The sequence below is a fragment of the Salvelinus sp. IW2-2015 genome, linkage group LG4q.1:29 (assembly GCF_002910315.2).
Source record: "Salvelinus sp. IW2-2015 linkage group LG4q.1:29, ASM291031v2, whole genome shotgun sequence".
NCBI lineage: Eukaryota > Metazoa > Chordata > Actinopteri > Salmoniformes > Salmonidae > Salvelinus > Salvelinus sp. IW2-2015.
In genome coordinates this window covers 35,318,864-35,389,561 of record NC_036842.1, presented here as the reverse complement: position 1 = coordinate 35,389,561, position 70,698 = coordinate 35,318,864, and the positions used below count along the sequence as shown (strand labels likewise).

At 41.9% G+C, this 70,698-nt stretch overlaps 3 protein-coding genes across 15 annotated transcripts in view; 1 reads left to right on the top strand and 2 right to left on the bottom strand.

Moving 5' to 3' along the window:
- Nucleotides 1-7,757, top strand: part of slc12a2 (solute carrier family 12 member 2) — a 74,757-nt gene extending 67,000 nt beyond the window's left edge. Inside the window, exons 24-27 of the mRNA XM_023984575.2 lie at nt 852-938; nt 2,795-2,930; nt 3,222-3,289; nt 4,650-7,757. Of these exons, the coding sequence (XP_023840343.1) occupies nt 852-938; nt 2,795-2,930; nt 3,222-3,289; nt 4,650-4,785 (427 nt within the window). The 3' untranslated portion in view covers nt 4,786-7,757. The remainder of the gene's footprint in view (nt 1-851; nt 939-2,794; nt 2,931-3,221; nt 3,290-4,649) is intronic.
- A 5,974-nt stretch (nt 7,758-13,731) lies between these two features.
- LOC111961906 (F-box/WD repeat-containing protein 2) lies at nt 13,732-66,548 on the bottom strand. Of its 13 annotated transcripts, none has more exons than XM_023984569.3 (8): nt 25,354-28,990; nt 24,300-24,586; nt 21,348-21,570; nt 20,878-21,072; nt 20,204-20,337; nt 18,656-18,742; nt 18,292-18,461; nt 13,732-16,443 (listed from the first exon to the last, which is right to left on the bottom strand). In XM_023984569.3, exons 2-8 carry the CDS (start codon nt 24,564-24,566, stop codon nt 16,131-16,133), a joined length of 1,389 nt encoding a protein of 462 aa, XP_023840337.1. In that variant the 5' UTR covers nt 24,567-24,586; nt 25,354-28,990; the 3' UTR covers nt 13,732-16,130. The 13 variants fall into 13 exon arrangements, 12 of the variants coding, with proteins under 12 accessions (XP_023840337.1, XP_023840334.1, XP_070298972.1 ...); XM_023984566.3 differs by having other exon boundaries at nt 25,018-28,989; XM_070442871.1 differs by lacking the exons at nt 24,300-24,586; nt 25,354-28,990 and adding an exon at nt 38,173-38,266.
- LOC111961908 (zinc finger protein 227-like) lies at nt 51,987-55,904 on the bottom strand. Its single transcript, XM_023984572.2, has one exon. It carries the CDS (start codon nt 55,902-55,904, stop codon nt 54,618-54,620), a length of 1,287 nt encoding a protein of 428 aa, XP_023840340.2. The 3' UTR covers nt 51,987-54,617.
- Nucleotides 66,549-70,698: the final 4,150 nt, after the last annotated feature.

Here is a 70,698-nt window from a genome sequence, read left to right as displayed (position 1 = left end):
AGGACAGACTTTTTGATAAAAAAACCAGGATCCAGGACATATTAAGCATAATACCAGTGGGACCAGACATTTGCAATTAATTTATAGAGCTACAAGGGACCAGTGATAAAACCAGGACCAGACATTTGATAAAACCAGGACCAGACATTTGATAAAACCAGGACCAGACATTTGATAAAACCAGGACCAGACATTTGACAAAAATTACCACCTTCCTGGCAACCAAAGCCTTTTATCTTATCGTGTGCCACAACTCATTTATTTTGTGTGTTTATTACTTGAAAACCAGGACCAGACATTTGATAAAACCAGGACCAGATATTTGATAAAACCAGGACCAGACATTCGATAAAACCAGGACCAGACATTTCCTTGCTGATTTGAACAGAGTTTCACTACTGGCTAGCCATCTTTCTTGAACTTCATTTGTTCAATACTTGGACCTCTTTATTGCAATAATATCCCATCCAAACTCTCCACATGTCATTGAGGATTCTGGTATCCTTTGATATGAAAGTCCTTTGACAAAAAAAATGAAAAAAAGTTGCAGTTCTCACGCAGACATTCCATGTTTGTAGTCGCCGTGTGCCGATGCTGAAGATGTTTTGAGGAGACGTTATCCCAATCTTTTGAAGAAAAAAGCCTAGGGAAATGACTGTCATAAAGAGAGAGCCTCTCAACAGCCACAACGGCTTTTCCCCTACAAAATATAAACTACAGCTTGCACCTGTTTGCTGTGATACTTCAAAATGGCTTCTTCGTGCCCTCAGTGGCTTATGTTTGCAGTCTCTCTAAAGCTTCTGGATGTAAGTGGCTTTTCAGTGTTTGATCAGGCATTTGTTCCTCCTCAGGATGGCCACACTTCTCAGCAAGTTCAGGATAGACTTCTCTGACATCAATGTACTGGGAGACATCAACACCAAGCCCAAAAAAGAGAAGTATGTTGTTTTTCTCTCATGATTGATTCTCCCTTTTGACAGATCTCAGATTGTCGGGTGGGTGTGGGTTGGCGACCGTTTCTTTTTTAAATTTGTCCTTAATTGAATTGTCATTGCAAAATGTATGTAAAAAGAAAGTGAAGTAACTAAGCAGACTGCGTTCTTTGAGCTGGGAGTCAACAAGTCTACAAGCACTTAAATACTTACAGGAAACCTTTTATTGACATTCACAAATATGAATAATAGGATAATTCCCTTTTGGACACTCAAGTGGCGTATTGCAAATGTAGACTGCAAGCCGCAATGTTTTCCACGAGTTGAAAACAGATTATTGTGCATAGTAACATACAGTAGTGTTAATTTGAATTGAAACATATATATTTTGAATAAAACTTATTACTGCGGTGTGTGTCAAATGTTTTAGAACACCTACTCATTCAAGGGTTTTTCTTTATTTTTGCTATTTTCTACATTGTAGAATAATAGTGAAAACATCAAAACTATGAAATAACACATGGAATCATGCAGTAACCAAAAAAGTGTTAAACATATCAAAAATATATTTAATATTCTTCAAAGTGGCCAGCCTTTGCCTTGATGACAGCTTTGGAAAGCATTTAAATTAACAGGTGTCTTGTTAAGTTCATTTGTGGAATTTCTTTCCTTCTTAATGCGTTTGAGCCAAAGGGTGATATACAGAGGAAAGCCCTATTTGGTAAAAGTCCATATTATGGCAAAAACAGCTCAAATAAGCAAAGAGAAACGACAGTCCATTATTACTTTAAGATATGAAGGTCAGTCAATCCAGAAAATGTGCAGTCACAAAAACCATCAAGCGCTATGATGAAACTGGCTCTCATGAGGACCGCCACAGGAAAGGAAAACCCAGAGTTACCTCTGCTGCAGAGGATAAGTTCATTAGAGTTACCAGCCTCAGAAATGACAGGCCAAATAAATGCTTCACGGAGTTGAAGTAACAGACACATCTCAACATCTGTTCAGAGGAGACTGTGTGAATCAGGCCTTCATTATTGAGTTGCTGGCAAAAAAAAACACTACTAAAGGACACCAATAAGAAGACTTGCTTGGACCGGTGGTAATCTGTCCTTTTGGTCTGAGTCCAAATTTGAGATTTTGGGTTCCAACCGCTGTGTCTTTGTGAGACGCAGAGTAAGTGAACGTATGATATTCGCATTTGTAGTTCCAACTATGAAGCATGGAGGAGGTGTGGGGGTGCTTTGCTGGTGACACTGTGATTTATTCGGAATTCAAGGCACACATAACCAGCATGGCTACCACAGCATTCTGCAGCAATACGCCATCACATCTGGTTTGCGCTTAGTGGGACTATCGTGTATTTTTCAACAGGACAATGACCCAACACACCTCCATGCTGTGTAAGGGCTATTTGACCAAGAAGGAAAGTGATGGAGCTGCATCAGATGACCTGGCCTCCACAATCACCTGACCTCAACCCAATTGAGATGGTTTGGGATGATTTGGACTGCAGAGTGAAGGAAAAGCAGCCAACAAGTGCCCAGCATATGTGGGAACTCCTCCAAGACTGTTGGAAAAGCATTCCAGGTGAAGCTGGTTGAGAGAATGACAAGTGTGCGCAAAGCTTTCATCAAGGCAAAGGGCGGCTACTTTGAAGAATCTCAAATATAAAATATATTTTGATTTAACACTTTTTTGATTCCATGTGTTATTTCATAGTTTTGATGTCTTCAATATTATTCTACAATGGAGAAAATAGTAAAAATAAAGAAAAATCCTTGAATTAATAGGTGTGTCTAAACTTTTGACTGTGTGTTGTGCAATGGTTTAACAAACTTTGATCCCCTGTGTTGTTTAAGTGTGACTGCCTTTGAGGAGATGATCGAGCCGTACCGGCTGAAGGAGGACGACATGGAGCAGGATACAGCAGAGGCACTGAAGGCCAGCGAGCCCTGGAGGATCACAGACAACGAGCTGGAACTCTACAGGGCCAAGGTGAGTCTAACCACTAGCCATCACCATATCACTTATTCCTATCCAGTCCTTTCAGATCTGTGAACATGGAGTGGTAGGGGCTAACTGTAGGATGCTAGGAGATGAAATGGAACCAAGCCGATGATGAGTTTTGTATTGTGCCCAATGTATTTTACTAGCTATATGGGGAGGAATGTGCTCCGATATCAGCCTATCTTACAGCCAAGTGTGGCTTCAGTCTTAGATGGTAATCTCGTAACCCAATGCCTGTGTATGCAACTTAACCTGTATTTTTGTTTTGATTCTTCTCAGACTAATCGTCAGATCAGACTGAACGAACTGCTGAAGGAGCACTCGAGCACAGCCAACCTCATTGTCATGTAAGCGCATTTATTAATGTGTGTTGCAACCTGCCTGTGTGTGGGCATTATGGCTTTGACCTCTGGCAACCACCGGCAGTGTGAAGATGTGGAGGAGGCCTCGTGTCTGTCAATAATGGGCGCTAAGTGAATCAGCTGGCTGTCCTGTAAACTGAGACGCCAGCAGCCCTCCCATAAACATTTTCCTCTGTCACCCACCCCCAGGTCTCACCTTCTCTCATCTGGCCTCTCCTTACCTCAATTTTTCCCACTTCTCTGCCACTTCATTTCCACCTTTGCTCTCTGTTGCTCACACTCCTTTCTTTCTCAATCCACTCTTCATCCTCTTCTCTCTCTGCTATATTTACCCTCTCCATTTTCCTCTCATCCTCATTTCATTCTCCCACTGCTTCCTCACTAATCCTTCCCTCTCCTATGGACACACAGACGATAGTCCACACATACATACACACAGATACACAGACGATAGATAGTATGCACACACAGATGATAGTCCATACAGACGATAGTACACACACACACACAGATTACCAGACGATAGATAGTACACACACACGCACACACAGATGATAGTCCATACACAGACGATAGTCCGCGCACACAGACGATAGTCCACGCACACAGACGATAGTCCACGCACACAGACGATTGTCCACGTGCACACACACACACAGACGATAGTCTACGCGCACACACACAGACAATAGTCGATGCACAGACAGACGATAGTCCACACACTCTTTCAGTAGGGCTGTGGGTTAATTGCCTTTGCATTCTCTCTCCACAACTGGCTAGGCTTTGCTTCAGTCCCTGCTATCCTATTCACAACACCACTGCTCTTCTCCCCTCCACCACTGATACTGTACTGATACCACTATAATGAAGGAGCCCATTGTCCTCAGTGTCACTGGACCTCCATTTTGTGTCTCATTAATGGATGTTTGGAATAGGATGTGTCATTGCTGTCTGTTAGTCATAATGCACTTTATTGAAGTGGGATTGAGTTTGTGCTGATACACGGATGGGGCAAGAGGTTGAGGTCTGAAATGATAGTGCGATCTGAAGGGAAACCCAGACTAATGCAATAAAATCAAGTGGGACTGGATGGTGCAGCTGGTCACATGATTGACAGTCAGCCTATGTGAAGATGTCTCTATGTAACTGCCCAGGAAGTGGGACCGTATCGGTGAGGTAACAGTAGTGTGATGGTCCATCAGACCTAGGGTGAATCTGAACTACTCCTTCGTGGACATACACCCAATCCCAAATCCCCCCGCCGGGTATTTTTCTCAATAGGTTATACTTTCTCTTGTGCATTTTGCCAAGGACACTGTATGACTTCTTAATATCTCTCTTCCAGGAGCATGCCCCTGGCCAGAAAGGGAGCAGTATCCAGTGCTCTCTACATGTCCTGGTTGGAGACTCTGTCCAAGGACCTGCCTCCCCTCCTCCTGGTACGAGGCAACCACCAGAGCGTCCTCACCTTCTACTCTTAAAATCACACACACACACGCTGCCTCTGGGACCGCCCACACCTCCTATCCCAGTGCTAGCCCTAAGAGACACACACACACTCCAATGAAGGTAGAAACCGTAGCCATTTGATGATGATGATGATGATGATGAAGGATATGGTGTTGCTCTGGAGGTCCAGCCTCTTATGTGAAAGTGGGGGGTGGGTCGGGGGGAAGTCCACACTACTCTTTTCAAATTGTACACAGCACACGAAAGAAGTGAACAATTTGAATTTACTCAAAGTTGATTTCCTCTGGCTTGAAAGCATCTGTTCATGCGATTCACACAGCGTTACTATCATTATTGTTTTGATTCAGATTCTTCTCCATGTCACGTTTTTAAGTTAGATCATTTTTGCTTTTCTCAAAGCAGCAATAATCACCCTCTAATTTTTCCTTTTCTTGTGTTGGGAGAGAACCATGCCGAATGCTTTGCTACTCCTTTTATAGCCTTATGGATGTGCCTTCCAGTTGAAATTAGAGGATATAATTATGAATCACTCTACCCAGATTGAATGGTATGAAGAATATAGATGGATAAGTTATTTTGTTATTGGGTTTTAAATGGTTTTTTTTAGGAATGTTTTTATGCGAGTGGATTGTAGGAGGTGAGCAAAGAGTCTCCACTTGATGGAACAAAAAGCTTTCTGGTGTTTATTTCTCCTCCCTAAACGGTTTCCTATTGTTTTCTGACCTCTGATTTAATTTTACTCCACATTTGTCTTCCTTTAAGGTGTGGAAATTAAACAGTGTTCTTAGTGCAGCACCCTCTACTTTCTAGTAGACGCAATCAACTTCAACTCTGAAAGGTGATTTGGTTGGTGCCCAAGAATGGTCTCTTAACAAAGATATCTGCAGGTCTACACTTGGAAGGTCCAGGGGTCTTACTACCATGCTGTCAGAAATTACTAGACGTGGGTTTAGCTTCGGATTAGCCTCAGCATCTTTTGAGAGACAACTTAGTCCAGTTCTTAGTCCACGTCGGATTTGAGTAGGTTCCCCTCATTGACGTCTGTCTTCATAGTGGAATCTATGGGCTGAATCCTAATTTGAGACGCTCCAATTTTACTCAAACTTTTTGTGGAATTTGTGTATTGATGTCTAAAGGAGACTTGAAAGTCTGAGTTGGTAATTCATATCTCAAGTTAGGACTCTGCCCCTCAGGTCCCCCACATTGGAGTGACTACAAAGGAACCGGTCTAGCCCTTACAACCGAATTAAGACTTTGCCTTAACTTTGCTGAGTGTCTTTGTTCAGAGTTTGAGTTAGTTCCGTGTTCAAAAGAGGGGAAATTGTAGGTAGAAGCTATGGATTAGCATGTTTCAAGAGGGAACTGATACATGTCTCTATGCAGATGAGCTGTAATCATTACTTGTTATAAAAGCCCATACATGGTTTATTTGAAAGGTTCCACTGTCCCTCAGTTCATTTTTGGACCATTTAGGCTGGTCCTTAAACCTATTGTCAGCCCACTTTGCCATTGTTCCGGGAGAGTAAAAATTGTAGTCATAAGGCCGACCATGTCATTGCCCCGCTCTTACCTAGTTCTCATCATTTTATGCAATTAAAAAAGTTTTTTTTGGGCAGGAGGCTTGGGTCAGTTGAATGTAAATCTGATTAACACTAAAGTGGGAGTTGATGAAGGGATGGTCTCTTTCTGTTGCTTTTATTTTCAACAAGCTACAGGTTTTTTAGATTTCAGTCCCACATGGAAATCCACATGCAGTGTGCTTTGCATTTCAGGTTCATTGTACTATTACCACCCACACGACTGCATCTCCCCATTCTGTGTTCTTTATCTAGACCATGACTACGCCATGTGATTATGAATGAATATATATATATATATAATCTCGTATGTATGTGTGTATATATATATATACACACTAGTGTATCAAAAATATCTCTCAAATGTGCAAAGCATGTCATTATCTTTTCTTCTTTCTTTTTTTTTTATGGTTGGGGGATTGTAAATCTTTTTAGAAACCAGATGGTACAATCTTACTAACCAAGATCTGTTCTGTGTACTGGTGTGTAAAGCACTCAACCCTCAGTTACTGTTACAAAGCGACAATGTTACAAACAAAAACACGGGTTACTCTACATTTTATATTTAAATATATGAATAAGAAAAGATGTATCAATCCAACCGGGCGGGGCTCTTTGTCATTGATGTCACGTAAAAATACAAAAAAACTTGCTATCGATATGTCACAACCAAATAAGGTGCGTTCTTTTTTTTTATTGATGTGAGGAGTGTAATACTGTAACATCCTAATCAATGTCATTATTTAGCAGGAACTTGACACTACTGTGCTCTATCCAAGAGACCAAAACATGTCGCCTGCAACTGGTATCCACGCCATGTTGAGACGTCTTCATCCTCTTTGTAACCAAAGCCCCCCCCCCTCCCATCTGTCTTGAGTTGTGAGCCATGACAATGGATGAAGAAAAGCATTAGTCAAAAATTCTCATGACTCAGAACCCTTAGTTCACACTGTAACTCGAAGAAAAACTAACATGTAAATAAAAGTAGTAGTCTAACTAGGTAAATTAAGGGAGTAGAATATTAATGGCAAGTTAATATGGAGAAAGATATATATTTATTTTAGTTTAGAATTCTCCAAGTTTTTTTTCTTTTTGTTTTAAATTAATTTGCATGTTAATTTTTGCGTTTTGATCAACAACAAAAAATCAGTTTCTCTTTTTCAGTCTGGACATTTCTATCTTTTATATGCCTTTGAACGAAAAGTTGTGTTGACAAAGCAGTTTAAAGATGTTTTCTCCTGCTCTTCCATCTGGGTAGATGTGATCTACCTAGCTGGTTGAAACAGTAATGTTTGATATACTGTACTGTTAACTGTCACATGTTTTTTTTCTAACATTTTAACATTTAAGGTTACCAATACTTTGTACATCTATTGCAATAAATAAATTAAATGAATCAATCATTATTAATGTACCTGGGTGTTTTTTTTCTCTCACATCTCTTGGAATTGTAAGTTTGTTCAGGTTCTTTCTCCAAATATAACTAGCATCAAATTGATTTGCTAGTTGGTCTGACTGGGATTCAATCCATTATTGATTGGTTTTAAACAAGGTAGCACTTGCAGAAGGGCTTCATATGTAAAGCAGCATATCTCCTCCTGAAATAGAGGGAGTTGACCTGGGATTTAGAAACTAGACGTCCCAGGGTGAGACCTGTTCAGTTTGAAAACCTGTCTGATAAATAATCCAGTGCAGCCGGACTGAACATTTCTCTACCAAGTGTCTAACTCCCTCCTTTCAGGAGATGCTGCTGTGCAAGTCACATGCAACCGCTATTTGGAAATCCACTATCTAGAACTGATTGAATGCCGTCCTCAGTTCATTTGTCATTGCACAGAAGTACAGCTGATGAAAATCCACATCTCTACCACCATCTAGTGCTCAGTTAACAAGACACACGTTGAAGCCATCTTGTTGAATACTGTACATTTACAATCCCAAAACATTGTGGATTATTTAAGCAATAAGGCCCGAGGGGGTGTGGTATATGGCAAATATACCACGGCTGCAACGCAGAGTGCCTGGATACAGCCTATAGTCGTGGTATATTGGCCACATACCACAAACCATAGAGGTGCCTTATTGCTATTATAAACTGGTTACCAATGTGATTAGTGCAGTAGAAAATGTTTTGTCATACCTGTGGTATATATCTGCAGCTAATCAGCATTCACCCAGTTTATGCTAAATGTATGCTTAATAGATCAATTTACTTTGAAGACATACCAGCAGCACATTCCAAACTATTACTAAGTACAATAGACACACCATTCAAGCAATCAATTACACACATGTTCTTAATCTTATTTGCTTTCATATAGGCTACTTGTGAACAACCATTTACAGGTGGGAATATTTACCAGTTTATCAAGCACGATAGCTCCACTTGTGCAGCCTGCCTAAACTGTGCTGTAGTGTAAACACATTGCCAAACAGTCTGACAACAGTTGTAAACCTCCCCACACAGTCAAAAAATTGCTTTGTCCTACTCTAATACAGATAATTACTGGTAGCTTTTGCTAGCCTGTCAAGATGGTGCATAAGCTGGCCATTGAGCTCCCTGTCCCTTGGTAAGCCTCTCTCTGTCACTAGCTGCCTGTGTGTGTTATCCCTCTCATTAAACAGCTATTGTTTCTCTGACCAAGCCACAGAGCGATTAGCACACAACAGCTAACAGTTCTGCTGCCAGATCAAGACAACGTTGACAGCCTATAACTGGCGATACCTTTAAACCACCCTGAGTGATTGTGTAGTAGGCTAATGATTTAAGAATTAGAAAGCAAAACCATAGGTTAATGCAAGGTGTACCAAGGCTATACTTTTTGAGAAACGGCATCAAGATTTTGACCTGGTCCCTAATCCAGTGCCTACTCCACTATGTCAGCAAGTGGTAGGGCACCATTCATGTTTTTTCACCTATATTAAGTTTGTGATTTAGAATGTTCATTGATTAGAAATTTGATTAAAGGTCCAATGCAGCTGTTTTTATAAAATGTTTCTAGGTGACAAAGGCCCAGTGCAGTTAACATGACTTATATTGAGTGTACAACATATGTTCTAGAAACACTCAAACCCGGTGTGCGCCTGGCACCTACTACCATACCCTGTTCAAAGGCACTTAAATCATTTGTCTTGCCCATTCAGCCTCTGAATGGCACATACAGAATACTTTGCATTCTGAAAGTATTCAGACCCCTTAACTTTTTCCACATTTTGTTACATTACAGCCTTGTTCTAAAATTGATTCAAGTTTTTTCCCCCTCTTCAATCCACACACAATACCCCATAATAACGCAAAAACAAATTTTTGTAAATGTATCAACAAAAAAACTGATTACATTTACTTAAGTATTCAGACCCTTTACTCAGTACTTTGTTGAAGCACCTTTGTCAGCGATTACACCCTTGAGTCTTCTTGGGTATGACGCTACAAGCTTGGCACCCATTCTGCTCTGCAGATCCTCTCTAGCTCTGTCAGGTTGGCTGGGGAGCATTGCTGCACAGCTATTTTCATGTTTCTCCAGAGATGCTTGATTGGGTTCAAGTCCGGGCTCTGGCTGGGACACTCAAGGACATTCAGAGACATACTTAAGGTTGTTGTGCTGTTGGAAGGTGAATCTTTGCTCCAGTCTGAGGTTCAGAGCACTCTGGAGCAGGTTTTCATCAAGGATCTCTGTACTTTGCTCCGTTCATCTTTCCCTCAATCCTGACTAGTCTCCCAGTCCCTGCTGCTGAAAAACATCCACACAGCATGATGCTGCCACCACCATGCTTCACCTTAGGGATGGTGCCAGGTTTCCTCCAGACGTAACGCTTAGCATTCAGGCCAAAGAGTTCAATCTTGGTTTCATCAGAACTGAGAATCGGGTCTAATGTTCTGAGAGTCCTTTAGGTGCGTTTTGGCTTCTGTCTGATCACTACCATAAAGGCCTGATTGGTGGAGTGCTGCAGAGATTGGTGGAGTCCTTCCTTCTGGAAGGTTCTCCCATCTCCACAGAGGATCTCTGGAGCTCTGTCAGAGTGACCATCGGGATCTTGGTCTCCACCCTAACAAAGGCCCTTATCCCCTGATTGCTCAGTTTGGCCGGGCGGCCAGTTCTAGGAAGAGTCTTGGTGGTTCCAACCTTGTTCCATTTAAGAATGATGGAGGCCTCTGTGTTCTTGGGGACCTTCAATGCTGCATACATTTTTTGGTACCCTTCCCCAGATCTGTGCCTCGACACAATCTTGTCTCTGAGCTCTACGGACAATTCCTTCGACCTCATGGCTTGGTTTTTGCTCTGACATGCACTGTCAACTGTGGGACCTTATATAGACAGATGTGTGCCTTTACAAATCATGTCCAATCAATTGAATTTACCACTGGTGGACTTAAATTATTATTATTTATTTTTTTCACCTTTATTTAATCAGGTAGGCTAGTTGAGAACAAGTTCTCATTTACAACTGTGACCTGGCCAAGATAAAGCAAAGCAAAGATAAAGCAAAGCAAAGCAATCAAGTTGCAGAAACATCTCAAGGATGATCAATGGAAACAGGATGCACCTGAGCTGAATTTCAAGTCTCATAGCAAAGGGTCTGAATACTTACATTATTTACTTATTTGTTTTTTAATTTTTAATAAATTTGCACACAAAAAATAAACTTGTTTTTCGTTAGTATTGTGTGTAGTATGATGAGGGGGATTTTTTTTTAAAATCCATTTTAGAATAAGGCTGTAACTTAATGTGGAAAAGGGGAAGTGGTATGAATACCGAATGCACTGTATACAATCCATGTCTCAATTGTCTTAAGGCTTAAAACTCATCCTTTAACCCGTCTCCTCCCCTTCATCTACACTGATTGAAGTGGATTTAACAGGTGAAGTCAAGGGATCATAGCTTTCACCTGGTCAGTCTGTCATTGAAAGAGGTAGAATTCCTAATGTTTTGTACACTGTGTATTTTCCCAAAATTTCTGCCTGTTTTGGTTGGACGGAGTTTTGGCCTGCCTGGTGTCATCACCAGGCGGTAAATTAGTTAGACGAATAAGAAAGAGTTACAAACCTCTGCCAATAACAGCAAGTTTTCAGTTTTCCCCTCCCCACTCAAACAGTCCTAGTAAAATTCTTGCTTGAAAAATGCATCTTTGCTAAGAAGCTATTTGATCATTTTTTACCATTTTAATTTAAAACAATCACAGTAAAGTACGTAATTGTTACCCAGAAACGATTTGATATTGAGATAAAGATCCAATGCAGTTGTTTTTAAGTACAAGAAACAAATCACGTTGACTACACTGGAAACGCTGCAGTAATTGGTTAAACCTACCCCCATTTCCTAGCGCCTAACCCTCATGTCAGAAAGAACTTAAGATGTTCTATGGAATCTTCTCTTATTAAGCCCTGTTTATACTTGGTTCTAACATGTGTCTTTGTCCTGATCTTGTCCACATTCTGATTGTGCCCACATTTCTAGACAGCTGTAGATGATTAAAAGACACATGATCTGATCGTGATCAAATCTTCCTGACGGAGGTAGTCAGGCAAACATTGTGGCTGGATGTTACAAGTGACAGATCTGGACAGTGAAACCATTTAAACCGTCATTATGCTGCCCTCTTAAAATCGTTGACACCATTGATTTACGGCATCAATATGTGTCTTAAAATAAAAAAATAATTGTCAAATAATTTAGGGGGTAGAACGTCATTGTAAATAAGAATTTGTTTCTAAACTGACTTGCCTAGTTAAAGGTTAAATAAAAAATGTACATACAGCTAGGGACCAGGATATATTGTCATAATGCGGACACAGTGGAGGGAGAGAGCCATTTTACTACCATGTGTAAACGCAACGGCTACAATCAGAATGTGGATAAGATCAGGACAAAGGATGGATGTTAGCACTCGGTATAAATGAGACTTTAGCGTGCTTTACATATGACAGAATCTTAACTTTCAGTTTTTCAAAAATATCTATGAGGTAAACTTTTATAAGCAGATCTAACAGCTGAGAAAAGACGATACAGTTTTATCGAGTTTTAGAACTAAGGGCTGGATTCAATCCGTACCTCAAATCATCCTTGTTTAAAATCTAAAGGTAATTTCAGATTGAGCCAAAATGCAGTATGCAGCGTTTACCATGAATGCAGTCTCCGCAACCGCGGGAAACGTGGCCTTTAATGGTCAATCGCGCTATAAAGCGGCTTTTCAGCACTACGGATTGAATAGAGCCCTTAGTTTGCTTGATCTGAACGGTCTCGTTTTAGAACGTCTCATGTTGGTTTATTCAGTTTCCACTATTCAACATGTCAAATCTTAGTCCGTTTAACCAATCAGAGAACAGTGCACGATTAGCTCTTCCACTCTTTGCCCTACCTCTCAGAGTGTATTGGAGGAGAAGATCCTAGGTCCCTCCCCGAGATTTGAGAGAGGGCAAGAAAATGAAAAAAACAAGGTCAGACAAAGCATGAAACAGCAGAAACAGCCATGGTGAAAAATCTATGCCATCTTTCCACTCATGGGCTGCTGTCTTGTCACATCATGGAAACTGGGAAGACTGTCCTGATACTTTTGAAGTCTCTTTCAGAGTATGGAAACACATTCTTTGGGCAAAAATTCACCTCAGAGCAACAAATGTGATCTTTAGAGAAAATCACATATGTAAATAAACTCGGCAAAAAAAGAAACAGCCCTTTTTCAGGACCCTGTCTTTCAAGGATCCACCGTCGCTGGACCAGACAGGACTGGCAAAAAGTGCTCTTCACTGACGAGTCGCGGTTTTGTCTCACCGGGGGTGATGGTCGGATTCACGTTTATCGTCAAAGGAATGAGCATTACACTGAGGCCTGTACTCTGGAGCGGGATCGATTTGGAGGTCGAGGGTCCGTCATTGTCTGGTGCGGTGTGTCACAGCATCATCAGACTGAGCTTGTTGTCATTGCAGGCAATCTCAACCCTGTGCATTACAGGGAAGACAACCTCCTCCCTCAGGTAGTGCCTATCCTGCAGGCTCATCCTGACATGACCCTCCAGCATGACAATGCCACCAGCCATACTGCTCGTTCTGTGAGTGATTTCTTGCAAGACAGGAATGTTAGTGTTCTGCCATGCCCAGCGAAGAGCCCGGATCTCAATCCCGTTGAGCACGTCTGGGACCTGTTGGATCAGAGGGTGAGGGCTAGGGCCATTCCCCCCAGAAATGTCCAGGAACTTGCAGGTGCCTTGGTGGAACAGTGGGGTAACATCTCACAGCAAGAACTGGCAAATCTGGTGCAGTCCATGAGGAGATGCACTGCAGTACTTAATGCAGCTGGTGGCCACACCAGATACCGACTGTTACTTTTGAGTTTGACCCCCCTTTGTTCAGGGACACATTATTCCATTTCTATTAGTCACATGTCTGTGGAATTGTTCATTTTATTTCTCAGTTTTTGAATCTTATGTTCATACAAATATTTACACGTTAACTTTGCTGAAAATAAACGTAGTTGACAGTGAGAGGACATTTCTTTTTTTGCTGAGTTTAGTATTGAAATGGGCATTTAAAAACTGCATGGATTGGGATTAACTCTGAAATGAGTGACTCAGTTCCTCCAAGTACACTGCTGAACCTAATGTCACAATAAGACATGCAGTGCTTTCAGAAAGTATTCATACCCCTTGACTTATTCCATATTTTCCTGTTACAGCCAGAATTCAAAATTGATTAAATATATCTACACACAGTACCCCAGAATGTGAAAACATGGAACATGTTTTTTGGAATCGTTTGCACATTTATTGAAAATGAAACCCTGAAATCTCATTTGCATAAGTATTCACACCCCTGAGGCAATACTTTGTAGAAGCACCTTTGGCAGTGAATACAGCTGTAAGTCTTTCTGGGTAAGTCTCTAAGAGCTTTCCACAACTGGAATATGCAACATTTACTCATTATTCTATCCAAAATTATTCAAGCACTGTCAAATTGGTTGTTGATCATTGCTAAACAAATGTTTTCTGGTCTTCCCATAGAATTTCAAGTAGATTTAAGTCAAAACTGTATCTCGGCCACAACATTCAGTGTCTTCTTGGTAAGCAACTCAAGTGTATATTTTGCCTTGTGTTTTAGGTTATTGTGTTGCTGAAAGGTGAATTAATCTCCCAGTATCTAGTGGAAAGCAGACAATAAGTTTTCCCTTAGGATTTTGCCTGTGCTTAACTCCATTCAGTTAATTTTTTATCCTGAAAAACTCCCCAGTCCTTAACAATTTCAAGCATACCCATAACATGATGCAGCCACCACTATGCTTGAAAATATGGATAGTGGTACTCAGTAAGGTGTTGTATTGGATTTGTCCCAAACATAACTTTGTATTTGGGACAGAAAGTGAATTGCTTACCAATTTTTTGCGGTATTCATTTAGTGCCTTGTTGCAAACATGTTGCATGTTTTAGAGTATTTTTATTCTGTACAGGCTTCCTTATTTTCCCTTCTGTTAATTAGGTTAGTATGGGGTAGTAACTACAATGTTGGTGATCCATCCTCAGTGTTCTATCACAGCCAATCAACTGTGTAACTGTTTTAAACGTCACCATTGGCCTCATGGTGAAATCCCTGAGCGGTTTCCTTCCTCTCCAGCAACTGAGTCAGGAAGGATGCCTGTGTCTTTGTAGTAACTGGGTGTATTGATACACCATCTAAAGTGTCAACTACACCATGCTTAGGGAAATTCAATGTCTTTAAAAAATAAAATAAAAACTGGTCTTTGTGGTGTAAACATAAAATACCCCATAACGTTAGTCAAATTATGTAGGCCAGTGACAAAATATCAATTGAATCCATTTAAAATTCAGGCTGTAACAAAGGGGAATTGTCCACTTTCAAATCATTACATTGTGAAAACTTCCAACCTCAAAGCCTTTTAGAAAAATAACCTGGAACTTTACTTGGTCTATACTTCAAATACTGCAATTCACAAAATATATTCTAGTGAATCATGTAGGGTAAATAGTGGTATTAGAAATACATTGTATGCAGTTTGTTATAGTATGAAATAAAATGTACAACGCAGTCATGTTATTGCAGTGTGCCTGCGTAATGGAATTCTTATCACACAGATGGATATTTAAATCAAACGAAAAAGGCACGACTAAATTTCTCAAGTTGACTTTTAAAACAAGCACCACTAAGAAAAGCATTATCAAACGATGGAGTTACACTGAATATCCAACAAACGCTTCACATTGTACAAATCCAATGCACTAAACCACTTTGAAAATGTCAACATGGAACTCTCATGGGGATGGTTGGTCACAGTCTATGAAAAACCTAGGACACAGTCAAAATGTATTTCATTGTAAAGTAGTACTGTGTTAAGGCAACTCCCCGTCTGAGCTGCTTGAAGAACCCTGTCCGAAGTGTAAAGGTCCCAATACATAGTAATACAGGGGAAATATCTACAGCTGTAGAGCCTGACATGACCACGCAGTTTTTCGAGAGTTCCGTCTTCATTCAGCCACCCTCCCAGTCGTCGTATTTCCTTCAAGAGAGAACCCATGGCAGGGTTGGAACCAACACCAACCGCTGCCGTTGCCCTCTGAACTGGGCCTTTCATCCCCTTGTATTCATAGCAGCGTTTCAGTTGGTGAAACCATCTCCAATAGTCTTTCTGAAAGCACGTTGCATGATGTTTGATTATGAGAGCATGTGTTGAGAAAGAAAAGGTAGAAAAAACATTAACACTTTGGTCCATGCATTATCTAACTTGGCTATGGGTTTCAAGTCAGAGCACCCCGTTTACATGGCAGTTGACAACCTAGCCATCGTAGGTTTCACCTCTAGTGGTGTTTTCCTTCCACAGAACCAAGTGAATGCTATGATCGGGCATGCTGGTGGCGAACACGAGGCCAGAGTCATTTCTCCCATCCAGCCCATTGAGCCAGGAGGTGACTCCCGGCAGGAAGCTGGAGCCTCGTTTGGACTTCCTGTAGGCGGGCAGGGGCCAGCGGCCAGTTATTTTTTCTGTCCTCAGATCCATGACATACAGGAAGTCGGTGTCAAAGAGGAGCGAGAACACCTCACCAAAGCTGAGCAGGGAGAGGTTGGCAGGGTCCTGCGTTTTGATGACCCTGGAAAGAAGCACAAGGAAATTCAGTAACTGATTGTTGACAGGTAAAGTTCCGTTACATTCCATTGTTGGCAGGTAAATTTTCGTTGCATTCTATTGTTGGCGGGTAAAGTTCCGTTGCATTCTACTGTTGGCGGGTAAAGTGCCGTTGCATTCTATGTATGAACACCCACACAAGTGTTCGCAACCACGGATATTGTCATTGATATACTTATTCTGATTGCAGCGGTCTCTAGTTCTTTGTCTAATTAATAAAACTTGTTCCTGGTTAGTGGCGACTTGCACTGACCTGCTGAGGCCGTCAGCTTCTCATCAGGTAAAGATTGACATCTATTGGTCATATTTAAAGGGTAAAATATGTCTACTGCTCCATGAATGGCATTTAAACAAGAGGGAATCAAAATCATTATGTCAAATGCTTAGAGGCCTTTTTTACCACCAGAATATTGCTACATTTGAATAACTACACACACTACAAAATGTATAATACCACCATGTGTGTGTGTGTGTGTGTAGAGTGCGTGTGCACATGTACCTTTGTGTGTCTTTTACTACTTGCATCAGTTACTTGATGTGGAATAGAGTTCCATGTAGTCATGGCTCTGTGGTACTTTGCACCTCCCATGATCTGTTCTGGACTTCGGGATTGTGAATGTCTTGTGGGGTATGCATGGGTGTCTCAGCTGTGTGCTAATAGTTTAAAACAGACAGCTCGGTACATTCCGCTTGTCAACACCGACAAAAACAAGTAGTGATAAAGTTAATCTCTTCCACTTTGAGCCATGAAGGATTGACATGCATGTCATTAATGTTAGCCCTCCATGTACATTTAAGGGCCAGCCGTGCTGCCCTGTTCAGAGCCAATTGAAATTTTCCTGAGTCCCTCTTTGACACCTGACCACAGTACGAACAGTAGTCCAGGTGTGACAAACTAGGGCCTGTAGGACCTGCCTTGTTGATAGTTAAGGTAGAGCAGCGCTTTATTATGGACAGACTTCTCCCCATCTTAACTACTGTTGTATCAATGTTTTTTGACCATGACAGTTTACAATCCAGGGTTACTCCAAGCAGTTTAGCAACATCAACTTGCACAATTTCCACATTATTTATTACAAGATTTAGTTAAGGTTTAGTGTATGATTTGTTCCAAATACAATGCTTTAAGTTTTGGCAATATTTAGGACCAACTTATTCCTTGCCACCCATTCTGAAACTGCATCTCTAAGTGTTGGTCATTTCAGTCGCTGTAGTAGCTGACATATAGTGTTGAGTCATCCACATACATAGACACAGGCTTTACTCAGAGCCTGTGGCATGTCGTTAGTAAAGATAGAAAAAAGTAAGGGGCCTAGACTGCTGCCCTGGGAAATTCCTGATTCTACCTGGATTATATTGGAGGCTTCCATTAAAGAACACCCTCTGTGTTCTGTTAGACAGGTAACTCATTATCCACAATATAGCAGGGGGTGTAATGCCAGCAGCAGACTATGATCAACAATGTCAAAAGCCGCACTGAAGTCTAACAAAACAGCCCCCCCAATCTTTTTATCATCAATTTCTTTCAGACAATACATTTGTATAAGTGCTGTACTTGTTAAATGTCCTTGCCTATAAGCGTGCTGAAAGTCTGTCGTCAATTTATTTACTGTAAAATAGCCTTGTATCTGGTAAAACACAATTTTCCCCAGAAGTTTACTAAGGCTTGGTAACAGGCTGATTAGTCGGCTATTTGAGACAGTAAAAAAGCCGAACACGTAAGTGTTTCCGATCATACCTGGCCTGTCTGAGCATAGAAGATGAAGCGCTAAGTTCTGTTTTATCAGGAAACAAGGCCCCGGACAGTTTTTACCTGAGGATATCGAAGCTGGCAAAGTCCCACTGGTAGACCCCCAGATCCGAGCTACAGACAATGTAGCGGCCATCAAACTGCAGGCGAGGCTGCAGACACACACCGCGGTCCTCTGACACGGACAGGGTCTTCAAGCACTTGCAGTTGATTTCCCTGCCTATAGGCCAAACCTGTGAAATACATAGAAATGAATAAATATATACACACACACATAACACAGTGCTGTGGTCAAATGTTGCTGAGGGGGGACACCGTGTGGGCATCTTAAGTATTACAGTGACAAGACAGAGCACAGGGTCAATTGTTGCGTGAAAGTTGACGAGACGCTGGATACAAAGAAGCAGAAATGAATGAACCACATTACCTTTATTTCAAATTTATCAGCACTCAACAGGATGTAGTCGCCAGGACAGTGGACCATGGACTCTACTTCACTCTTCTGGAGAATCACCTACAGGGGAAAAGGTTTGAGTCTTAAGACTCCAGTTTGGCTCCATCTAAACTCAGCAAAAAAAGAAACATCCCTGCTTTCTACTGACTTTGAAAAACACCAAAAGAAAGATGCCCAGGGTCCCTGCTCATCTGCGTGAACATGCCTCAGGCAAGCTGCAAGGAGGCATGAGGACTGCAGATGTGGCCATGGCAATAAATTGCAATGTCCGTACTGTGAGACGCCTAAGACAGCACTACAGGGAGACAGGATGGACAGCTGATCGTCCTCACAGTGGCAGACCACATGTAACAATAACCGCACAGGATCGGTACATCCGAACATCACAGGTACAGGATACAACAACTGCCCGAGTTACACCAGGAACGCACAATCCCTCCATCAGTGCTTAGACTGTCCGCAATAGGCTGAGAGAGGCTGGGCTGAGGGCTTGTAGGCCTGTTGTAAGACAGGTCCTCACCAGACATCACCGGCAACAACGTCGCCTATGGGCAAACCCACCGTCACTGGACCAGACAGGACTGTCATAAAGTGTTCTTCACTGACGAGTCGCGGTTTTGTCTCACCAGGGGTGATGGTCAGATTCGCGTTTATCGTCGAAAGAATGAGCGTTACACCGAGGCCTTTACTCTGGAGCGGGATCGATTTGGAGGTGGAGGGTCCGTCATGGTCTGGGGCGGTGTGTCACAGCATCATTGGACTGAGCTTGTTGTTATTGCAGGCAATCAACGCTGTGCGTTACAGGGAGGACATCCTCCTCCCTCATGTGATGCTCATCCTGACATGACCCACCAGCATGACAATGCCACGCCATACTACTCGTTCTGTGCGTGATTTCCTGCAAGACAGGAATGTCAGTGTTCTGCCATGGCCAGCGAAGAGCCCGGATCTCAATCCCATTGCCCTGGTGGAAGAGTTGGGTAACATCTCACAGCAAGAACTGGCCAATCTGGTGCAGTCCATGAGGAGGAAATGCACTGCAGTACTTAATCAGTTGTTGAATCTTATGTTCATAGAAATATTTACACAAGTTTGCTGAAAATAAACAGTTGACAGTGAGAGGAAGTTTGTTGTTGCTGTGTTCAGTATTCCTATTGAACACTGGGCAGCTTGCAGTTTTTAGACAATTTACCAGCAGGAAAAGCCGTGTGTGCTAGACAGGGCTTTGCTCAGGAATGCAACACTGTGCAAACTTCTCCTTTCATCCATTTTGCAGGCATTTGCACGTTTGAGATTGCAATCAGGACTATGCACAACATACCCAATCAGTGATCTACAAATCACCTTGTATCCAAAAATTGCTACTTATTATGTGATCAAGACTTGCAATTCTGCACTATTCTGCCCCAGGACCTCAACGGATCCCCACAAACATACAGATATAACGTTCTGATTCAAAACCATCTGCAGCCGAGCAGCGATCCTGAACGTAGTAATTCAGGACAAATTGGTAGGGTTTACCTTGGTGACCCACTCAGTGTGTCCCGTCAGGGTGTTGAGGCAGGCGCCTGCCGACAGCGCCCACACCTTCACAGAGAAGTCGGCCGAGCCGCTCACCAGTGTGTCCAGATCATCATTGTAGTCCACGCTAAACACTGACCGAGCCAAGGAGAGACCTGGCGTTAGTACACCAATCCAAAGGGCTATGCAACATAATTCATACACTCAGAAGTTATTTTCTCCATGTAACATAAGAAATATAAGGATTGATATGTGAAGAGACATTTGATGCTAGAATACTGAAAAGACCGACAATTTCTCTGCAACAGAGGCTACTTGGAGTGGCAGCTAATGCATAAAATCAGTTTAAATTTGCCTGTCAATCAAAACCCAACAGATCAGCAGAGGTCAGCTGTCTTTAGGAACCACCAGGCATAATATAAAAGTATGGGAGAAAGACTGCAATACTACAACGCCCACAAAACACTTTTTATCAGAAAACCTCAGAATTAAATATTTCTTCACAAGTTGGCTCATATGGAGATATTTTGTAAAAAAAAAAAAAAAAGCTTGTTCATTACGCCACTATTGTGGAATATCCCTTCATGTCAGGAATTGGACACAGTACGCATGATCTGCAAAACACCTCAAGTCAGCAAATGGGAAGGTTCGAGACGACCCAGGGGTCCCCTGACCTGCACCCGTGTGCCCACGGAACTGCTGGATCTTTGCCCCCGTGCTCCACTCCCAACAGGCAATGGTGTTGTCAAAGGAACCAGTCACCAGCTTCTGCTCATCAAACTTCACAGTGGCGCAGGTGTGCGTCTGAATTCCGTAGATGCACTGCCCGGTGCGTACGTCCCACAGTTTGGCAGAAAGGTCATCAGAGCCTTCAAAATAATTTGTGACTTTTACAATAAGGAATTACACACCGAGTGTAACAGCATCATTTTAACAGACTACAAAAGATGACCAGCAAACTAGCGATTGTTATAGATATTCCATTTTGCACAACAAAAAAAAACACTTAGCACTCACAGCTGCTTACACCAAAACCTTAAATTCAACCCAAAAAGCCAAAGAGGACAAAATGAAGAGGCTCGTCCCGTCAACATTATGGCAGAAGAATACTACACCCCAAAATGACCATAAGCCTATAACCTACCTGTGCAAAGAAGGCCGTCCTTGTAGTAGAGGGCGTAGACGCGCGCACTGTGCCCGATGAGCGACGACGTCTCAAACGCCTCCTGGTTCTTCAGCTGCATCATGCGCAGCTTGGCCTTGAGGTAGACACCCTTCCAGTGGGACGCATCCTGGATGGAGTCGTCGATTCGCCAGCCCAGGTCTCGACACACGCCCTGCCACACCTCCGTGCACGCACTGATCACCTGAAAGAATGTCACAGTTCAACCGAAACCACAAAGGACAAAGAAACCCAAATATAACAGTGGCAAATCTTAGGGGGAAAGGTACAAAATGTGAAGAGCCAATATCAAAGTGAAGCTCAGTAACGGGGTAAAAATATCAGTGTCACGTGTGGGAGACCCTGGCCTTATTCAATAGCTTGCACACCAGCTTGTAACAAAATACCCCTTTCATACATAATGGTGTGGTAATGAAACCACTGGTCTGGTTAGGCATTAGGGCTGTGACGAAGCCAGTATCGCAATATTTTTTCCATGGGAAAAATGTTAACACGAAGCAGACCAAACTCTGTTGTTTAAAAACCTGCTGTATGACAAATAGTGTGTGCTATAGCTTGGGAAATAAATACATGTGAATCTGAAAGACAACATGATGTGCATCCAACGTTAGGGCGGTTTTCCTAAAGAAGCTATATCTGCTTCATATCTTGTTTCCTTGCCACGATACTAATGAGAAGGGCGATACTGGTATGGTCCCGCTCAGTGCTTAATTTGAGACGGATCCTGCCGGAACAGAATCAGGCACCTCTCCGTGTTGGACTGTTTTGTTCCGGAACCTATTTGGCCGGATCCTGTACCTCTCTTGGCATGGAAAAAATAATTAACCTTTTTCAATGTAAAAATCATAATAAAAGCAACCAAAGTTCATTCGAGTTGCCTCTTCGTTAATTCTCCTGCCCCCACAAAAAAAGTAAAGTAGATTTTCAGCCCGGGGTTAATATTCTATGAGTTCGGGTTGGGCCATACTGGGTTTATGGTTTGCACAACATTGTAACCTGTTTGAAACCAATGCTAGGCTGTGGCTGTGTGAGAAGCGCACCAGTATCTCACATAACGAGAATTAGATTAACTTTCTATGATCTCTCTCTCTCTGCTCTGATAGACATGAGCCTGCAACTCATCTCTCCAGCGTTGCACTTCACCATTTATTTCCTTATAGAAGCATAGCTGTGCGAAGGGTTCTGAAGGAAGTGCAGCACCGCTGATAAATTTAAATACATTTGCCAAAATTATAGAATTACTGCTGTCTGTTAATGAATTCCCTCAGAATAGCCTACTACATCATTAGAATGCCTATAAATTAGCCACAGAGGATCAATAGCGTGTTTGATTTTTTTCTTTACCTTGGTGTAGCCCAATAACAAGGAATAGCCTACAGTCGGGAACACGCGGCAAATCTGTTTGAAGAAACAATGCAGACAAAACAGGCCTTCTGCAATATTTCAAATACAATCAAGGGAAAACAGGTTGGAATGCAAATGGCTTTCCAATTGTGTAGTAGGCTATTCAGAGTTATTTCATTAACAGACAGCAGTAATTCTATAATTTTAGCAAATGTATTTCAATTTATCAGGGGTGCTGCACTTCCTTCAGAACCCTTCGCGCTTCTATAAGGAAATAAATGAAGTGCAGCGCTGGAGAGATGAGTTGCAGGCTCAACTCTATCAACAGAGGGGGAGAGATCATAGAACGTTTAGCTAATTCTAGTTATATGAGAGATACTGGTGCACTTCTCACACAGCCACGGCCAAGCGTTGTTTTGAAACTGGTTACTATGCCCAAACCATAAACTCATGCCGGCCCAACCCGGATCAACTCTTAGAATATTAGGCCCGGGCTGAAAATACTTTTAATGGTTTTTTTTTGCATTTATGAAAGGCCACATTTTCCCAAGACCCTAGGCTACTAAAAATGTTCCCCATGTGTTCAACTTATTTAAGTGCCTCCACTCTACTGCTCTGTCACTACGCAAATGCCATGATATTTACTATAAAAAGGTGTTCCGGTACCTCAGAACTCCCCAGGTCACCCACCGCTCGCATTCACTTTATGTTCCAGCACCTCCCGATTTACAAATTAACCACTGGTCCTGCTCCTATTATACATCCACCAATAGCTGCTAGAACGATGCTGGAAAGTTGAAAGTGAACAGAAAACAACAGAGCCAGCATAGTACGGTTCAGCACATAGCCCTTGATCACTCTGTTCCATTACACATAAAAGTCAACGGACGAAGGAGTCTTCTGTAGGGGGAAGTTTTGTGAAGAGCGTGGCGCTTTACTGAACATTAACATATTATTGCTAGTGGTACGGCGTTGGAAAAATAAAGACTTTATCTTTAATATCGTTGAGAAAACATTTTCAAAGATCTAAAAGGTTCAACAGAAACAACTTTAAAGGGTTAGGGTTCCCACACAGACTAATATTTCCATGTTACTGCGCTTGTTTACAGAAAACAGACTGAAGACAATGGACTACCTGTGCTAATTAGCTATATGCGTCTCTGAACACCTGAAAGTAAATGGAAGAAAGACGCCACAAACGTGTTTTCAATTAAAAATACTGTTGGATGTAACTGTATGAAAACAGTTTAGAGTGTGTATTTTGCATTTGTGAAATTATTTAGTGATATGAATGTAGAGGGATTTATATATCTAGAACCATACCGCAATTGAGAACAGATTCACATTTAGATTAAGTATTTGGCTGTTTTAGCGTCAAGAGCCAATTCGCCCATTAAACTGAACATGTAAAGTCCTTGGAATAAAGACTAACGTTAGGCTCCTATAGTCCAATATTGGGCTAGACAGCACGATGGTGTGAAAAGAATATAACATGAATTCTGAACTTGGTTCTATCTACTGCTTACACACCAGAGAGCCAACCATCATGACAGAGCGAGAGAGCCTGACCTTGTTCCACTGCTTGCACACCAGGCAGCAGGTAAGCAGGGTCTGCGGGTCCAGCCACCGCAACAGGTAGAAAGTGAGCTCCAGGGGCAACAGGCGCAGGAAGTCCCTCTTAAGCAGCGCCTCCAGCCCATTGGACAGATGCCGGAGCTGGACAGCATTACTCAGCGAGATGAGCTGGTCCAGGGACTGGTTGCGCTGCTGGTCACTAAGCGAGAGGAAAGAGGCGGAGACTGACTCCAGCCACCCCTCAAAGACCGCCTTCTCCATGGGCACATGAGAACGACGACCTGCGGTTTCAGGGTTGAGTAATGATAATTAACTACATAACATTATCTACTTAAAATCACCTTTGCCAGTTTGGAAAACACTACCAGTAAACGTCTACTTCCAAATAATTTACTTAGGCCTAGTTTGATTCATGTTCACGGCGAAATGAGTTCTTAACTAACGTTAGATGCAAGACTGCTTTTGTTGTTGTATTGAGTAGAAAAGCTACTGTTCTAAGTAAAGTTATCTAGCTAGTTAGCTATTACTTTAAACGGGCAACGGTAAGAATTCAAGGAATGTAACTAGCTAGCTATGCAGATATTTAGTTAACGTTAGTGTACAAAGCTAGCAACTTGGCTAAGTAACTGTTACCTTATCACTGAAACTAACTTAAGTGGTATATACCTTGCTAGTTGGTAAATAGTACAATACAAAAGCTAGCAAAACGTACCATTTCCCGTAGAACCCGTATCGGTGGGAGGTATTATGCTAGCTAGCTCACAAGCTAGCCAGCCAATGCGGACAGGAAAAACTTATTCTTGGCCTGTCATTCTACAAAACATAAACTCTTACAATAGAACACTTAGTCAGAAAAGTCAACTTAGCAAATGTCAACTCGTTAGTTTATCAGGTGAAGAAAAACAAAAACGTTAGCTTTACTGGCTAGCTGCATTACGTTAGCTAGCTGGAATGAGGGAACCTGCTTATTTCCGAAGATTGTAAATTAAAGGTTAGGTAATGCTAAGCATTACACGCACCAAAGACCTTGCATAGAGATACTTCTTACCTAAACGTAGATTAATAGTTTTACAACGTTAGCTATTCAGGTCCAATCTAGCTGGATACATCCCTCTTTTTTGCAAACTACTATTTCTGTAAACCTCTTTCCGGCTACTTAGCTATGTTGTTCCGGGTCAATCTCTTTCACCTTTTTCAAAATATTAAAACTTCACCAAGATGGTGAATAAATGGCTAGTGCTATTCGGAATCCTTGGAACGTATGGCAAGGACCGTGGATAAATGACGATATCAAAGAAAGAACAGTATGAAGATTGAAGCAATTTCTGTCTCCAAAGATTGAAGCAATTTCTGTCTCCAATAGAAATCCCCGATCGCACCTGTAGGCGATGTCATGGCTAGCTAAAACTCATGTTCAGAAACACTTAATATTATCCGTCGTCTCGTGCTAAACTGCGCATGTGCAGGGTCTCAAATCAAATGCACTCCTTTGATATAAAGTTGTTTTCGACAAAACGTGTCAGTTTGTCACTTTCACGAGATTGGATAAAAAACATGTTCAACTACTTATGACATTTGCTTGAATTTGGACTGGGTCTTTAGATTGAGTAAATTAACTTGTAATGAAGAACGTTCCGTCATTGACTACTCAAACCCCGGCCTGGTCTTTTCGCCAGCGTTCCCGCGATGTTGCGCCTCAGTTTGAAAACTGACGACAGTTCACGCAGGCCTTAACCGGGTGGTATTAAAGACGCCCTTTCTGTGTTGCGAAACATTGCCGCACGAGGGCGATGCGCGCAAGTTGGTGGCAGAACATGAACGAGTTATTACAGAACGCAAGCAAAAATAGCCGCTATTTACATGTTGCTTATGAGTGCATTTCATACTACTTTTGGATTGTAATTTTATGTAATTTTATTTAGGCTCGTATGAAAGCTTAATATAATGTGTGTCACTATCGCAAACCAACTGCATTATAAACACTTCAACCAGTAAAATGGTTATTTGGTTAGCTTTTGCTACAGACTCAACGAGTGTAAGCAACTGCTGCATCCAAAATAGTTATTTAGCAAAGATCACAACCAAATATAATGTTAGCGACTGGTCAAGCAACAATCAAAACATCATTGTAAGTATGAGAACCCAAAACATTATGTTTAGAAGTATTAACGTAAATCTAGGCTACAGATGTCTTACTGCATCTGTGCATGATTTAAGGATGTCTTGTACTGGAAAGAGGTCACAATGGGTGGGTCTCTCAGACACCAATATAGCTGGGTATGGTCTTAGTTAATTGACTTCGATTGAAAACATTTGAACCAACGAGGGAGAAGGCACCCACCTGTACAGTATCAACCCACAAAGAAGATTAATGGAGGACTTCAATAAAGTGATCGCATACTGACATGAACAAGATGTTCAACTAAACTGAAAAAGTATTGTTTTTATTTAAGAAGTTGCTTAACTTTAATTCACAATTATCCACTCGTGTGCTGCTAATAATTGAAAAACCTAATTGAACCAGGGGGTCAAAAAGAAAAAAAATGCTTCCTCTTCTGTCTCTGATTCACCCTTATGATTGTGGATTCACAGGATGCAATATTGCCACCTTAACTAGGACGAAAAAGCAGCAAGTCTAATTATGAAGAGTAAAAAAAAGTGTAGTTTCCACCCTCTATGATAGGGTCAACAGCTGATCATTGGGAGGCTTAGTTCAGCTCACTATGTATTTTTACACATCAGCCAAATGTCTATTAACATATGATAAATCCAATGTTAACTGGTTTGTCCTGACAATTCTATCATGTGGCATCTGACTATTATTATCTTTTTTACAATTTCCCCTGAATTCCCAAGTTGGTAAGAACACTACATTGCCTAAAGTATATGGACAACCCTTCAAATTAGTGGAGTTGACTATTTCAGCAACAGCTCTTACCGACAGGTGTATACAAATCAAATTAAAGAGCACACAGCCATGCAATCTCCATAAACAAACAATGGCCTTACTGAAGAGCTTAGTGACAATGTGGCACCGTCATAGGAAGCCACTGTCCCAACAAGGGTCAACTGTAAGTTCTGTTATTGTGAGGTGGAGACAACGGCTCAATAACGGCGCAACAACGGCTCAGCCGCGAAGTGGTAGACCACACAAACTCACAGAATGGAACCAATGAGTGCTTAAGACCATAAAAATCATCTGTCCTCGATTGCAACACTCATTACAGAGTTCCAAACTGCCTCTGGAAGCAAAGTCAACAAAATAACTGTTCGGTTGGGAGCTTCATGAAATGGGTTTCCATGGCCGAGCAGTCGGACACAAGCCTAAGATCCCCATGCGCAATGCCAAGTGTGAGCTGGAGAACAGCTCGCCACTATTGGACTCTGGAGCAGTGGAAACGTATTCTCTGGAGTGATGAATCACGCTTCACCATCTGGCAGTCCGACAGACGAATTTGGCGGATGCCAGGAGAACGCTACCTGCCGGAATGCATAGTGCCAACAGTAAAGTTTGGTGGAGGAGGAATAATGGTCTGGGGCTGTTTTTCATGGTTCGGGCTCGGCCTCTTCGTTCCAGTGAAGGGGATTTTTTACGCTACAGCATACAATGACATTCCAGATGATTCTGTGCTTCCAACTTTGACAACAGTTAAGGGAAGGCCCTTTCCTGCTTCAGCATGAAACGTAAACAAAGCAAGGTCCATACAGAAATGGTTTGTCAAGATTGGTGTGGAAGAACTTGACTGACCTGCACAGAGCCTTGACCTCAACCCCATCGAACACCTTTGGGATGAATTGGAACGCCGACTGCAAGCCAAGCCTAATTGCCCAACATCAGTGCCCGACCTCACTAATGCTCGTGGCTGAATGGAAGCAAGTCCCCGCAGCAATGTTCCAAAGTCTAGTGGAAAGTCTTCCCAGAAGAGTGGAGGCTGTTATAGCAGCAAATGAGGGGGACCAACTCCTTAATGGCCATGATTCTGGAAATTAGATGTTTGACAAGCAGGTGTGCACATATACTTTTGGCAATGTAGTGTCTGGCTGACCAATTTAACTTCACTAAACACAAAATACTACTTATTACAAGACTGGTGGTGCCACTGACAGTGAAGATAGTACAAAACCTGTTTAAAGAGCTACCTACCGGTGTGTTTTAATGCCAAGATACGTAACCATGTGTAAAGGCAACATGATTCTCTAGCCCACCGTGCAACATATTTACAGACCTGCGTCTGCCTGTTTCGCTATGCTTTTCCCACTTTGGAGGGTACATTCGTGGTTGGTGGACCGTTCTGATAAAAAAAATCGTTGTTTGCTATGGTAGGTTCGCTCAGGCAGGATGAAAACGACTACGTCGACAATGATCCTTTGCTAGTTACGGTCAATTCCACCATGAACCGTAGCAATTATTTTCAGTGCCTTTCAGCCCCAATAGTGTATTTCAAATTCTTCCGGCTTCATGCTCCATAGGAGTACGTGACTGACGTCAGCGCTATCACCATCTACTGGTTTTAATGTCTATGATATTGACAGGCTGATTAGCTAGGACAAAAAGGTGTGAAAGACAGATTTGAACGCAATTGTTAGATACTACCACCCCATTCTTAAATTCAGCAAACGTTGCGTGCAAATCTGTCACACCATTTTGTCCTAGCTAATCTGCCTGTCAATATCAAACCAGTAGATGGTGACAGCGCTGACGTAAGTCACGTACTCCTATGGAAAACTCCTGATGGCGCATGAAGCATTTGAAATGCACTATTAGGGCTAAAGGGCACCAGGGATTTTTATTTATATATATATATATATATATAATGTATGGGTTCGTTCATGTCCTTCGAGAGCTTGCCTAAGAACAAATTTCTTTTCACACACACACACATACATACATATATATAAAATCGCTACGGTTCATGGTGGAATTGGCCGTAACTATTCCAGATATAGGCTCGGACGTCGGAAGTGTCGTCAAACAGGCACCGGTAGACAAATAACTCAGAACTCTGACCTACTTATAACACCTCACCACTCAGTCAGGAGAAATGATATACTCACCGCAGTGGATGCTGGTGGGCAGAGCTATAGGAGGAAGGGCTCATTGTAATGGCTGGTATGGAAAAAATGGACAGCTGTCAAAAAAACATATGGAAACCTCTTGACTCTATTCAATTTATTTCATTCCAGCCATTAAATGAGCCCGTTCTCCTACAGCATCTTCCACCAGCCTCTACTGCACCAACACCTGAATAAGTGTCACCAAGCTGTCCTGTCTGATAGACAAACTGCAAAGTTCTGATATTTGTATGTGTTTTAATGATCTTTACACAATAGAAAAAAATATATTAAACAGACAATTCAGCAAACTGTCAAAAATAATGGGCTCATGAACATAAACCCTGGATCTCCAAGCATTACCTCAGGCACACACCTCAATTCCTAAACAGCTAACCTTAACTCCTAAAAAATTTGTAAACCAAAAAAAATAAAAGATAAGCTTTGTAGTTTAGCTGAACAGAAATAAAACAAAAGTCAAATAGGCTCTCCCCAATGTGAGCATGCCTCAAAGTAAGAGCAAACTAGGATGAGGCAATAGGGGCTCTGGGTTGTGAGGAGCAAATTTACTTGTGCCTGGGTTGTGAAATGTAATATGACAGCTGAGGCACTCCAGAAACTCACCCCAGAACTTTTCACCCTGCTGAATACATCCCTGTTGTTCCTGATGTCTGAATGCAGGAAGTTGCCCCACTGTGAATGATAGAGATTATATCACTGAGTCTACATCACAGCAGCATTAAGGCAAGCACTCCTGTCTCTACCGCATTTCTCCTTTTCTACATCTGAAAGTGCGGTCAGAAGATTTGTTCGACTGATCGTGTGTCACTGCCACACCATTACAGCTATGGTTTTTGTAGTGTCTTATGTCAGAAAAGCCCTTTCCACATCTCTTGCAATAATAAGGCCTAACTCCAGTGTGGACTTGCATGTGGGCTTTGACGTTGTTGGCTTGGCCAAAACCTCTCCCGCAGACGTCACATTTGAATGGCTTCTCTCCCGTGTGGACTCGCTCATGCCTTTTGAGATTGGTGTTGACTGCAAAAGTCTTGTCACAATAACTGCATTTGAAGGGCTTTTCACCTGTATGGGTTCGCTCATGTCCTTCGAGAGCTTGCCTAAGAACAAATTTCTTTTCACAGTATTTACAAGTGTAGGGCTTCACTCCACTGTGAAGTCTCATGTGATAGTCAAAAGTATGTTTATAGGCAAAGGTCTTTCCGCAAATGGAACAAGAGTATTGCTTTTGTCCTGTGTGAATTCGTTGATGGTTTTTCAGAGTTAGCATGGAACTGAAACCGTTCAAACATATGTCACAACTGAATGGCTTTGTTGAGGTTCCCGGTCTCTTGGCGGTTCTCTCTCTCGTTCTCTCTTTTCTCTCTCGTTCTTTCTGCTTCTCTCCTTCAGCTGTGTGCCATTTTAGATGGTGTCGTCTCATTAGAAAATTGTACATAAAAGTCTTCCCACATAGGTCACACATAAATGGTTTGGTTGCCCCATGACGGTGCATGTGAGCTTTTAAGAGGGTGGACTGAAGGTAGCTTTTCCCACACACTTTACATTTGTATGGTCTCTCCCCTGTGTGAAGCACTTGGTGTCTCACAAGGTTTCCTTTATGGCCGAAAGCAGCTCCACAGGTCTCACATGTAAATGGCTTCTGCCCTGTATGGATTACCTTGTGCTTTTCAAGGCTGGATTTAGTTATAAAGCGCTTACCACACTCTGAGCATGAATGCGGACGTTCACCTGTATGTGTTCGCATATGATAACTCAGGCCACCACTCTGTGTGTAACTCTTCCCACATACAGCACAGCTGTATGGTTTTTCACCGGTGTGGATTCTCTCGTGCTCGATAAGCAGTTTCCTTTTTGTGAAACCCTTTCCACAAGTCAGGCACTTGAACGGTCTCTCCACTGCATGAACAAGTTGATGTCGTTTCAGATCTTTTTTGGTAAAGAATGTATTTCCACAGACTTTGCAACTGAGCGTTTTGTCTCTGTGACGCAACATGTGATGTTCGAGCTGCTTGGACATTGTGAATGTTTTGCCACATTGACCACAAGCGAATGGCCTCTCTCCTGTGTGAATTAGCTTGTGACGTACCAGCAAGCGATTCCGGCTGAAGGTCTTGTCACAATCATCACACTTGAAGGGTTTTGTGTGAGTTAGCGTGTGAGATTCCAGCGACCCTTCCTTGCTGAAGGTCTTTTCACAAACATCACACTTGAAGGGTCTTGTGTGAGTTAGCTTGTGTTGTATCAGCCGTTTGTTCTGGCTGAAGGTCTTCTCACAAATATCACACTTGAAGCGTTTGGTTTCTTTGGATCGTGTCCCTTTAGTATTGCTGTTTTTCTGGCTTTCATGGCTGTCTCTCCCGTTGCCCTCTGGCATAGCAGCTCTCATATGCTCAACGTTGGATTCAGTGTCTCTTGGGGAGAGGTCTGTATTCAGTCCATCTGTGTCTCCCAGAGAGGAGTCATTCTCCAATGAAGATGTCTCTGTGGGTTTACCGCAAAAATTTGCAGGACCTAAAGATGAAAGGAATATGAGTAATATACATATTAGCCTATAGATCTCCTGTTTGTGTAGCATGAGGCATCTTGATGTACAAATAAACCAGCTGAACAGGACACTTGTCTAATTTAGTTAGTCAAATAAGTCTACCAATATATGGCAATTAGGGTTGGGCGATATTAGAAACGTATCAGATATCGAAGATGATTGACAGCCATCGTCGATGCCGACGACATTGTGATATGACAGACGATGTATAGCCTATTTCAACTTGACTGGCACCCCGCAGTAATGAGCCGACCGGGTAGCCCACAGCAGGACCATGCCAAGTAGCCTATTATTTTGCTATAGACTGCATAACATATTTCAATAAATATGTTAAAAACAATTTACAGAATGCAAGAGAATGTAGACATAGCTAAGATTTAAATCAAAGCAGCTCTAACGGTCCAGTAAAAAATATATTTTTTCCATCTCAATGTCGGATGATCTGGGCCCTGTAGCCTAATCCTATTACATTTGTATTTATTTTATAGCGGACACTCGAGTCTATTTTAAAAGCCACATTTTATATTTTCTGTCCATATATGAATATGACTTCAGTTTTTATGCATGCTGGCTTTCTCTCATGATCAAACCATTAATTTATCTAACGGTCTTCTATGCTCTCAAAGTTCTCAGTTGTTTTTGAATAACCCCAAAACATGATAGGCCTAAGGTAATAATGAGAGCGGTAGAACAATAGGAAAATAGATACATCTTACAATAGTTTGAACAAACCTTACAGTTGAGCAAAGCTTAGTCTACTATAAAAGAAACACATGCATCCCCCTCCTTGCCGTTGGGAACCAAACGCCAAATCCTACTAATTAAAATAGCCTATCAAAAGCTATGCAGAGTATTTCCCAAATAAGCTATTATGTTATGTACTGAAGTATCAGCTTTCAAATGGGAACTGAAAGTCAGTCTATATGCGACTCTTTATCACAGCTTTATTTTGAATGACAAATATTAGAGGCAACAAGTGAGATTGAGCAAACAATATCAAAATGGAAACATTTAATGATTAGTCAAAAGAACTTACAGCTGAGCAAAGCTTCTGAAATAAATTGTGTAGTGTACGCCCTTTTCAATGATAATAGGAGTATAGAAGCCTAGGCCTAATAAGAGAGGAAGATTGTGCAAAAATGTGAATCATTGAATGATTATCCAGTTCTGGGGACAGCAGAGTTGCAGCAGGGCTCTGATTCAGAGGGGTTGTGTTAAATGTGTTAGACACATTTCAGTTGAATGCATTCAGTTGTACAATTGACTAGGTATCCACCTTTCCCCCCTTGGTGATTTAAAAGGCGCTATATGGTCAATCCGTTATCTGTATTGATGTTCAGCATTTATGGTGATTTGGCCTCTGCAGAAGCCAGGGCATTCATACGCAGAGCTGTTGTAAAGGAAGTTTTTAAGGAAGTGAGTTTGTGTTTATACAGGACCTCCCGCCCTCATCTACTGTCAACAGGAGCCCTCCGAATTTACAAAACATTACAGGCGCACAGCGATGTGGTATGGAGCTCGATTTGGCCGCTGTGTGCCACCGTGGGTTGCGAAATTACGCCCAACAATCCAGGGCGCCTCCGACCACATTTCGGATCAAGCATAAATTGCATCTTACAACACGTCACAATATGCACAGCCAGCGAGGCTCCTCCTTGACTGTCACTTGCATTACCGCGCACACACACGTTTTACGTGTCACTGTTCCAACAAAGAGGAATAGGTTACTAAAAAATATGTTTTTTCATGTTTTATGGGTACTTCATCACGATAAGACAAAGGTTGACATCGCCCAACCCTAATGGCAACGTACATTTGTACATGAGCGTTAAAATAAGCATACTTTTACCAGGCTGTGTATTGTTTTCAAACAACTGGGTCATCTGCTCGACCTTGGTCTTCAGTTTCACGTTCTCATTTTGTAAACTCGAGGAAGCCACTAGGAATAGTTGGCAGATTTTACGAATAGCCTCTCCCGTCACCAGATTCATAATTGTGCAAAACTGTGTAAAGAACAGGGAAAAAAACACGTTACCTAAGTAGCCAGCTTGCCATACGTGCTACATCAAAGATGTGAAACCAATAACGTTCGCCAACAAGCTTAGCCGAGGACTAGCTAGCTTGATAAGCAAATTGCATGAAGCTAACGTGGCTAGCTTACTTTGACAATTACATTAGAGATTATCATATTTGGTTAAACACCAACGTTTGATAAACGATCTATCTACTAGACAACGTAATGCAGCTAACGTTAGTTACCAGTAAATGTTGGTGCAACTTTAGCTAACGTTAACTTGTGCAACTCCGTAACGTCATTAGTCACGCTGTACTCACCTCTCTCTCCGGATTGTACGAGTTTGGCACGACGCGCAAAAATGGACTAAATTCTGTAATTACCGTCTCGACGACAACGGCCATAATCGATGTTGTTTCTAACTGAAACATATTGTAAGCTGTAGCCATTTTGCCCTCAGACTCATTCGCATAGAATAAGAACCAAGCTAACTATATACTGTAGCTACCTAGCATGCTGCCAGCAATGTGAAGCTAGTCAGATATGGTCTTGTCTCCGCCCTAACAGAGTTGTTGTCCCAAAGGCGGGAGGGAAGGGTTTTGTCTAGAAGGGATATAGCTTTTGTCAAAATTGACTTTACGTAGCAGGTTAGAACGTACACCGCAGATAAGGAGAATTAGGTCATGATTAGCTAAAAATGCACATTAAAAAATGTGACTTTAAATTAACAAACTGTATCCAAGACCGGAAGGCATGCGTTCTTGCATGCCGCCACCAACTGTGTGGGCTGTGTCCGCCTACTGTTCTGGAGTGTGAATTCATTTCACTTTGTGACAGAAAGGGGATAGGGAACAGGGAATAAAAAATATATAATCATTTGGGGGGTGCTTTGTACTTGTCCTGTTTTTATGTGTATGTGAATAACTCAGGTCGGAGAGTTTGGTAAAGTTTACTCAGGTATAACATGTTACAGGTCACTACTTCCCAATCAAATAAAATTTTATTTGTCACATACACATGGTTAGCAGATGTTAATGCAAGTGTAGCGAAATGCTTGTGCTTCTAGTTCCCGACCATGCAGTAATATCTAACGAGTAATCTAACCTAACAATTTCACAACAACTACCTTATACACACAAGTGTAAAGGAATTAATAAGAATATGTACATAAAAATATATGAATGAGCGATGGCCGAACGGCATAGGCAAGATGTAGTAGATGGTATAGAGTACAGTATATACATATGAGATGAGTAATGTAGGGTATGTAAACATTATATAAAGTGGCATTGTTTAAAGTGGCTAGTGATACATTTATTACATACATTTTGCATTATTAAAGTGGCTAGAGATGAGTCAGTATGTTGGCAGCAGCCACTCAATGTTAGTGATGGCTGTTTAACAGTCTGATGGCCTTAATAGAAGCTGTTTTTCAGTCTCTCGGTCCCCGCTTTGATACACCTGTACTGACGTCGCCTTCTGGATGATAGCGGGGTGAACAGGCAGTGGCTCGGGTGGTTGTTGTCCTTGATGATCTTTTTGGCCTTCCTGTGACATCGGGTGGTGTAGGTGTCCTGGAGGGCAGGTAGTTTGCCCCCTGTGATGCGTTGTGCAGACCTCACTACCCTCTGGAGAGCCTTACGGTTGTGGGCGGAGCAGTTGCCGTACCAGGCAGTGATACAGGCTGACAGGATGCTCTCAATTGTCCATCTGTAAAAGTTTGTGAGTGTTTTTGGTGACGAGCCGAATTTCTTCAGCCTCCTGAGGTTGAAGAGGCGCTGCTGCGTCTTCTTCACCACGCTGTCTGTGTGGGTGGACCATTTCAGTTTGTCCGTGATGTGTACGCCGAGGAACTTAAAACTTTCCACCATCTCCACTACTGTCCCGTTGATGTGGATAGGGGGCTGCTCCCTCTGCTGTTTCCTGAAGTCCACGATCATCTCCTTTGTTTTGTTGACATTGAGTGTGAGGTTATTTTCCTGACACCACACTCCGAGGGCCCTCACCTCCTCCCTGTAGGCCGTCTCGTCGTTGTTGGTAATCAACCTACCACTGTAGCGTCGTCTACAAACTTGATGATTGAGTTGGAGGCGTGCATGGCCACGCAGTCGTGGGTGAACAGGGAGTACAGGAGAGGGCTGAGAACGCACCCTTGTGGGGACCCCGTGTTGAGGATCAGCGGGGCGGCGATGTTGTTACCTACCCTCACCAGCTGAGGGCGGCCAGTCAGGAAGTCCAGGACCCAGTTGCACAGGGCGGGGTCGAGACCCAGGGTCTCGAGCTTGAGGACGAGTTTGGAGGGTACTATGGTGTTAAATGCTGAGCTGTAATCGATGAACAGCATTCTTACATAGGTATTCCTCTTGTCCAGATGGGTTAGGGCAGTGTGCAGTGTGATGGCGATTGCGTCGTCTGTGGACCTATTGGGGCGGTAAGCAAATTGAAGTGGGTCTAGGGTATCAGGTAGGGTGGAGGTGATATGGTCCTTGACTAGTCTCTCAAAGCACTTCATGATGACGGAAGTGAGTGCTACAGGGCGGTCGTCATTTAGCTCAGTTACCTTAGCTTTCTTGGGAACAGGAACAATGGTGGCCCTCTTGAAGCATGTGGGGACAGCAGACTGGGATAAGGATTGATTGAATATGTCTGCAAACACACCAGCCAGCTGGTCTGCGCATGCTCTGAGGACTCGGCCGGGGATGCCGTCTGGGCCTGCAGCCTTGCGAGGGTTAATACGTTTAAATGTTTTACTCACGTTGGCTACAGTGAAGGAGAGATGCTATCGCATGGCACGCAGTACCGGAGAGCCAAGTCTAGGTCCAAGAGGCTTCTAAACAGCTTCTACCCTTAAGCCATCTGAACATCTAATCAAATGGTACCCAGACTATTTGAATTGCGCAACCCCCCCCCCCCCTACACTGCTGCTACTCTTATTATCTATGCAGTCACTTTAATAACTCTACCTACATGTGCATATTACCTCAATTACCTCAACTAACCGGTACCCCCTGTATATAGCCTCGCTATTGTTATTTTACTGTTGCTCTTTAATTATTTGTTACTTATAATTCTTATTCTTATTATTGTTGGCGTTTTGTATTTTTTTAATGCCATTGTTGGTTACGGCTTGTAAGTAAGCATTTCACTGTAAGGTCTACTACACCTGTTGTATTAGGCGCATGTGACAAATACAATTGATTTGATTTATCTCTCTTTCAATGGCGCCCTGCTCCGGAGAGCAAGGCAAGTCACAGGTCTTGTCCCGAGGCGTGTGGGGTCGAACGCCCACTCCCTCTGGATAGAAGAGACACAAAAAATCATCACGAGCCCATTTCGACTTACTTTCACCGATTCAACAGTCCCCAAACTCTTCTCCACCCAACCTGACACCACATATGGATCAGCCAGAAGGCAAGGATACATTTTCTCAAAAAATGTGATTCCCAACGGGCCAGAATAATCTTTGTCATCATCAGGGCAAGGCTCCAACTTGACGGTCTTCCACCGCAGGTAATTCATCCAAACTTTTGTCAGGTTCAATTTCTGAGCTACCGGATTACGTTTTTTGCTTTTTGTACATGACGCCAAACTTTCTCAACGCACCGCTCCCCGCTACACTCAACTCCTTTCCTCAACGCACCGCTTCCCTCAGCTCCTTTCCTCAACGCACCGCTTCCCTCAGCTCCTTTCCTCAACACACCGCTTCCCTCAGCTCCTTTCCTCAACGCACCGCTTCCCTCTACTCTCAACTCCTTTCCTTTTTCCTCGCTGCTATTTCCACATGGGAGAAACCAATTTCCCTCTTGGCCCAAGGGTGACACTGATTTTGAAGTCGCAGGCTGGTTAACCTCACCTCGCCCGCTACATTAAACTCCCCTTTGACCTCCTTCCCTATGAGAGACCGCTCCATGTTGGGTGCTGAACCTGGGCCTCCCATGGGAAATTCTCTAATGGGCTGAGGGTGACACTGATTTTAAAGTGGCAAACAGGTCTACCTCAACATCTCCTACCTTTTCACTAGACTTGATTCCCCCATCAAAACCATGCAATTTAAACGTTACTACGAGCCCACCTGTGCATTGATTGCCTTGCGGCGCTCTCATTGAAAGTTACATGTTGCCCATATCGAATGCATAATGTTTAAAACCATATGGTAACTTTAGTGGTAAACCTACAGTATTTACATGGTGAAAGTCATGCTATCACTAACCAAATATTGTGTTAGCTGTTCTTACCCTGAAGTTTACTTAGAGCTGCAAGACAAAGCGTCTCACTTCCTGGTCGTCCAAACGGCAGTGCAACTTTCCATGCGCTCAAACTTGCACCACCAAGTTTAAAGGGAAGGCCTAGTGAAAATCATGTTACTGCGGCATAAATATTGAATCATCTATTCAGCACTATTATGACATTAATGTTGTGTAAAACTAATGTTAAAAACTTTGAATTCACTACCTTCCTAAAGAAATGCACTTTTTACTCCCTGACACCCAAAAGTACTTGATATATTTTGAATGCTTAGCAGGACCGGAAAATGGTCAAATTCACACACTTATCAAGAGAACACCTGGTCATCCCTACTACTTCATCTGGCAAACTAAACACACCTGCTTTGAGTATAAATTGTCTGAGCATTGGAGATAGCCCCTGGCTATCCGTAAATAAAAGGAAAAAAATAAAATTATGCCGTCTGGTTTGCTTAAATATAAGGAATTTAAAATGATTTATACTTTTACTTTTGATACTTAAGTATATTTAAGCAATTACATTTACTGTTGATACACAAAACTAAATACTTTGACTTTTACTCAAGTAGTATTTTACTGAACTTTCACTTATACTTGAGTAATTTTCAATTAAAATATCTTTACTTTTACTCAAGTATGACAATTGAGTACTTTTTCCACCACTGCCAGGATTCTTCATGTTACATTTAATCGTAATTTTTTTTAAACTACGGAGTCCACCCACTCTGCCCTTACGTTATAAAATACATTTTACTGGAGGAAAGGAAAAACCCACACTCACTGAAATATTCTTTACGTTTTATTGTCTTATTCTTTGCAGCAGAGGTCAAAACAAACTGAAGCGTTTTGGTGATAGCCTTCGTTAGCATTTGGAGAACAATAGACATCCACCCATATTTATAGAGGATGGCACATTGTAGTACTGCTTCTTTCTTTTTTGTCAATCATTATTTACGTTCATTTCTGTTTCCCACAAGAGCTTAACAATAAATAATAAGCAAAGAAAAAGCTCACCTGTTGTTCACAGGCAGCAAACTAACAGGAGTTCTAAGGCCTCTAGGGCTCTCTGTAAGGCATGGATATAATATGACACTCTGTAACAGCAACTGTTCTCTATCCCCTCCTCTGTTAAGTGGCTGTACAACTTCTAAGCCCTGGCACCGGTTGGCACACAGGTGTGACTGCCTTAAAATGTCTGGCTACAGGGGATTTATTTCACCAGTTCTGATGTTGCTCTTGTGTTCTGTAATACGAACTTTTGTTGGATAATTGTGTTTCTAAAGTACATAATGTTACACAGGACAGCTTATTGACCCCTAAACCTATCCCTCCTAATGATCAACCTACTGTATTTGTGTCCACTAAAAAGCATTGGTATGTTCTGTTTATGGACACCTCTGCAAGCAGGGCTTTTCAGAATATCACTCCAGTCGATTTTGAACGTGCTAGAAACCTATTTTACCATATGTGTACATTAGTACGCGGTAAATTGCCGCGTACCGCTCCGGCCGCCCAGAGTGGTCCGCCCAGAGTGGTTCGCAACATAACAATTAAGTATATAAAGGTCTGGTTATTAAATGGGTAAATAGTTTAATCCAGTCTCCATTTCATGAATTTATTCACAGGTAAATAGTAATATGCTCTAACATTTCTAAAAACCAGTGTTTTTCTTTGTCATTATGGGGTATTGTGTGTAGATTTCCCTCAATCTACACACATTACCCCACAATGACAAAGTTAATTAATTTTGCACATTTCTAAAATAAAAAAATAAAAAAATGAAATATGAAATTTACATCAGTATTCAGACTCTTTACTCAGTACTTTGTTGAATTATCTTTGGCAGCAATTACAGCTTTGAAGCTTTGTGTTTTTTGGGGGTTTTTGGCTACAAGCTTGGCACACCTGTATCGGGTTCAAATTTGGGGAGTTTCTCCCATTCTTCTCTGCAGATCCTCTCAAGCTCTGTCAGGTTGGAAGGGGAGCGTTGCTGCACAGCTATTTTCAGGTCTCTCCAGAGATGTTTGATCGGGTTCAAGTCCGGGCTCTGACTGGGCCACTCAAGGACATTCAGAGACTTGTCCCAAAGCCACTCCTGCGTTGTCTTGGTTGTGTGCTTAGGGTTTTTGTCCTGTTGGAAAGTGAACCTTTGCCCCAGTCTGAGATCTGGAGCAGGTTTTCATCGAGTATCTCACTGTACTTTGCTGCATTCATCTTTCCCTCGATCCTGACTAATCTCCCAGTCCCTGCAGCTGAAAAACTTCCCCACAGCATTATGCTGCCACCACCATGCTTGGCATTCAGGCTAAAGAGTTCAATCTTGGTTTCACCTGAAAGTCTTTAGGTGCCTTTTGGTAAACTCCAAGCGGGCTGTCATTTGCCTTTTACTGAGGAGTGGCTTCCGTATGGCCACTCTACCATAAAGGCTTGATTGGTGGAGTGCTGCAGAGATGGTTGTCCTACCGGAAGGTTCTCCCATCTCCACAGAAGAACTCTGGAGCTCTGTCAGAGTGACCATCAGGTTCTTGATCACCTCCCTGAAGAAGGCCCTTCTCCCCTAATTGCTCAGTTTGGCCGAGAGGTCAGCACTAGGAAGTGTCTTAGTGGTTCCAAACTTCTTCAATTTAAGAATGATGGAGGCCACTGTGTCTTGGGGACCTTCAATGCTGAAGAAATGTTTTGGTACCCTTCCCCAGATCTGTGCCTCGACACAATCCTGTCTCGGAGCTCTACGGACAATTCCTTCGACCTCATGGCTTGGTTTTTGTCATGTCCAATCATTTGAATTTACCACAGGTGGACTACAATCAAGTTGTAGAAACATCAAGGATTATCAATGGAAACAGGATGCAGCTGAGCTCAATTTCGAGTCTCATTGCAAAGGGTCTGAATACTTATGTAAATAACGTATTTCTAAATAGCTGTTTTCACTTTGTCATAAGGGTATTGCGTGTAGATTTATGAGGAAAAACATTTATTTAATCAATTTTAGAATAAGCCTGTAATGTAACAAAATGTGGAAAAATGAAGGAGTCTGAATACTTTCCAAAGGCACTGTACATGCAGACACAGCAGCATTCAAAGACTGGAGTTTGATACTCCTGGTATTGGATATGACTGAAAAAGAATGTCTCACAGACATTCATACCTGAACCGCACCTTTATTTGCCAAGGTAGGATACATGATCAGTGAATATATTCAATGTACTGGCATCAATGTGAGGATCTCATGCTTGGCAATAACTACATGTATATACAACTTGCACCCGTGGCACAATAAAGTTATATTATATTCTACTCAATCCATTGGCTTCATTGATGCCATTCAGACTGTTTTAAAGTCGATACAACCGGCTATGATAGCTGAGGTTCATAGCTAGATTCTGAACTAATATTTATACCAAACATTTTAGGGTCCCTACACAGATCGGCTACATAGCCAGCTACACATCCATACGCATACAGTTATTTTAATCCTCCACTACACAATAAGCAAGAAAATAGTTAGTTAGCTATGTTACTTCAGCTGCATTGCATGGCAAGTATCAGCAAGGCAAGCTTACAAAATTGTATGCAATTTCAGTAAATGCTTTAGCTAGCTAGATTCTTTACATCCACTGTTAAACAAGACAACCTGGTTTGGTGGTTTTCTCAGGAGTCCCGAAAACATTCAACAACACAACTTACAATTTCATAACCTACTCAATGCCCATCAAGCTAGCTGGCTAATGTTAGCTAGTCAGCTAGCTTGCTAAATAGCGATTTTCGTAAGTTAACTTTATGACAAAAAATATATAAATAATTGTTTGTCTCTACGTTAACTAACATATTCCTCTCGACTGTAAATGTTTTGCATGATTCCTTATTTAAGTGATAATGCCCTCAAAGCCGGTGTCTGGAGGATATATTGGTACGGGTTCGCCTCAGGCCGGCAAACTGTGCCAATATATCCTTCAAACACCGGCTTTGAGGGCATTATCACTTTTATACAAAGGGTTACCAACATATTCAAATAATGATTGATATATTTTCATAAAAAATGTTATTTTGATTAATTTATTCATACTATTTCATCCTTCCACAAGATGTAGTCCCGACACAAATCTAGGGTTGCTAGAGACGCGACTACTGTTCCATTGCCATACTGGCTGGCAACGTTCTTATTCCTTCCTCATTAGCCATGCCAACTACGGCTAATTTAGTCATCAAAATAACAGCCAGAATAACAGCAAAGTAGCTGCATTTGCATAAACTGTTTTCTAGTGACATTTATGGGTGATTATGCAACTTCGGGCACTTTGGCCATGCAAACTTTCAGCAATTAAAACTTATTCAAACACCATTTTACCAGTATTGTACTCTTCTTTGATTTGTCTAGAAACTATATCTGATAATGGCTGCGATCGTACTATTCAGGAATGTATATATTTTTGTCATTTTTCCCAGACAGCAATAAACAAATGTCATTTCCATCACGTCATTAAACATCCATTTTAGTTGAAAATTGGTTGTGATGGAAATGACAAGGTGTGGTGGAAATGACAAGGAGTGGTGGAAATGACATTATGTAAAAAAAAAAAACGTATCAAAACAATCTTTTATTGCAAACATTTTGAACAATAACCATTGTTAAACATTTCATTAATATAAGACAAAGTAAGATTCCAAAACACTGGAACTAGCACTTGAGAACAATGTGTTACAGATCCTACAAATATCAATTCTAGCACATATATAGAGGGAAGAGTTAACTGAGAGCTACACATGTTTTATTTAATGTATGATTTTATGCCCTGCTTTGTATGTACTGTATAGTGAGTTTCCAAGTGTATCTAAGGCTTAGAAAGAGAGCCAAGTTCCTCCCAGACCAAGGCATCCAGCTCCATGTGCCTTTTGGTCACTGGGTGGGGCTCAGGGACAAGTCCAAGCACATGCTGTGGTCTGTACCATATGATGTCGTCTCTCATTGGCCAAAAACAACGGTAGGGGCCAATGCGACTCATGGTTTTCACAAAAGCACCATTCTCTGCGTGAACGTCTTGCACGATACCAGGGTAAACGTCGTGATCATACTCAACCACACACCACTTTCCAATCAATGCTTCACTTAGATCTTCAATGGGCTGGATGGTGCTTTGAGATGAGTTGAATTTTCCATCTTGGTCTGCTTCAGTTTTTTCAACCAGAGTCACAGTCTGTGGGCTGAAACAGCTGCAGTGATGTGGAAAGGAACAGAAGCAACTGAGTATCCGCCAAGTTATCTCCCCTGGACTGTCGGTGACCATCTGGAAACACAGGAAATTCAAAAAGTTATGCACATTCGGAATATGTAATCATAACATAGTCTAGTGATACATAGTGTAGTGATAATATGTTTGTATAACAAATGTGAAATTCGACATAAAATAACCCACAATTATTACCTGGTGTATCTTCATTGTCCGACGGATTGTCTCCAGGTGATCCGGTAGGAGGGCTTCGATGCTCTCTATCTCCTCCTCTGAGATATATAAGAGCTTGACAGCTGACTGATCTTTTGACAGTTCCTCAAATACAGTTTTTGCATTTGGGAGGTCCTTGCCTTGTGCCACAATTTCATCCGCTCTTCGTTTCACAGCTGCTCCTACCCCATCAGCTGGGCCTTTTCCATGTCCGGCTTCTAGGGAATGCCATGTAACTCTCTGGAGGCCCATTTCAAAGGGACGGGTGGAGAGATAGTAAAAACTATTTTTAGACCTATACTGGGTTGTAGGCCCATCACTCACAAAGTGTACAGCAGTAGCCGATGGGCAGAGCTCAAGGAAGTAGGCCAGTGTTTTTGAGAGATGGGCCCAGATAGCAGAGGGGTCATGCCGCATAGAAGAGCTCAGTGAGCAAAGTGAAACTGTATCATTTGTGGTATATCCAACACAGGTGTGGAGGGTCACCTGCTTGTGAGAATCACCAAAGTGAACTGCCTGGATTTCACTGGTGTATTTACACAGGTAGTTCTCTGCAAAGTCAATATGCACAATGGTCTCCTCTTTCCCCAGATTCTCTTTTAATTCTCTCAGTTTGGAGTATTGGTGTCGAATGTTGTACACGTGTTTCCCCAACTTCTATTGGAGAAGTCCTCCAATAGAATCTGCAGTGTGCCACATATATTTTCTTTTACTGTCAAATGCATAGTGAACTTCTCCATGTTTCCCTCTTTGTTTTTCTTCAGCTTTGTTTTTCCACTCAAACCACCATGTCTGCTCACCAGCATCAAAGTCAGATGTTTTAAGCTCTTTTGCTTGACAAAGGGAGCACTCTCTATACATGCACTCTTTCTTCAGGTTCTCACAGCACAAAGACTCACTAACTTTCTCAATGTAGCTGCAGCTGATCACTTTGTGATGCTGTAGTTTGTCCGCCATGAACTGGAGGTTGGCGTGGGTTATGCAGAGACACGTGTCCCTATCCTGGACTGTTGGCTCGACAACCCAAAAAGGACGTCTTTTGCAGAAATCACAGTAGGACATTTGAATTTCTGAATATTCCCTCTTAAACTTCTGATAAAGGTTCTGAATTGTGCCATTCAAGAAGCACTTCTGCTATTTCTTCTTGTTCCTCGTTAGTGTGTCCTTTTTCCCTGTTGTTGCTCTGCTGTTGTCATCACGTTCATAGAATCTAGTGATTTTCTCTTCTGTTGCAGTGCTAATTCTGTTACACTGATTTTTCCTGGAGTATTGAAGACTTGATGGCCTGTTTTCATTTGCCCTCATTGCTTTTGCTGAAAATCCAAATTCTCGGTTTGYGGCTTTSACCAGGCCATACYTTCTCAGGGTGTTGCCTTTGAGCATTTTTGAAGCCACTTGTTTGTCTTTGGCACTGCACATTTTTTTTTTATACTTCTGTTTTAGCTCTGCAATGATGGCATTTTGAAACAATAAAATCCTTCTCAAGTTCTTCGGAGTTCCCTTCATTTGCTGTTTTGTCTTTGTCTTTGGGGAATCTTGTCTCTTCATTTTGTTCATCAGTCAATCATACCTTTTTTTGTATTTCTCAGCTTTCCGTAAAGCATTATCAAGTTTGACATATTGTCATACTAAGATCTCTGTATGCTTTTGAGCGACCTCTTCCAACCTTTTTCCTTCCAGCAAGTATTCGACTTCTCATTCCTGTTGCAGACGATGAGGAAGGGGTATCAGGATGTGCATCAGGGGCAGGTAAGTTAGGGGCAGGTATGTTAGCCTCATGTTCTGACTCCAAGTATTCTGGTGACTGAGGTGGTGTGTTGCCTGATAGATAGGTCTCCATTGCAACTGTTCTCTTTAAAGTCTGTCTTCTATTCCGTTGGTTACATTTCCATTGCCATCTCTTGTTTCTTTGTTCTCGCTATGTAAGTTCAGAGATAGATTTCACTTCTCCCTTCTCTTTTTTCTTCCAGTATCTCTCCCTGTCTTTTTGCAGATGTTCCTGGTATTGTATAGGATCATTTTTTATTTTGTTTCTATATGTCTGTGACCTCTGTGCTGTTTTATGTGGTATCTTCTAAAAATAAAGACAAATACTACTTACTTTTCAACTTGTGCACACCTTGGAGCATTTTCTAGATTAAATTAATTTAAAACATGATTAAATAAGCCTAAAGTAAAAAAATAAAAAAATAAAAAGTAAAGTAAAAATTAATAAGATAATGGATTTGTGTCATTTCCACCACTTTCTGTCATTTCCACCACACTTAAGTTTGTGACGGAAATGACATTTCTACAGTTTCTGGAGAAAATTGACAGACAGCTTAGCATGCTTTGATTAGTATTACAGCTATCATATCGTTTGCACTAAATACATCAAATATATAAAAAATATAAAGTTCTACCACAAATTAAAATATTCTCTACACAAGCAATATTTACCTCGATTTTTCTTCAACTTCTGGACATCACATCTGGAACAACTGTCCACTGCAGCCATGTGCTTCAGTGTCACAATATGTTTCCATGGTAACTAAATTAACATTCTCTTGAGAAAACTTTATTAATAAGGAATTTGTCCCAAAGGACAGGTATATTTTGTGTAAAAAACAATATAAAGGGCATACTCGCAATAAATATTGATATAGATTTTATTTAATTGACTCTTTCTGTAGTACATAACATTATATAATATGTAATTATTAATGTTTTCTCATAGAAAAACATAGTAGAAGCTTAAAAGTCTGGGTCAGGGACAAGGGCAAAATTGAGATATAAAATGCATCTGAAAAGTAGCTAAAATACTTGATAGAGAGGTGTTTAAAAAAGTATGTGGTGAATTTAACATACAAGTATTTGTTTTATTTTTTCATAAAATCCCCAAAATTGACCCGAGGACATGGAAGTGCCCGTAGTTGCAGAATCACCCTTATTTGGATACATCCATAACAATGAGCTAATGAGGCACAATTTCGCCTGGCATAGAAAATGTGACAGTGGATTGCACAGTCAGACGGAACAGAGTAAATAGGCATTTTCAATGTCATAGATTTAGCCAGTGGCAACTGATGGAATAGACACCGGCTGGAATGCGGTTTTTACCAATCAGCATTCAGGATTAGACCCACCTGTTGTATAAGATGTTATAATTACTAACATTTGCTTCCATCCTAGTATTTTTGTCAGCTATCTTTGCTGAAGAAAGTCTCCAGCGTTGGGTCGCATAGCATCAAATTCATCATGGGAACCACTCAATATCATTGGTCATCGCCCAGCGGTCGCTACTGGTGATTTGCATAAAGTTGGGAAATGCTAAACTTTTTCAGTGGTGTAAAGTACTTAAGTAAAAATACTTGAAAGTAATACTTAAGTTGTTTTTTTTGGTTATTTATATTTTTGACAACTTTTACAATTATGAACATTTTGTTTTGTTTGTTCCTTGTATAATAACAAACCGGGCGTAGGTTTAACATTTAATAAACAGATACTTCAGCTAGTAATATCCTTGTATAGCCATGTAAGGCATACTTCAACTCCCCCACCCTCACATAGCTTGCTGGGTAATGTAGTCTTAATGTTATTAACACATCTTCCTTCATATAAAAGAAAACATATTTTTCTCTGTAACTAAACATGTCACATATCAAATCTCACATTTTTTTACTCAACCTGAATAAGATGCAATTTTCAATAACACACATTTCTTTACTCTTTTTTTAATAAATGTTTTATCGCTCTTTATCACTTAAGAGGCAAGAAACATATTTTGAGTGTGTTTATAAATATTTTTTACTAAATGCAGTCTCTGTCCAACAGTAATCTATTGTGGATCTATTTGTTTTCACATAAACAAAAACATTCATTACAGGTGCTTTTTGTTGTTGTTGCAAGTCTCAATAAGCCTTCAGGGGTTCTGACAGTCCTTTTTGGTCATTCTGCTGAAGTGCTTACTGAAGCAGTTGGACAGTGTTCATTGTCAGTCAGGGTGTTCTGACTGAATTGTCCATTGCTAAAGGCATTTGATGCTTCAGCAGTATCCTCCTGATGAACCTCAATCCCTTGAGTGAATGACTGAAGCATTAGATCCACTCTGTTTAGTTTCAGTTGTGATCCATGCTGCATTTGGATCTCACAGGGTCGTGGTGCAACTTCTCTCTGCGCCCTTGCCCTTGCTGCATCCAGGTTCCTGCAGTGATGTCTCGGAGTTGTACATGATTTCCAGGTTTCAGTTCAGGTAAGTGTCTTGCACTGTTGTCCTGTCTCTGTTTTTGTTTGTCTTTCTGTTTTTCCTCTGGGTGTTAGCAAGTCCTCATGGATGGGTAGGTTGGTTCGTTCCAATGCGACGTCCCATTAACATTTGTGCAGGTGAAAGTCTGTTCTGCAGCGGTGCGCTGAAGTAGATCAGTAGATCAGACTTTTCAGGAAATCCTCCTTTCCATCATGTGCCTTTTTTCCATCAGACCTTTTGACAATTGTGACTGAACTCTCCGCTAAGCCATTGGACCTCGGTTAGTTGGGGCTGGGGGTGTTGTGTTGGATTCCCCAGTCGTTAGCAAACGATCTGCGGGCCATTGTCCGAGTACAGTTCAGATGCAACCCCATGTCTTACGAAGACTGATTTCAGGTAGGTGATTACAGCTTTGCTGGAGGTAGTTGGCAGTGTTTCTACTTCAGGGTAGTTTGAGTAGTAGTTGGTCAAAATAATGTGACTTTTGCCATTGCAGTCAAAAAGGTAAACTCCAATTTTGTAGTATGGCCGTTTGGGTACTGGATGAGGCATTAGCGGCTCTGCTTGCTGCTTTGGCCTGTACAGTTGTGGCCAAATCAAACGTTTTGAGAATGACACAAATATACATTTTCACAAAGTTTGCTGCCTCAGTTTGTATGATGGCAATATGCATATACTCCAGAATGTTATGAAGAGTGATCAGATGAATTGCAATTAAATGCAATGTCCCTCTTTGCCATGCAAATGAACTGAATCCCAAAAACCATTTCCACTGCATTTCAGCCCTGCCACAAAAGGACCAGCTGACATCATGTCAGTGGTTCTCTCGTTAACACAGGTGTGAGTGTTGACGAGGACAAGGCTGGAGATCACGCTGTCATGCTGATTGAGTTCGAATAACAGACTAGAAGCTTCAAAAGGAGGGTGGTGCTTGGAATCATTGTTCTTCCTCTGTCAGCCATGGTTACCTGCTAGGAGACACGTGCCGTCATCATTGCTTTGCACAAAAAGGGCTTCACAGGCAAGGATATTGCTGCCAGTAAGATTGCACCTAAATCAACCATTTATTGGATCGTCAAGAACTTCAAGGAGAACGGTTTAATTGTTGTGAAGAAGGCTTCAGGGCGCCCAAGAAAGTCCAGCAAGCGCCAGGACCGTCTCCTAAAGTTGATTCAGCTGCGGGATTGTGGCACCACCAGTACAGAGCTTGCTCAGGAATGGCAGCAGGCAGGTGTGAGTGCATCTGCACGCACAGTGAGGCGAAGACTTTTGGAGGATGACCTGGTGTCAAGAAGGGCAGCAAAGAAGCCACTTCTCTCCAGGAAAAACATCAGGGACAGACTGACATTCTGCAAAAGGTACAGGGATTGGACTGCTGAGGACTGGGGTAAAGTCATTTTCTCTGATGAATCCCCTTTCCGATTGTTTGGGGCATCCGGAAAAAAGCTTGTCCGGAGAAGACAAGGTGAGCACTACCATCAGTCCTGTGTCATGCCATCAGTAAAGCATCCTGAGACCATTCATGTGTGGGGTTGCTTCTCAGCCAAGGGAGTGGGCTCACTCACAATTTTGCCTAAGAACACAGCCATGAATAAAGAATGGTACCAACACATCCTCCGAGAGCAACTTCTCCCAACCATCCAGGAACAGTTTGGTGACGAACAATGCCTTTTCCAGCATGATGGAGCACCTTGCCATAAGGCAAAAGTGATAACTAAGTGGCTCGGGGAACAAAACGTCGATATTTCCCATCGAAACTCCCCAGATCTTAATCCCATTGAGAACTTGTGGTCAATCCTCAAGAAGCGGGTGAACAAACAAAACCCCACAAATTCTGACAAACTCCAAGCATTGATTATGCAAGAATGGGATGCCATCAGTCAGGATGTGGCCCAGAAGTTAATTGACAGCATGCCAGGGCGGATTGCAGAGGTCTTGAAAAAGAAGGGTTAACACTGCAAATATTGACTCTTTGCATCAACTTCATGTAATTGTCATTAAAAGCCTTTGACACTTATGAAATGCTTGTAATTATACCTCAGTATTCCATAGTAACATCTGACAAAAATATCTAAAGACACTGAAGCAGCAAACTTTGTGGAAATTAATATTTGTGTCATTCTCAAAACTTTTGGCCACGACTGTAGGTAAACACAGTTCACATAAAGCAGTGGTCTGGACGATTTTCCTGGTTCATTATTGACCAGTACATTACTTCTCGTGCTCGTCCTTTGTATTTTTCCTTTTCCAAGTGGTCCACCTTTCTTTCAAATTTTTTTTTTTTGCATTTCTTTGCGTAGTGTCATGGGAATGACAATCTTGTTGCCTTTGAACACTATGTCATTCACAATGGTGAGCTCCGCTCTGCACATCCAGTAATCCTGTTTTCTCCTTGGACAGTTGTTTTTCTGTGCGGGCCATCCTATCAGTATTGTTTCTTTCAACTCTGTCATTGTTTGGTCAGCTGAGGTCTCTCTTTTGATCTGCTCCATTATCTCAGAAGACACAGGAAGTGGTGCTACGATCATGTTGATGTAGGCCTGAATCTCAGTGTTTCTGTGTGTCGGCACTCTCTTTTTTGTCGACTGCTCGAGAAAGAGTGTCAGTGGCAAACATGAACTTTCCCGGGGTGTAGATCATCTTCACATCATACTTTTGCAGTCTGATCAACATTCTCTGGATTCTCATTGGACAATCATTCAGGCTTGTCCATAGACGTATTGGGTGTAACCTTTCACACGCGTATGTGCTCGCCAGTAGTTCTTTCTCTATTTGTGCATACCTTGTCTCTGCGCCTGTCAGAAGAACTGCTCCCAGGCCAAACTGTGACGCGTCTGCAGAAATCCTTGTTCTTTTCTCTGGATCACAGAACCTGAGCGCTGGCTCTTCTGGGATTGTCTTCAGATTTTTTAAGCAGTTTTCCTGCTCATGGAACCACTCAGATCTGAGTGGAGCGGACTGTGCTTTGCAAGGTACGTGATCATGTCCATGAAGCGTCTCACGTCTTCCTTGTTCTTCGGGTGCTCTGTGTTGTTGATGGCTGATGCTTTCCTCAGGTCTGGTTTGACTCCATCCTCTGAAAATACGTCTCCCACGAAGGTAAGTGTTTTCACACCAAACTCGCATTTGTCCTTGTTTAGTTTCAGGTTGACTTTCCGTGTCAGGTCCAGCACTTCTCTCACTCTTGCATTGTGTTCTTATTTTGTGAACCCCCAGAGAATGATGTTGTCCATCGTGGTCTCTACTCCTGAAATGTGCTCAAAGATCATGAGGATTGTCTTGTTTTAGACCTCTAGCCCTGAGAGAATCCCATATGGTAGACGAAGAAATCTGAAACCTGCTTGAGCTTTTTCCTCAGTGTAAATGGAACTTTTCTGCATGCATGCACAACTGGAGTAATTTTGTCATCTGTACATATTTGTGTTCTCCAGGTAAATATCGGAGACACTCAAACACATCCTTGTACTCAGTCAGTAGTGATTCTTGGTCATTTTCCGTCTGTGATGGAACTACATAAACTCTTTTCACCAAATTGAGCTTTTCATATGCACTGATTCCAAGGATAGGCTGCACCCTCTTTTGCGCGATCAGCAGCTGTGCTTTGAACTGTTTTCCTTTGTGCTGTAAAGTTACTATGCTGCTTCCTTTGACTGGGACATTCTCCCCAGTATAACCAGTAACCTTGATTTTCACAGGGTGTGTTTTGCTCTTCACTTTCAGTGTTTTGTAGTCATCCAGCGACAACAGGTTTACCTGAGCTCCAGTATCGTGCTTGAATGGTATTATAGTTTCATTCACAGTCAATGGTATTATAGTTTCATTCACAGTCAATGGTATTGTCATAGCATTTGCTGTCATTAAATGTGAAGACTGTTATATTATCAAATCAATTCTCTATGTGTAATTATTCCGTGATTAAACGAATCACGGAATAGTAATCAACTAGGAAGTCGGGGCACCACGGGAAAATTTTGTTAATAGAGTTGCAATTTCCCGAATATAACTCTTCAGATATTTTATTATCTTATCGATTACATCTTCTATTAATGTATTATTACCTCATCAGTCTCATTCCTGAATGTCGCAAAGCCTTGGATATCTGCACAAACCCGAGCATCATAAATCATGAATCAGCGATATACAAATTGTCTTATTTATTTACTAACCAACTAATCAATCACAGAATTACATAAACACACACACAATAGGCCATACATTGGTTACTAACATGATACAAAGGAAAAGTCCCTAGTGGATGAAACCAATATGACGGCTTGGTAGACAAAGGAAAGGGGTGGGGACAGTTCAAGGGCGGGAAACTCAGAGTGGACCCAGATACATACAGTTGACTACACTCATGGAAATGCTAATACTTTGAACATTCGAAAAGAAATTGCAATTGACATATTTACGAGTGTATGCCTTTGTTGTCTCTCTCTGTAGTTGCCGGTCCATCTGCTGGATAGAATGTCTGGTTGCATTCCCCAGAAGTCCCAAAGTCGTTTGTGGTTGTAGTTTTCTCAGCGGGCTCTGGATAGTGTCTGATGTAATGGATACGTCAGACGTACTATTCTGTCATTCGACTGGTTGCGATTAACAGACTGAAGTACTTAAAACAGCTGCAGCCTGAATAATTGGTCTTTAATAATTGGTATTTTTCTTAACCATTTCAGCGTGGGGATGATCTCCGTGTTCTCTGGTCTTGTACTTTTGGTAGAGTTGCCAACCATTTCAACATGTAGCGACAGCTTCCATGTTTTCTGGTCTAATCTAAATTTTGTCACAGGTGGTTTTATACAGGAGTAGAAAAGGGGGCGTTCCATGGCGCTGTGTAGAAGACTAAAATCACATTGTTATCTCTCCAAAAGTATTCTTATGCTTAATCATTTATTTTATACAACATTCAAACTCCATAATTGAGAAGTGTATATAAACAAAGAAACCGTGTGTCTCCTGTCCTTCGTGAGGTCATCAAATGAAACAAACTCGACATGACTGTTCCTTAAGTGTCCACGGACCACCCCAACTGCTTGGAATACAGAAATACTGTTCAATTATTCAACCTTTTGATGTCCAAGTGTCTCTCTGTGTTCCACAGCCACATTCCAATCTCAAATACTACAGAGCCCAGAAGCAGAGTATTTTATGAATTTTCTCTGTCTCGTCATAGCGACTACCAATCTGACACCATGTTATGTTTGTTCCTTGTATAATGGCAAACCGGAGCGTAGGTTAAATTACTTTTAATAAACAGATACTTCAGCTAGCGTTACCCTTATGTAGCCATATCAAATATTTTCTTTATTAAACAATTTTTTGGTTACTACATGATTCCATGTGTTATTTCACAGTTTTGATGTCTTCACCATTATTCTACAATGTAGAAAATAGTCATAATAAAGAAAAACCCTGGAATGAGTAGATGTCCAAACTTTTGACAGGTACTGTAAATAATTATAAAAGTAGAACTGACGCAAGGTTTTTGTTGAGAAGGTCAGAATTTTTAAAAATTATACTTGATTCCCAAGTTGATTCCAAATTCCCAATTTAAATTAACCAAGCTCCAAAAGACTGAGTGATGCCACTGAACATCAGTGTGTAAAAAATATATAAAGGGCTTCAGGTGTATTAATGCCAAGAGATTGATCTATCTATATAGTGAACAAAAATAAACACAACATGCAATATCACATTTTACTGTGTTACAGTTCATAAGGAAATCAGTCAATTGAGATTAAATCATTAGGCCCTAATCTATGGCTTTCAATGACTGGGCAGGGGTGCAGCCAGGGGTGGGCACTGGGGAGCCGGGCCCAGCCAATCAGAATACGTTTTTCCCCACAAAAGGGCTTTATTACAGCCTGAAATACTCAGTTTCATCAGCTGTCTAGGTGGCTGGTATCAGACGATCCCGCAGGTGAAGAAGCCGGGAGGTCCTGGGCTGGCGTGGTTACACGTGGTCTGTGGTTGTGAGGCCGGTTGGATGTACTGCCAAATTCCCCAAAACAAAGTTGGAGGCAGTTTATGGTAGAGAAATTAACATTCAGTTCTCTGGCAACAGCTTTGGTGGACATTCCTGCAGTCAGCATGCCAATTGCACGCTCCCTCAAAACTTGTGAAAACTGTAGCATTGTGTTGTGTGACAAAACTGCACATTTTAGAGTAGCCTTTTGTTGTCTCCAGCACAAGGTGCACCTATCTAATGAGCATGCTGTTTAATCAGCTTCTTGACATGACTCAGCTGGATGGATTATCTTGGCAAAGGAGAAATGTTCACTAAAAGTGATGTAAAAAAATTCAGGCCAAAATTTCAGAGAAATAAGTACACTTTACATGTTGCGTTTATTTTTGTTCAGTGTATATATATAAAATAAAATGTATAGCTCAAACAGAAATCCTATGGATTATCTTGGCAAAGGAGACAAAATGACAGAAAATGTGAATGACTCATTCTGATATTTTCACATGAAATAGGTGTTTAATGATTTACACAATAGTGTAAAATAAAATCTTAAGCAATTCAGTACACTGTCAGAAAAACAGTCATGTCTTCATGAGGAATTTGGCCTCATGAACATTGACCCTAAGACTTACAGCAATATCTCCAAGCATTACAGCAGGCACTCATCTAAAGGACACATTCATTTCCTACGAGGCTTTCCAGAAACCCATCCCAGAACTTTTAACCCTACAGATACATCCCTGTTGTTCCTGATGTCTGAAAGCAGGAAGTTGCCCCACTGTGAATGATAGAGATTATATCACTGAGTCTACATCACAGCAGCATTAAGGCAAGCACTGCTGTCTTCACCTCCTTTCTTATTTCTGAAAGAGCGGTCAGAAGATTTACGAGACCGATCACGTGTTGCTGCCACACCATTACAGCTATGGTTTTTGTAGTGTCTTATGTCAGAAAAGCCCTTTCCACATCTCTTGCAATAATAAGGCCTAACTCCGGTGTGGACCTGCATGTGGGCTTTGACATTGTTGGCTTGGCTGAAACCTCTCCCGCAGACGTCACATTTGAATGGCTTCTCTCCCGTGTGGACTCGCTCATGCCTTTTGAGATTGGTGTTGACTGAGAAAGTCTTGTCACAATAACTGCATTTGAAGGGCTTTTCACCTGTATGGGTTCGCTCATGTCCTTCGAGAGCTTGCTTAAGAACAAATTTCTTTTCACAGTATTTACAAGTGTAGGGCTTCACTCCACTGTGAAGTCTCATGTGATAGTCCAAAGTATTTTTATAGGCAAAGTTCTTTCCGCAAATGGAACAAGAGTATTGCTTTAGTCCTGTGTGACTTCGTTGATGGTTTTTCAGAGTTAACATGGAGCTGAAGCCGTTCAAACATATGTCGCAACTGAATGGCTTTGTTGAGGTTCCCGCTCTCTTGGCGGTTCTCTCTCTCGTTCTCTCTCTTCTCTGTCGTTCCCTCTGCTTCTCTCCTTCAGCTGTGTGCCATTTTAGATTGTGTCGTCTCATTTGAAAATTGTACATAAAAGTCTTTCCACATAGGTCACACATAAATGGTTTGGTTGCCCCATGACTATGCATGTGAGCTTTTAGGTCAGTGGACTGAAGGTAGCTTTTCCCACACACTTTACATTTGTACGGTCTCTCCCCTGTGTGAAGAACTTGGTGTCTCTGAAGGTTTGCTTTATGGCCGAAAGCAGCTCCACATGTCTCACATTTAAATGCCTTCTCCCCTGTATGAACAACCATGTGGTTTTTGAGGCTGCTGCTTGTCATAAAACCCTTACCACACTCTGAACATGAGTGCGGCCGTACACCTGTATGTGTTCGCATATGAATATTTAGGCCACCATGCTGTCTGTAACTCTTTCCACATACAGCACAGCTGTATGGTTTTTCACCGGTGTGGATTCTCTCGTGCTCGATAAGCAGTTTCCTTGATGTGAAACCCTTGTCACAAGTCAGACACTTGAACGGTCTCTCCACTGCATGAACAAGCTGATGTCGTTTCAGATCTTTCTTGGTAGAGAATGTATTTCCACAGACTTTGCAAACTGAGCGTTTTTTTCCCTTTGACGCAAACATTGTGATGTTCGAAAGCTGCTTGATTCCTACTTAGTGAATGTTTGCCACATTCTGACCCCAACGTGAATGCCCTTTCTTTCGCTGTCACATTAGCATCTAAGCGATGCACTACCAATGTGTAGTGATGAATAGAACTAGTAGAGCTTCCAGTACCCCTTCCTGTTAAGTCTTTTCACACACTGCACACGTTGAAGGGTCTTGTGTGAGTTAGCCTTGTGTTGTACCAGTAGGTTTGTTCGCTGAAGGTCTTCTCACAAACATCACACTTGAAGCATGTTGGTTTCTTTAGGATCGCATCCTTTAGTAGGATATGCTGTTTTTCTGGATTTCCATGGCTGTCTCTCTCGTGCCCTCAGGCCAAAGCAGCTCTCATATGCTCTTCGTTGGATTTCAGTGTCTCTTGGGGAAGAGGGGTCTGTATTCAGTCCATCTGTGTCCTCCAGAGAGGAGTTCATTCTCCAAATGAAGACATCTCTTGGGTTTGCTGCAAAACTTTGCAGGACTAAAGACAAAGAATTATGAGTAGTATACAGTGGAGAAACAAAGTATTGATACACTGCGATTTGCAGGTGTTCCTACTTAACAAAGCATGTAGAGGTCTGTAGTTTTTATCATAGGTACACTCAACTGTGAGAGACGGAATCTAAAACAAAATCCAGGAAAAATCACATTGTATGATTTTTAAGTAATTAATTTGCATTTATGCATGACTAAGTATTGATCACCTCCACCGAACGTTATAGTAAGAATTCGCCTGCGTCTCACAGACTGTGTTAGTTTTTTCTTTAAGAAGTCCCTCCTGGTTCTCCACTCATTACCTGTATTAACTGCACCTGCTTGACACTCGTTTACCATAAGTAGTAAAAAGACACCTGTCCACACACTCAAAACAAGACTCCAACCTCTCCACAATGGCCAAAAGACCGAGAGCTGTAGGACATCAGGGATAAAATGGGTAGAGCCGCACAAGGCTGGGATGGGCGTACAGGACAATAGCCAAGCAGCTGTGGTATAGAAGGCAACAACTGTTGGCCGCAATTATTAGAAAAATGGAAGAAGTTCAAGATGCAACGTGGTCTCTAATCTACCTCTACGGTCCTGGGCGCTCTTGGCAAGATTACACCTCGTGGGCATCAATGATCATGAGGCAAGGTGAGGGATCATGCCCAAACTACCAAACGGGCAGGATGCGCTCTCAAAATGACCTGAAGGAGAGCTCGGGACCACCAGTCTCGAAAGAATAACCATAGTAACACACTACGGCCGCCATGTGATTAAAATCCTGCAAAAGCGCACGCAAGGTTCCCCCTGCTCAAGCCAGCGCGCATATCCAGGCCCATTATCTAAGGTGTTGCAAGACCATCTCTGGATGCATTCCATGAGGGAGCATATGGAGAAGGTCATGCTGGGTCTGATGAGACAAAAATAGAAGCTTTGTCTGTCTAAAACTCCACCGCCATGTTTGAGAAGGAAGAAGAAGGAGGAGTACAACCCCAAGAACATCACCATTCCCAACCGTGAAGCATGGAGGTGGAACACATTCTTATTGCGGATCGCTTTCTGCAAAGGGACAGGACGACTGCCAACGTATTGAGGGAGGAATTGGAGTGGGGCCATGTATGCGCGAGATCTTGGCCAACAACCGTTCCCTCCCCTCCCCCATCAGTAAGAGCATTGGAAGATGGGTCGTGGGCTGTCTTCCAGCATGACAACGAACCCGAAACACACAGCCAGGCAACTTAAGGAGTGGCTCCGTTAAGAAGCATCTTCAAGGTCCTGAGTGGCCTAGCCAGTCTCCAGACCTGAAACCCAATAGAAAATCTGTGGAGGGGAGCTGAAAGTCCGTATTGCCCAGCGACAGCCCCGAAACCTGGAAGGATCTGGAGAAGGTCTGTATGGAGGATGGGCCAAATCCCTGCTGCAGTGTGTGCAAACCTGGTCAAGAACTACAGGAAACGTATGATCTCTGTAATTGCAAACAAAGGTTTCTGTAGCAAATATTAAGTTCTGGTTTCTGATGTATCAAATACTTATGTCATGCAATAAAATGCAAATTAATTACTTAAAAATCATACAATGTGATTTTCTGGATTTTTGTTTTAGATTCCGTCTCTCACAGTTGAAGTGTACCTATGATAAAAATTACAGACCTCTACATGCTTTGTAAGTAGGAAAACCTGCAAAATCGGCAGTGTATCAAATACTTGTTCTCCCCACTGTATATACACACACACATATATATAAAAATAAAAATAAACTATAAATTAAGCAGGTTTTACAAAGGAGGATTATACAAACTAATATCATTAATTAAAAATAAGTAGCCTTGTCCGAGCTAGAACGGCCCATATAACCGGAGCCTATAGATCTTCTGTTTATGTAGCATGAGGCATCTTGATGATGTACAAATAAAGCAGCTGGACTGGACGCTAGTCTGAATCTTTTTTTAACATTAGCATTAAAATAAACATACGTTTACCAGCCTGTGAATTGTTTTCAAACTGGGCCATATTCATTAGTGCACAAAATAGCAAAACGTTTTGCAAAGGAAAGTGGAAACAAACATTCAGGTAGTCCTTTCCCCATAGGTAGCGCATCCAATAGGTTAGCTAAGCTTCCCCCTAAGTCTATTTAATTACATTTACCCATATTATGTAAATTACTCCTGTCTTTACAGAAATAAATCAAATTATTCAAAATACTAAACCAGAGAGCATGATATAGCCACAGAGGATCATTAGTGTCTCCCCAAAACGCATAGCCTAAATTTGGGAAGCGCACAATTTCAGCAGCTTGGCAAATGCTCCGAATGTGTGCATAGAAAAAGAAAAGCATTGTTCAGAATGTTATTTTTTGCAAATAGAGAGTTATTATAATCTCAAATTTATGACTACCCAATTAGAGGTCTTCATGGGTACAAACAGTTGGACCCCTTCCGATATGGACCTGGGGCTTTCCCACCCGGACCCGATATACACTACCGTTCAAAAGTTTGGGGTCATTTAAAAATGACCTCGTTTTTGAAAGAAAAGCACTTTTTGTCCATTAAAATAACATCAAATTGATCAGAAATACAGTGTAGACATTAAATGTTGTAAATGACTATTGTAGCTGGAAACAGCTGATTTTTAATTGAATATCTACATAAGCGTACAGAGGTCCATTATCAGCAAACATCACTCCTGTGTTCCAATGACACGTTGTGTTAGCTAATCCAAGTTTATAATTTTAAAAAGGCTAATTGATCATTAGAAAATGCTTTTGCAAATATGTTAGCACAGTGGAAAACTGTTGTTCTGATTAAAGAAGCAATAAAACTGGCCTTCTTTAGACTAGTTGAGTATCTGGAGCATCAGCATTTGTGGGTTCGATTACATGCTCAAAATGGCCAGAAACAAAGACCTTTCTTCTGAAACTCGTCAGTCTATTCTTGTTCTGAGAAATGAAGGCTATTCCATGTGAGAAATTGCCAAGAAACTGAAGATCTCGTACAATGCTGTGTACTACTCCCTTCACAGAACTGGCTCTAACCAGAATAGAAAGAGGAGTGGGAGGCCCCGGTGCACAACTGAGCGAGAGGACAAGTACATGAGTGTCTAGTTTGAGAAACAGATGCTTCACAAGTCCTCAACTGGCAGCTTCATTAAATAGTACCCGCAAAACACCAGTCTCAACATTCACAGTGAAAAGGCAACTCCGGGATGCTGGCCTTCTAGGCAGAGTTCCTCTATCCAGTGTCTGTGTTCTTTTGCCCATCTTAATCTTCTATTTTTATTGGCCAGTCTGAGATATGGCTTACTGGCCAGTCTGAGACATGGCTCTGCCTAGAAGGCCAGCATCCCGAAGTCACCTCTTCACTGTTGACGTTGAGACTGGTGTTTTGCGAGTACTATTTAATGAACCAACCAATGAGCTGAGCTTTACGGGAGTATCCAAAAACCATGTCTCGGTCGCAAAATGTTGCTACTAACCTTGTACGACAGCATGCCTTATGAAGTCATGAAAACTGGTTGTATGGCTTATATGGCCAAGTATACAGATTTGACAATATTCTTACAGAAAAATGGAATATGAATGAGAATGTCTCTTTCACGATTTGCCCAAATGTAACTGGGGACTTCACACTAAAAGTCCTGTTGTTCAGTTATCCGTTGCACACACTGCTGCCATCTTGTGGACACTATCGGAATTACAACCAGAGTGATGCTTTTCTTTAAAAAAAACGAAATTTCTAAGTGACCCCAAACTTTTGAACGGTAGTGTACATAAAACATTTTAATATAGAGAGAGACCTGTACCATATAGACAGGTAGGATCCAAACCCGGTCAGAATCGAGTGAAGGTAGCAGAATAAAAAAATATATATATATTTAAAAAAAAATCTAAACTACTTTATTAACCAGGGCTGCGCCACAGTAGGGAGAGAGGTGCCTCTCTAGCAAGCAGGGGAGGGGCCTTACTGTGACCAAGTGATGCAGGGAGCGAGAGACAGAAACCAACCAAGCTGACTTGTGCTATAGATGAGTTAGCCGACGTCGTCACGAAAAACTATGCACATGGTTCAATAGGGCAGAAGTCTGAGTTGTGTATTCTGGATGGCCAGATAGCTACCAACGATGACAAGAAACTGCCATGTGGGGATCCGTGACTCGTTTCAGTTTTCATGATTGTCAACATTATGATCTGTATCTAAGTGACTAGTTTGATGTTCCATAATGATCTTGTTTTCATCAATTGAGTCAACTTTGATAGACAAAAAATATATATTTCATCCATAGACATGGCTTCCAAGACCATTGATTCAGAATCTTTTGTTTTAGCTTGACCATTATCTTGCATTCGTCTAAATTCAGGTAACAGGTTGCTGTAACACCCCCCCTTTGACTTTGACAACTTCTATTGATTAAAAACGGTACAGAAGCAAACGTGTGGATATGAACATTATCTTTAAAACATGTTTAAATCCTGTTTTGTTAAGAGTTGACAGTAGTAAAAAACATAAAGACTTCCAGCAAAATTACTCAACGGCACCGACAGATTTTTCACAGTCGGCTTGGGGATTGGAAACAGCAACCTTTCACTTACAGGCCCAACACTCTTAACCGCTAGGCTACCTGCCGCCCTAGTGTCTTCCTTTTTTATGATGGTATAATTTAGACCATCATGTCCTCAGTTATTGTAACATTTGAATTATCTGGGACTGATACTGAAAATTGTTGCTTTACCAGAGAGAATATATTTTATTCAATTGCCATGAAGCAATATATCCTCTATTGATTCAATTTTGATAGACATCATGGTTTCAAAGTTAATTGATTTAGAATGTTGCATGTGTTTCATTTCAACATTTACTGATGACTTGACACGCCCATCCTCTATATCTGAGCTACACTATACATACAAAAGTACGTGGACAACACTTCAAATTAGTGGATTCGGCTATTTCAGCTTCACCTGTTGCTGACCGGTGTATAAAACAGCACATATCCATGCAGTCTCCATGCCTCACCCAATGTAATGCGGTACGGATCTGTTTTTTATTTTTTTATTCCTTATAACTGGAACTTCCATCAGGAGCTAGCCAGCTAACTAGCTGCTAGTCTTTGTTAGCCACGGCTAGCGGTCCTCGCCTTTTCCCCCCCCGAATCAGCCAGCCTTAGCTCGGACAATCACCTGCCAGTCTGCACAGCGCAATATCAACCCAGAGCATATTGGAATGCCTCTCTCCACCATATCACCGGATTCCTGCCCGCTCTGGACCATTACTCCGGATCATCGCAGCTAGCTAGCTGCAAACGAGTGGCTACTGTTAGCTAACGCCTCTTCCCGAAGCAAGCACCAGCTAGCCTTGAGCTAGGCCCATATACCAGCTAATTCTAGGGCTACAATACCTCCTTTGCCAGTTGGCCTGGACCCTTTATTGTCAACACGGAGCCCCGTCGATCCAGCACGACTGGACTGCCGACGTGATTTCCCGATGTGGTCTCAACAGGCTATTCTGTTAAGGTATCGCAGCAGAACCATCTACTAGCCCCAGGCCGCTAGCTTTTTCTGAACGCTGTGTCCCCTGCTTGTCCAGCGTAGTAGTGACTACCGAACAGCACCCTGACTCACGTATTGCTACTCGTTTGACCCTATGATCACTAGGCTACACAGCTGATGCACCCTGGACTGTTTCAATAACACGGTACCTCATTTTGTTTACCTGTCGGCCCCAGCCTCAAACTCAGGTCCTGTATGTACCTAACTGACCCGCTCTGCCCATTCATCCGTTGTTGTCTTAGCTCTCCTGATCAACACCTGTGATTGCTTTATGACTCTCTCTAATGTCAATATGCCTTGTCTACTGCTGTCTTGGCTAGTTTTTATTGTTTTATTTCACTGTAGAGCCCTGTCCCTCTCAAAATGTCTTAGTTCTTTCGGCTCACCCCACACATATGCGGAGACCTCACCTACGTTAATTGATGCGTGACGATGAGAGAGGTTTCGTCTCTGGAGGCAACGCATAGGTTTACCTCCACTGGACTCACATCCTACCATACCCGTGTCTGTATATTATGCCTTGAATCTATTCTACTACGCCAAGAAATCTGCTCCTTTTATTCTCTGTCCCCAACGCACTAGACGACCAGTTCTTATAGCCTTTAGCCATACCCTTATCCGGTGATGTAGAGGTTAACCCAGGCCCTGTAGCCCCCAGTTCCACTCCTATTCCCCAGGCGCTCTCATTTGTTGACTTCTGTAACCGTAAAAGCCTTGGTTTAATGCATGTTAACATCAGAAGCCTCACCCCTAAGTTTGTTTTATTCACTGCTTTATTACACTCGGCCAACCCTGATGTCCTAGCCGTGTCTGAATCCTGGCTTAGGAAGGCCACCAAAATTTTTGAAATTTCCATCCTCAACAACAACATTTTCCACCAAGATAGAACTGCCAAAGGGGGTGGAGTTGCAATCTACTGCAGAGACAGCCCGCAGAGTTCTGTCATGCTATCCAGGTCTGTGCCCAAACAGTTTGACCTTCTACTTTTAAAAATCCACCTTTCCAGAAATAAGTCTCTCACTGTTGCCGCTTGTTACAGACCCCCCTCAGCCCCCAGCTGTGCCCTGGACACCATATGTGAATTAATTGCCCCCCATTTATCTTCAGAGTTTGTACTGTTAGGTGACCTAAACTGGGATATGCTTAACACCCCGCCCGTCCTACAATCTAAGCTAGATGCCCTCAATCTCACCCAAATTATCAAGGAACCTACCAGGTACAACCCCAAATCCGTAAACACAGGCACCCTCATAGATATCATCCTGACCAACCTGCCCTACACCTCTGCTGTCTTCAACCAGGATCTCAGCGATCACTGCCTCATTGCCTGCGTCCGTAATGGGTCCGCGGTCAAACGACCACCCCTCATCACGGTCAAACGCTCCCTAAAACACTTCAGCGAGCAGGTATTTCTAAATCGACCTGGCCCGGGTATCCTGGAAGGATATTGACCTCATTCCGTCAGTAGAGGATGCCTGGTTATTCTTTAAAAGTGCTTTCCTCACCATCTTAAATAAGCATGCCCCATTCAAAAAATGTAGAACCAGGAACAGATATAGCCCTTGGTTCACTCCAGACCTGATTGCCCTTGACCAGCACAAAAACATCCTGTGACGTACAGCATTAGCATCGAATAGCCCCCGAGACATGCAACTTTTCAGGGAAGTTAGGAACCAATATACACAGGCAGTTAGGAAAGCAAAGGCTAGCTTTTTTAAACAGAAATTTGCATCTTGTAGCACAAACTCCAAAAAGTTCTGGGACACTAAAGCTCATGGAGGATAAGAGCACCTCCTCCCAGCTGCCCACTGCACTGAGGCTAGGAAACACTATCACCACTGATAAATCCACGATAATTGAGAATTTCAATAAGCATTTTTCTACGGCTGGCCATGCTTTCCACCTGGCTACTTCTACTCCGGTCAACAGCGCTGCACCGCCCACAGCAACTTGCACAAGCCTCCCCATTTCTCCTTCACCCAAATCCAGATAGCTGATGTTCTGAAATAGCTGCAAAATGTGAACCCCCCCCAAAAAAATCAGCCGGGCTAGACAATCTGGACCCTCTCTTTCTAAAATGATCTGCCGCAATTGTTGCAACCCCTATTACTTGCCTGTTCAACCTCTCGTATCGTCTGAGATCCCCAAAGATTGGAAAGCTGCCGTGGTCATCCCCCCTCTTCAAAGGGGGAGACACTCTAGACCCAAACTGTTACAGACCTATATCTATCCTACTCTGCCTTCGAAAGCGAAGTTAACAAACAGATCACCGACCATTTTGAATCCCACCGTACCTGCGCCGCTATGCAATTTGGTTTCCGAGCTGGTCATGGGTGCACCTCACGCTCAAGGTCCTAAACGACATCATAACCGCCATTGATAAGAGACAATACTGTGCAGCCGTATTCATCAACCTGGACAAGGCTTTCGACTCTGTCAATCACCACATTCTTATCAGCAGACTCAACAGCCTTGGTTTCTCAAATGACTGCCTCGCCTGGTTCACCAACTACTTCTCTGATAGAGTTCAGTGTGTCAAATCGGAGGGCCTGCTGTCCGGACCTCTGGCAGTCTATGGGGGTGCCACAGGGTTCAATTCTCGAGCCGACTTTTCTCTGTATACATCAATGATGCTGCTGGTGATTCTCTGATCCACCTCTACGCAGACAACACCATTCTGTACACCACTCACTGGTGGTGACACCACTCACTAGCTGCCTATGCCCTTCTCGTTTTGGCCCATTTGCTTCTGTTTGGTTCCTAGTGATTAAGACCTTGGTTTGCTAACCATTATTCCAAATAACACAATTTGAAGGATTACCTGCACAGACTGACATCGCATTAGTGACAGTGTTTGCTTGACTGACATTCCCTGGCAATGTTGAAGCCGCTGTGATTCCAGAGAACATTGAGAGACCTAAAACATAACAAGCATAATTACCTTTAACACACATTCACCTTTCCCTTTCTTCCCACAAAATTGTGTGATTTAGGCCTAAATGTATTTGAAAATAAATTATCAGTAGGCCAAGAACACCAATAACTAGCTTTAGCTAAAGCCTTGGCAGGTAGCCTAGTGGTTAGAACATTGGGCCAGTAACCGAAAGGTTGCTAGATCGAATCCCCGAGCTGCCAAAGTAAAAAAAGATGTTGTTCTGCCTGAGTAAGGCAGTTAACCCACTGTTCCTAGGCCGTCATTGTAAATAAGAATTTGTTCTTAACCCACTGTTCCTAGGCCGTCATTGTAAATAAGAATTTGTTCTTAACTGACTTGCCTAGTTAATTAAAAAAAAATATTGTCTGGCTAGCTAGCTAGGTCTATAACACTCACCAACTGGTGGAATTGCAAAAATCATTCCATTGAGCAGAATATGCGTGGGTCCTTTCGGTTCTGCTTGTGCCTGCATTTTAGCCAGTGATGCTCTATAATGTTCAGCCTTCTCAGTCAATGCCTTCATATCTTCATCCATCTGCTCCACCTTGGTTTTCAGAACTTCATCCATCTGTTCCACCTTGGTCTTCAGTTTATCGTTCTCATTTTGTAAACTTGAGGAGACCACTAGGAATAGTTGGCAGATTTTACGAATAGCCTCCCCTGTCACCAGATTCATAATTGTGTACAGCTGTGAAGAGAAATTGAAAAAAAATGTTACCTAAATAGTTAGTTAACGTTAACTTAGTTATCTGTGCAGTCAGCTACGCTGCAAAGAAAATGATGTGAAACCACTAAGTTAACGCGGCAGGTAGCCTAGTGGTTAGAGCGTTGGTCCAGTAACCGAAAGGTTACTAACCAGTAAGGTAAAAGATATCTACCAATTCCATGCGTTTTTTAATTGTGTTAGTTTCAACAGCACGTACAGCCTGATTTCCCCCCTAATAGATATCAGCGATATCTTTCAAATCAAAGATATCTATTAGGGGGGAATCAGGCTGTACGTGCTGTTGAAACTAACACAATTAAAAAACACATGGTAACAGCTCGAATCCCCGAACTGACAAGGTAAAAATCTGTCGTTCTGCCCCTGAACAAGTCAGTCTTCAAGCCGTCATTGTAAATAATGATTTGTTCTTAACTGACCTGCCTAGTTAAATAAAAGGTTTAAAAAAGAAAAACACATTTAGCTAACGGCTAGTAGTTAACTAGCTAGCAACTACCGAAGATACGGAAATTGCAGGAAGTTGACTAATTTAGCCATAGTTACACCAAATATTCGCAGTGGTTACACAACGTTGGATAAACTACTAGACAACGTATATTTAGCTAGTTAGATAACGTTACGCGTTAACAGTACTATACGTTGCCACAGATAGAACAATGAGGCATATATTTTTCCGGATGTATAACTAGTTAGGTTACTTTAAAAACATATTTGACGCAGTTAGCTCAACTCTGTACTCACCTCTCTCTCCGGATTGCAAACGTAAGAGTTCGGCCCGGTGGTCAAAAATTTGCCCATTTCTGTCATTGCCGTCTCGACGACAACGGCCATAATAGACGTTGTTTCTAACTGAAACATATTGTAAGCTGTAGCCATTTTACCCTCAGACTCACTCACATAACAGCTAGCCATCTGTCACTTAGCATCGGCAGTTCCTTCCTGTACGCCTAATTTTCAAAATAAAAGTACTCCTGACTTTTACTTGACATTGTTTTCTGGATAAAAAAAATATCAGAAAATTATACTTTGAACTTGCTTAAACATTTATTTAAAATGCAAACAATTCATTATATAAATCAATTAGCAGATAGAACGAAGCTAACTTTAAATAAAGTTTTTGACTGTACTATTACATTTTTAAAACTATATTGGTGAATCTTTTCATTATAATCCCCTATATAAAGTTTTTGACTGTACTATTACATTTTAAAAACTATATTGGTGATGCTTTTCATTATAATCCCCTATGAAAAACAACAATGATAACACAATACCAACACTGTTGCTGGAAGTTTTAATGGTTTTTGACTGATGTCAACTCTAAACCTTCAAGCTGCATACTGGACCCTATTCCAACTACACTACTGAAAGAGCTGCTTCCAGTGTTTGGCCCTCCTATGTTGAACACAATAAACGGCTCGCTATCCACCAGATGTGTACAAAACTCACTAAAAGTGGCAGTAATAAAGCCTCAATTGAAAAACCTAAATCTTGACCCTGAAAATGTAAAAAACTATTGGCCTATATCAAATCACCCATTCCTCTCAAACATTGTTGAAAAAGCTGTGGGGCAGCAACTCACTGCAAGACAAATAATATATACGAAACGTTTCAGTCTTGTTTTAAACCCCATTAAAGCACCTTCACGAGACTGCACTCGTTAAAATACATTTTAATAGCGTCAGACCAAGGCTCTGCATTTTTTCTCGTGCTACTAGACCTTAGTGCTGCTTTTGACACCATGTTTTACACCAAGGTAAGTTGGTTTTATATTCACACATTCAGACATTCGCCAAAATCCATTTACAAATGTAAAAATCAATAACTAATTCATTGATTGTCACAGAAACATAAAAATAGATATGGTTTATTCTATAACTGTCTAGCATACTTTTAAAACCTTTGTTTTGAATACAAATTCCAGTTTTGATTTGATAGAAATACATAAAATCTTTAAAATGCAATTTAAAGCTGTATAAATCAATAACTAATTCACAGTTTGTTACAGAATCATCAAACTAGATATTATTTATTCGATTTATTCTATATTCTTACAACCTTTGTTTTTAATACAAATTCCACTTTTGGCGAATGTCTGTTGAATGTCCAAATGTCTGAATATAAAACCAACTTTACCTCGGTATCGAACACCACAATCTTTTGGAGAGATTGGAAACCCTAATTGGTCTACACAGACAAGTTCTTGCCTGGTTTAGATCGTATCTGTCAGAAAGATATCAGTTTGTCTCTGTGGATGGTTTGTCCTCTGACAAATCAATTGTAAGTTTCGGTGTTCCTCAAGGTTCCTTTTTAGAACCACTATTGTTTTTACTATATATTCTACCTCTTGGTGATTTCATTCGGAAACATAATGTTAACTTTCACTGCTAAATCAAATTTGATTGGTCACATACACATGGTTAGCAGATGTTGCCCACCCTGGAAGCCAAATAAAACTGTGAAGGACCTTGGCGTTAACTCTGGACCCTGATCTCTCTTTTGACAAACGTATTAAGAATATTTCAAGGAAAGCTTTCTTCTATCTTCGTAACATTGCAAAAAATCCTAAACTTGTTGTCCAGAAATGATGCAGAAAAGCTCATCCATGCGTTTGTCCCTTCTAGATTAGACTACTGCAATGCTCTACCCTTCGACTGCCCGGATAAAGCACAAAATAAACTTCAGTTAGTGCTAAACACGCCTGCTAGAATCTTGAGTAGAACCCCAAAATTTGATCATATTTCTCCAGTGCTAGCCTCTCTACACTGGCTTCCTGTTAATTCTAGGGTTGATTTCAAGGTTTTACTGCTAACATACAAAGCATTACATTGGCTTGCTCCTACCTATCTCTCTAATTTGGTTCTGCCATACATACCTACACGTACGCTACAGTCATAAGACGCAGGCTTCCTTACTGTCCCTATAATTTCTAAGCAAACAGCTGGAGGCAGGGCTTTCTCCTATAGAGCTCTATTTTTATGGAATGGTCTGCTTATCCGTGTGAGAGACTCAGACTCAGTCTCAAACTTTAAGTCTTTATTGAAGACTCATCTCTTCAGTAGGTCTTATGATTGAGTGTAGTCTGGCCCAGAGGTGCGAAGGTGAGTTGAAATGCACTGGAGCTACGAACCACCCTTGCTGTCTCTGCCTGACAGGCTCCCCTCTCTCCACTGGGATTCTCTGCCTCTGACCCTATTACGGGGCTGAGTCACTGGCTTACTAGTGTTCTTCCATGCCGTCCCTACGAGGGGTGCGTCACTTGAGTGGGTTGAGTCACAGACGTGATCTTCCTGTCCGGTTTTGCGCCCCCTCTGGCTCGTGCGGTGAAGAAGGTCGTCGTGGGCTATACTCAGCCTTATCTCAGGGTAGTAAGTTGGTGCTCTGCGGATATCCCTCTAGTGGTGTGGGGGCTGTGCTTTGGCAAAGTGGGTGGGGATTATATCCTGCCTGGTTGGCCCTGTCCAGGGGTATCGCGGACGGGGCCACAGTGTCTCCCGACCCCTCCTGTCTCAGCCTCCAGTATCTATGCTGCAATAGTTTCTGTGTCAGGGGGCTAGGATCAGTCTCTTAAATCTAGTGTAATTCTCCTGTCTTATCCAGTGTCCTGTGTGAATTTAAGTATGCTCCCTCTAATTCTCTTTCTCTCCCGCTCCCTCCCCTCTCGGAGGACCTGAGCCCTAGGACCATGCCTCAGGATTACCTGACCTGATGACCCCTTGCTGTCCCCTCTTAGCTCCGCTCCTCTGCAAGACACCAACTCCAAACAAACCGGCACTGAAGGCCTCTTCGACTCCCCCAACCGGGTCAACAGGTGAGACTGTCCACCCGTGATCTTCCCTTAAAGGTGGACTCATGGAAGCTCGCTCCATGCTAAATAGGAGCATTCAAGATCCTCAGTTGCATCAACTCGATCATCAATCGTCTCCAGAGGGTCTGTCCATCCTTCCATGTCTCCCGTCTCGAGCTGGTAAGGACCAGTCCCTTCTCTAACCCCACACCTGCCCCTCCGCCCCCTCGTCTTGTGGATGTCCGCCCGGCCTACACTGTCTGGTGTCTGTTGGAGGCTCGACGGGTCCGAAGCACCCTGCAGTACCTGGTGGACTGGGAGGGCTACGGTCCTGAGAAGCGGGCGTGGGTGCCTGGCCGGGACATCCAGGATCCGGGATTTGTTTGGGACTTCAACCAACTACGTGGTAGTCGCCCTGGCTCTGTGGTTTGAGCCGCTCCTAGAAGGGTGTACTGTCATGGTTCCACCTGTCACCAGAGGGCGGCAGAGACCGTCCTGGAGACATTAATGACACTCAGATGTGTCATATTACTCATGATTTCCCTGTTAAAAGGGTGTGTTTTCTGGTATCCTTTGCAGAAGCTGGACATCTGCATTGCTTGCTGTTAGGGGTTTAGGCTGGGTTTCGTTATAGCCCTTTGTGACATCTACTGATGTAAAAAAGGGCTTTATGAATACAATTGATTGATTGATTGGTTGATTTAACAAAACAGGATTTTAACATGTTTTGAAGAGAAAATGTTTCTTTCCACATGTTAGCTTTGGTACTGTTTTAAAATATAGAAGTTTTTAAAGTGAAAGGGAGGTGTTTCAGAATCATCACACCGTCTACTAATAGGATCCAGTGTCATACCATGAAAGTTTGTGTCATTGGGGTGTTTTTATGGGGTACAGACACTGTCACCTGTTACCTGAATCTAGGGGAATGCAGGATGATGATCAAGCTAAAACAAACGATTCTGAATCAATAGTCTTGGAAACCATGACAATGGAGGAAATAGATTTTCAGCCCATCAAAGTGGAATCAATTAAAATAAGAAACCTACAAAAATATAATGTAGAACATTCTGTCAGTAACAAACATAGCTCAGACAGAGGATGGGCGTGTCAAGTCATCAGTAAATGTTGAAATGAAACAAATGCAACATTCTAAATCAATTAACTTTGAAACCATGATGTCTATCAAAATTGAATCAATAGAGGATATATTGCTTCATGGCAATTGAATAAAATATATTCTCTCAGGTAAAGCAACAATTTTCAGAATCAGTCCCAGATAATTCAAATGTTACAATAACTGAGGACA

Excerpts from the sequence above, each read along its gene's own strand:
- LOC111961906 (XM_070442866.1), bottom strand. The coding sequence starts at position 66,517 with ATGGCTAGCTGTTATGTGAGTGAGTCTGAGGGTAAAATGGCTACAGCT. Across the intron at positions 65,570-66,346 it reads TTTGCAATCCGGAGAGAGAG|CTGTACACAATTATGAATCT; the intron begins GTGAGTACAGAG and ends TTCTCTTCACAG. Across the intron at positions 31,890-65,277 it reads TTTTGCAATTCCACCAGTTG|GTCCTGCAAATTTTTGCGGT; the intron begins GTGAGTGTTATA and ends TTTCATCTTTAG.
- LOC111961908 (XM_023984572.2), bottom strand. The coding sequence starts at position 55,904 with ATGTTTGCGTCAAAGGGAAAAAAACGCTCAGTTTGCAAAGTCTGTGGA.